Raw genomic sequence first — 72,089 nt, forward strand, 5'->3', positions numbered from 1 at the left:
ATGGTGCACATTGTTTATGCACACATCAGTTTTACTCACACTACAAACATCTTCATGAGTTTTGACCATAGACATCTACTTTTTTTTATTGACGACAACCATTTTTCTCATTTCTCTAATGCCTTATTAGAGGCAAGGGCATCCTGCATTTGGGGATCACCTATGACCCAAAACTGTATTTTTTTACTTTTAACATGTGCAATTATATGATCCCTAATCATCTAATCAATCTAAGATCACAATTGCACTTCAAAGAAAGGGCCCTCAATGCAGTGAGAAACTCACAACAATGTTTTTCTTTTCTCTCTGCTCCCATCCTGTACACAACAATGGCTTTCGTATAAGTCACACATTTTTCCTTTCATCATGTCAATGGAATGGGAGAATATCCTTTATTCTGTAAAAAATAGGAAACTCAAACTGCAAAATGTATATTTTCCCAGTACAGCCAATCCGTTGTTTTCTTTAAACAAGAAGAAGGAAATACTGTCCACTGAACATGACGATAAGCTCCCTCAATCTGGTGCTCTTGAGCAATCCCAAAACAGCCATTGATGGAAAAGAAAGATAAGCCAGTTTTCAGTAGTAGTAGTAGTTCATCTACTGTGATCACCAAAAGGTTTCTTGAAAGTATACACAGACAACCATAGTCACAGGCTGCAATCAAAGATGAGCCCATACATGGAGATGGTATCATTCCTGTGCTGCTGTCATGACAGAGAGGGCCCGCTTCACAAAGGTAAAGTTAGACGAAAGTCTAACTTTCGGTATTCAGAAAGGGCATTTACGAGTAGTAGATGCCCTTTGTGAATACCGAAAGTCGTAAAGTGAGACTTTTGTCTAACTTTACCTTTTTAAATCGGGCCCATAGACTTCTACGAATCAGCAACAATGGTTGCAAAGTAATCAAATCCAGGCTACAGTTGGCAGTTCTTTATTAGGGCAGTACAGCATCTGCTTTCAGCCAAGCAGTCAAAAGCGAAATTAATCTCAACATTCTAAATTCGAAATATCCCGGAATACCTTTGGCTTTGGATAGGCATTGGATAGGACAGCACCTTGGAACACTAGGACGCCTAGGAGACATAAGGAAACGGCCCCTTGGTTCAATATGGAACTAATAGCAGCCAAAAAAGCCTGTAAAAGGTTGGAGAGATTATGGAGGAGGGATTATGGCATCAAGGCTAAAGAAGCATACAGAAAGGAATTAAAACAATATCATTTACTAATAAAAAAACAAAGGTGTGCTTTCTATACAGAGAGAATAGAAGGGGCTAGGAATTCGCCAAAAGAAATGTTTGCCATATTAAAATCTCTTAGGTCTCGCGAAGAGGTAGACGATTCAAACCCATCGGAGGAGAGTTGCAACAGGATTGCGGAATTCTTCGCTAACAAGGTGAACAAAATCTATGATACTTTCCCGATAGAGGCTAAACAAGGCCTAGTACCTGCGGCTGAAAGCCAGTCCATTTTTTCAGGAACAATGTTAGAGGCTTTTAAGACCCCAGAATTAGAGGAGCTCATAGCTATAGCTAGTAAAATCAAATCTGGCTCACCGCTAGACCCAGCCCGACCAGACATAATAATGGAAGGCGCCAAAGAAATCATGCCGTATATATCAGAGCTCATCTCTAGATCATTCGTAAGTGGTACGGTCCCGGCCAAATGGAAACAAGCCATTATTAAACCTCTAAAAAAGATAGCATCAATCGACTCAAGGACACTAGAAAATCTACGCCCTATTTCATTACTACCTTTTTTTGCCAAAATTGCGGAGAAGATTGTAAATAAACAACTGGTAGAACATATAGACAGAAATAGTATACTCCATCCATCGCAGTCGGGTTTCAGAAAAGCACACTCCACGGAATCAGCACTACTGATGGCGTCAGAAACCTTAAGAACGTATGCAGACAACGGACAAACAGCGGCACTGATTCTCCTTGACCTCAGTGCGGCGTTTGACACCGTCTCTCACAAACTCCTCCTGGGTAGGCTCGAGAGGTGTGGGGTGAGACATCAGGCTCTACACTGTTTGACATCATTCCTCTCCGCACGAGGTTTCAAAGTTGCTCAAAAAACCTATACCTCGGAGAGCACTCCACTACACCAAGGAGTCCCTCAGGGCTCAACGTTAAGTCCCACCTTATTTAATATCTATGTGGGACCTTTAGCAGAATGTGTGGAGAAGCACAATGTATCAATTGTGTCATACGCAGACGATACACAACTGATCGTGATGCTATCCCAAAATAACAAGGACTTGGCTGCAACACAATTCTCAGAATGCCTAAAGGAAGTGGCAAAATGGATGTCGTACCATTGCCTCAAACTTAATGGCAACAAAACGGAGGTGCTGATAGTGGGGAAATCCCCGTCCATATGGTCAACAGCTTGGTGGCCAGACGGTTTGGGTCTGATACCCTCCCCTAAATCAGAAGTTAAAAATCTTGGGGTATGGATAGACTCCGAATTAACTTTTGAGAGCCAAATTCGGAAGGTGGCAGGGAAATGCTACGCGGCGATGAAAATCCTGCGAAATATCTTGGATCTACTTCCCTCAAAAGCAAGGAAAACCATTGTTCACGCAGTTGTTACCTCCCAAATGGACTACGGTAACGTTCTATACATGGGAACAACTAAGAGAGGAATGGAAAAACTTCAGAAAGTGCAAAATGCTGCAGCACGCCTGGTCTTGGGCCTGCCAAGGAGAACTAACACAAAACAAACCCTAACTGCTCTACACTGGCTTCCAGTAGGAAAAAGGATCAAATTCAAAGCTATGTGTCACTGCCACCATATATTAAGAAGGAAAGGTCCTAGCTATCTCCGACCGCTAATCACAAAGTATACCCCAGGTCGCAGACTAAGGTCACTGGACAAAGACCTAGTGATTGTACCAAGAGTGGCTAGAGCTAAAATGGGGGAGCGATCTTTCAGATATCGAGCGGCAAAGTGTTGGAATAATCTTCCATTAGAGCTAAGAAGAGAGACGTGCGAAACAAGATTTCGCAAACTATTGAAAACATGGCTATTTATACAACCTTAGCCATGATAAATATCGCAATCTATTGAGGTCCCTGGCCACCTAAGACACCCTCTTTTCCCTCTAGTGATCTCTTTAGCGCGGGGACACACCGTGGGTGTAACCAGGCGCTTTATAAATGTATAATAATAATAATAATACCTGCCTACCCACAAACCATTAAAAGGTATGCTCATTTAGTGTCACTGTTACACACATTCCTGAGCTGTGGCGAATTTAAATCAGATTCAGGTCTTAAATCAACATTTTAGGATGGAAATAAGAAGTGCTCTCCTACAGAGGACCGACACATTTTAAACAGGTTAAGGAATATGGCAAAATGATTTTCTAAAACGTATACAGTAGGCAAGAAAGTTATTTTCCATAATCAACTCCCCTATCAGATATGATTCAAGACCGTAGGCATCAGTTTAATGCTCAACTCGCTTTTTATATGCTATACAAAATACCACAAACGACTACAGATTTTCTGGGTAAAATCGACTCTCTGATATGTGTAATCTGCAATTTCTCGGTTTTCGTTCACGTTTAAACAATGGGGTCAGTCCGATGCTGTGGACAGTGTGTCAGGAAGGGAGAGCGCACAATTTCTTGGGAGAATGGTGAAATATGGATTATTTTATGAAATGTGTGAAGTATTTATAAATAGGTTTTTAATTTGTAACAACCTTTCTTTTTAGATCAAATGCACCCTCTTTTAGTTTCCGTGCTGGAGAGCTGACCAATTTTCTTAAATATGTTTATTTGCAAATGTTTTAATTTGCCTACACAACAAAATGTAATAAACAATTTTTGAAAGTCAGTCAATGACAATTATGACAACTGAAAAAGAAAATGCATTGCACAAAACAGCTATAAATGAATTATTATCATACAATTATTCCCAAAAAACATGCTCAGCATGCAAAACATTTCCACGCTAACATGTGCACACTCCTTTTAGTAAGACAGTTATTGAAATTGAAAAAGTAAATCATTATTTGATATTAGTTCAACTAAAGGTAAACTAATGTGTTTGCTGCCAAAAATGCTTTTAAGTCCATACTACAAAACTTCAATTTCAATAGTGTTTGTGCTGAAATCATAATTTGAGCACAAGGACAAAATAAGTATTAGTTTATTTTGAATGTATTGATGTTTTTTCCTCTCTAATGTGCCTGCAGTGCAGTGTTCAGCGTGTCAATACTGAAATCACAACTCCGATGCTCGGCACTGCAGCTTTGCATAGATTTTACATTTTGGACAAAATATAGATTATGCAAACTCAAGCAGAGCAAGATTCCCTACTGTGGCAACTAAAGAGGTTTAACAGGATTTGAAAAGTCTGTCAGCTTGTTCTCTGAAGAGAATTGCATTTCCATGAAGAACGGAGGCGCTCTCAAGCATGCGAGCAGAGAGTCCCCGAGGTTAAGGTTTAGATGCTAGGTGTGCGAGACCACTGAAACGTGTTGTGACATTTCCTTCTGTGTGCCTGAGCTAGGGTTGTTTTCTTCAGCTTGGAAGATTTATTTTTTGGCGAAGCATTTAAGTACACAACTTGCACTCAATTATTTTTATATGCTTTAAATTGCAAAGGAAATTAAGCAATCTGACCATATTTATACCCGCCAAGAACACTTTCGGTTGTCAGCGGACTACTGACTGTTGACATCTACATACTTCACCCAGACCTGTGTAGTAGCCCGTGCCATGCATATGAATGGACAGCCCCACAAAGAAATCAAAAATCGACACCTAAATGGATGCAGTTTACAATATTTCACAGGACCTACAATATTAGGCGCCCAATAATCCTGGAAAACTCTGGGAACTCCAAGCTAAACGAATCCCTACACAGTTGAACCCCATTAAAAAAAAAAATCAGCATTACCAGCATCCTCCAAGAATGGGAGTAGTGCATGTGGGGGATATAGAAGCCAAGAAACACCCAGATACCTGAAAATGCCCCTTATAATTGTAGCCCGCACCAGCAACTTTATTCTAGAATTCTTAACAACAATATGCACCCAATGGTTAATTGGGTAAAGGGATATTTTGAGGCTGAATCCAGAGCATTCTGGAGTACGAGGTAATCACACAACTAGCAGGGCATGGCTGGAGGCCATGCACAGGGTGCACTGGAGTATGTAAATGTAAATGTTGTAGACTTGTAAAGCGCACAGCTACCCCAGCAACGGGGCGTCCCGGCGCTGTAGACCGCTGGGGAACCCATCCTGGCTATCCCTGTGAGATGGTCCTTTTCTTGGTATCTCCAAGGTGAAACCAGGCATCCCCGGCGTCTGTGGGGGGCCGTTGTAGAGATGAGGCAAGCTTAATGCCCAGAGTTGCCGAGTGTGTTCCTGGTTAGAGTAGGTACCGAGGCGAGAATTATCGAGTCCGTTTTGACCCTGGTCCATGACCCTGCCGCGACGGGAATTGAACCCTGGTCCCTGGCCGATTCTCTGCTTACGGGTCTGCCGCCTCTAACTAGTGAGCCACACCTCTCCGAGTATGGGAGGCTTATCAGAAGTTCTTTTGTCAGGTGTCATAAGCGCCTCTTTCTGAATAGTAATAAATATTATACTCCAGGGAAAGAGAAAAATGGCGCCTGTTGCCATCTTGTGGTCTGACCATGGAAGCTGACTTGTTATTATTAATAATCTACTACTACTGAATGCAGAATAGGCCCTTGCAATGTGGAACGGTCTTGGAGTAGAGGGCAGTAAAGGCCAAAGGCATACCCTGAGTTTCTGCATGAAGTGTACTTGCACAGCGGGTACTGTAATGCAGTAACGTGCAGGGACAGAGAATGGGAAAACGCTGCAGGGTGTAGCTTAAGACTGTGCGCTTCAAGAAATGACAGTGTGGTACTAAGCTTGATAGAGTATGCCATTACAAAATGGCAAACATTCACTAAAAAAGTCCTTTGTTATGGTTAAATATTTTGATAAGTAACTATTCACTAATAAACATTTCAGGGAAGCATTTCAGTTTACAAGATGTCCTGCATGCAATTATAAAATAAAATAAAACGTTGAAATTTGGTAGGTGTTATGAGTTGTACTACTATTAATTACTAGCAACGTGTTGGACTCATAGTGTAAGTCGTGACAACACAAAATCTGATATGTTATACTGAATTTATTAAAGCACGCCAAATAATTTCAATTTCTGCATACAGCAATAAATACCGCCCTTTTATATTCTGGCAGTGTTGACCTGCATACATTTTGCGAAGGGCTTAATATTTAACACACCCAGTAATTACGAGGTGTGGTAAGTCAATCATAGTTTGGAATTTCGACCCCTGTACAAACATTGGTCTATGTTTTGCTTGGAAAACACTAACATACTCAAAATCAGGGCCTTATCAGTATTTTAGATACAGAGGAAAACTGTTCCACAAGATAGAAGTTAAAGCAGAAAATGTCCTCCATCCTTAATCTGTTTGTAAACGTAGTGAATCACAAAAACGAACGGATGAGCAGAGAAAGCGTCATAGAAGAGAGGAAGGTGATTTTTTCTCAGAAAGTAAGGAATCTGTCTATGTGTATATATAATGTTGAATAATACCAAAGGTAGCACAGATTTTTTGAGCATGGACAAAGTGGCAATGTAAGCAATGCCCTGCAGCCAAACCCGCACGGTTAATGAAGAAAAGTTGTGTGCAGGATGGGGTTGGCTGCCTGCAGGAGGGGCTAGCTACCTCCAGGTGGGTTGGACACACACAGAGCCTGGCCACAGGCCCCTGCTGCACATGGTTGAAGGCCATGCATGGTTAGGGTTTTGCACTACATATGTGTTAGAGATGAGAGTCTCTAGTTGGCAGTGGCTTACACACTGTCCAAGTAGGGACCTTTATTCTAGTCAGGGTAAAGGAGTTACACATCCAAGATAACCCCTGCTCAACCCCATGGTAGCTTGGCATAAGCAGTCAGGCTTATCTCAGAGGTAGTGTGGAAAGCATTTGTACACAAACATACAGTAACACAGTGTAAACACTACAAATGGACACCATTCATGTTTATAATAATAATCAATCTTTATCTGAATAAAAAAAGACCAAAACAACAAAAATACAACATACACAAGCAAGGATATCACTTTTAAAAGGTGTGTCACTTTCATGCAAAGTACCTGGGATGCATAAAAAACAAAGACGAAAACAGGCACAAGGAAGATGAAGCTCCGGAAAACAAATCAGTGCATGTATTCTTTACTTGCAGGGCAGCTGATGTATTGATTCCTTACTGCGGCACAGGGGAGGTGATATATTGATTATTACTGACAGGGGAGGTGATGCATCAACTCCTTACTTCGAGGGGTGGTGATGCGTTGGTTTCCAGACTTGTGGCCCAGGTTTCTTACTGATGGGCTATGCAATGCACCATAAGCAAAGCAAGCACTGTGTTGATTTCCCAGGCTTGAGCAGGTGTGATGCATGGATTTCTTCAGTCGCACAGTAGGGCCTGCGTTGGAGTCGGAGCGGGTGTCTTGGATGTCGTGGAACCGGTGCTCAGGACTCGGTCTGTGGCAATCTTTTCAGCTGCATGGCTGGCACTGCATTTATTCTTCTGCTGCACTGCAGCAATGCAGCGGTTTTTCAACAGCACGACAAGACTACAGTGGGAAAAATAGGCACTGAAGGTCACTGCATGGATTTTCGGGCTTCTTTGTAGCAAAACCGCCTCCAAGGACCCAGAACTGGAATTGGCACCACTTGGCAGGTGAGAACTCCCAGCAGAGGAATTCAGGGGCTGCAGGTGAAATCGTTGGTGGCCCTGAGACTTCTTAACAGGAGGGAAGCACACACATGCCCTTGGAAAACCTTGGAAAGCTGAGTATAGAAAGCACATTCCAGTCCTTTCACTGCCCAAAACTGAAACAGCGAGCAGCAGACCAGCCCAACACAGCAACAAGCAGAGTGGAAATCCCCCTTGAACAGCTTCTCCAGCTCTTCTCCTTGGCAGCATCTCCTCTTAATCCAGAAGTGTTCTAATAATGTGGGGTCGGCGGTCCAATTCTTAGACCTCTTTCTGCCTTTGAAGTAGGCAAACTTCAATGGAAAGTCTCTGTAGTGCACAAGATCCTGCCTTTCCTTAACCTGGCTCCAGACACACTACAGGGGGGTGGAGGCTGCTTTGAGTAAGATAGCCTGATTCAGGTGTCAGTGACAACTCCTCCCTCCAATCTAGCTCAGTAAAACCCATCAACCAGGATATGCAGGGCACACCTCAGCTCCCTTTGTGTGACTGTATAGATTGAATGCACAAACAGCCCAACTGTCAAGAATCTGCTCACTTTCTAAAAGTAATTATGGAGGTATAGTGGTCCCTTACAGAATTAGTAAAAGACAATGATCAACACAGCGATACAATGATGGCTGTGTTTTAGCAGTACCGGTAGGAAAATATAAATTTATTTACATTATGAATATATAAGACATAGAATGTGGGACAGTATTCGAAAAGAGTGTTTCAAGGAACTCAGGCATAATAATGTGCAGCTAAAATACAATCAACAGTTTAGACTTCAAGCATAAAGGAAGTTCCATTGCACATATTTAAAATGATTAATTGAATAAATCTATGTCAAGGTACTAAAGGCAACAGCATTTTGATCCCTATCAAAATAGTGGGATCATAATCAGGACATGGTCAATAAGGCCTGAGAGGAATGCCTGGGAGAGCATAGGACAAAGAGTGTGTCCAATAGTGCATGAAATTGCATAGACCAGACCGCAAAGTGTGGAGGGCACAGAATGTGTGTGCAAAGCAGAGGAATTTGGCTAAAGCCAGAACGGTATGCAGGCAGGAAATCGGTGATTTATTTCTAACAAAAGTTTTAGGGGTATATTCACAAGAATGTGTGATAACTACAGCAAGAGTAGCGTAACGCAACTTTCAATATCGCAGCCCATCGCGGGTAAATAGCCCTGTGACAACGTGGGATTCACAACAAGGTGGTAGCATGAGATAGTCACCAGATAACGCGCCAAATGTCCGCGTCAAAATCAACGCCACGCCGCTTAAGTGTGATATGTGAACGCAAAAAAACATGTGATGAGGCCAACCGCGGTACAAAAAGTAGCAAAAACCAGCCACAGGCCTGCAAATCCCACGCGTCTGGTGGAACTATGTCCTATAAAACCCACAGAAAAAATACACCAAAAACAATCCAAAGTGTGTAGCAACATGGATGCACCCTGAAACAGCGCAGGGGCCAACCCGAACCCCACAACCCCCACAGACTACCAGAAAGTAACATTGGGGTCAGGGAAGGCCAAGAGGGAGAGGAAGACGGGGTGCAGATCCCAGGAACACTAGACCAGCACCACGGAGGTGACAGAACACTACCAGCAACTGACCCACTAGCAGACCACCTGGATTGCAGTCGGTGTGCCCAGGAGGCCAATCCAGGAGGCCAAGAGGCGCCAGCATGACGTGACTACCTAAACCAGGCACACACCCACTGCCAACAGGAAGGCAGCAACGGCGACAGGAGGTGGCAGTCCAGCGCAACCGGAGGAGCTGAAGGAAACCCAGGCCACAGTCATTAGTGTGGAGACTGTGCAAGGAGTAGGGAGTACGGACATAGCTTGAGAGAACCTGACACAACATCAACAGGGAAGGGGGGGACGGGGGGAGTGGGCACTGTGGCATACAGGCACAACAAGGTGTAGCACACTGCACACCCAAAATCACCCAGTTCCATGTGCCCGATCCCCTTGGCACACAGCAGCACACCCACATTGACGACAATGAGGAACAACGTGCATAGTCAACACTGCAGATCAGAGGACACAACTGGCTCCGCACATGCACAGAAACATGCCTACTACATCTGACGGTGCCAGAAACTGTGAAATGCAAATGGACGCGTACGACTTCAAATCCATCATGTAGACCAAATGTACACTGTCCCGCAGTATAATCCAGCACCCCCCAAACAGTCACAATGTACATTGCCATACAGTCAGCATGCAAACCTGCACAATGCACCAACATATATGTCAACACAAAGTCAATACGCACCTCCCCTTCACATCGCAGATGGCACACAACATCTTCAGCAGAGCACAGAATACAACACATCAGTGATGCCGGAGAGGACCACCACACCGTTGACACCGATGCCCTACAACAGCACATGGATATCCCACGCAACCCCCCACCAGGACCCGATCAGCCAAGCTACTCAGAGGAGAACACCGAACCTGCAACAGACCACACAGCAGGAAGCACCCGCAAGCACAGCTGGCTCATGACACTTCACCCACCCACATATCGCACCCTAATGCCATGTGCCTGCATACCAAAAGGAGGTGGCCCAACAGGTGTGGCTGGGGGCTGAACCCATGGAATGCAAACCAGGACACCAACACCCCACTAAGGAGACCCACAATGCCATAGAAAGACATGCAGTTGCACATTCACAGTACAGCACCACGGGCAGGGGAGCTCAAATTCCAGGCACACACACATTTTGGCTCTGCGTACAATGGTCCTGGCCACTCCCCTTAGCAATTGAGTGGGGGACGACAAAGCTACATGTCCAAGCTCCAACCTGCTGCCTGCGGTGACACGTCTGCATCCGATGTACACAGCACAATGTAATGGCGTTGGCCCCAGGGCCCTCATGCATACAACAAGACCACAGGGACACACGCAGACACCATGTTGAACTGGCTACAGGCACATGCACCCGGCCCCTTTATTGGCAGGGCCACATGTACAGTGATGCCTGTGCTGGATGTGTGTGGGGTGCGTGAAAGCCATTCGGCACAGAATGCCTGGTGCTAGCAAACACTTGAACATTAGACACCAGTGCAACGCAAACACATGCATGGCCGCCTGCGCATGCGACAAATGTGCATGCGCGGGTGTCCGTGCATGCGCATTTATGAGAAGAAGTCAGCGAGAGAAGGAAGAGGGAGCCCCGGGACGCCGCAGCCCAGGTAAGTTATTTATATTACTTTAAGGTTGTTTTTTAAAAGTTTAGAATCATTCTTACTACACTTTAAAAGCGGGCGGGAGGGAGGCGGGTGGCGCGTAGTGGGGCTATGCGGATTGTGTGGGTGTGCATAGATTTGCCCCCACTTTGTGATGCTCCGCGTAGCCCCACTATGCCCACTATGCCCAGGGTTAGAGATAAGCGTGCCCATGTGAAGAAAAAGTCTTGATCGCGTTCCTCCGACATACACCTGATGCAGATGCAGTGGGGTGTGTCATACCTGCATAATCTTCCCCATCAACATCTCAGGGCCCCCACACTGTTTGAGGTGACATAGCTGCACAACCTCTCCACAGCTCATAACTCAATCAGTAACGGACAATGGCCTGCTGTGCACTGAGTCACTGGTACCTGGAGTGCTGAGCAGGGTATCAGGCCGATGATGGCATCCACGACAGGTCTGGGCAACTTGGCAAGTCTGTCAGGACCACCGTTTCGACTCTGGCAGATGGCTGTTGGAGGTGGTCCTTGCGGTGGTGGCATGTGCTTCCTGCAGTGATACCACATCCGGGCAGGACTTGATTTGGTGTGTGAGCCTTGGTGGGACGCTGTTGGGCCCGGAGGCTGCTTACAGCTAAGGGCCACAGAGAAATGGCGTTGACGACCCCAAGGCCTACACTTCAGGGGCCATCCAATATCTCAGAAAAAGGGGTCCCGGACCTGACTAGCACAGAGTTAGTGGCCCTGGATGCACAGCGGCCGGCACAGGCACCCAGCCATGGGACAGTGACTTGTGGTGCAGTCAGATGGGCCATGCGACTTGAGTGGGTCACCATCTATGTCCGAGGTGTATGTTGCGGAGGGTATCGGGGGACAGTGGAAGGTGCCCTCCAGGGCATGACACCGAAAGGTTTGAGTTTATCCAGAAGCAGCAAATGGAGGAGTGGAATGCGACAGCCTCATTGCAAACCACCAATTAGGTATCAGCTACATGAGGATGAAAACTGCCCCCTAGGCCATAGGCTCAGATGCCACCAAAGTTCGACCATAGAGTGTCCATGATTGTTGGGGAACAGACTTAGTGGCACCGGGGTTGAGAGGGGATGCTGTCTGCGATGATGCCGGTACGCTGATACGAACTCAGTCATTGCAAAATGAAGACTCTGTGGCCTACTGGACCGCAGTGTAGGCCGGAGGCAGCGGTCAGCAGAGGCCCACAGCCAGGTGTCGTTGGCTGGCATGGCACAGAGTTAGTGACACAAGGGCAGTTGTGGGTAGTGTTCGAACACCTCCATAGCGATGATCTTGTTCCTTCCGGACTGTAAGGCATCATCCTCTTACCCCTCTCCATGCTTGCGATGACATGTATTCTGCCTTTTGAATGACCGATGTTCAGTTCCAAATGTGTGACCTACCTGATCGTGGTGTAGGCCTGAGGCAGCGGTCAGCATGGCCCATTCACGGATTGTCGCCGGCATAGGTTGGACGGCCCCACCGGCATGCATAGTTCAGGTTTAGTGGCACCACGTGTTGCTGGCTGGCATTGTACAGGGTTAGTGGCACCATGTGTCGCCGGCTGGCATTGTACAGGGTTAGTGGCATCATGTGTCGCCGTCTGGCGTTAAACAGGATTAGTGGCACCACGTGTCACCGGCTGGCATTGAACAGGGTTAGTGGCACCATGTGTCGCTGGCTGGCGTTGAACAGGGTTAGGGGCACCACATGTCGCCGGCTGGTGTTGAACGGGATTAGTGGCACCACGTGTCACAAGAAGCCCATATGGAACTATGCCTCACTGATTGAAGGGAGTCTGGTGCTGTTGCCAGTGGCCGGGATTTGGGGTCACTGCCATTCATGACTCAGGACACAGTTTCACACATGGGACCTACTGGGCCGAGGAGTAGGCCTGAGGCGGCAGTGGAGTACGTCAACAAAAAAGGACTTCAGCGGGCCCGTGTCATGGAGGCCGTGATGGTCTGAGGAGGCTGCCAAGGTCGCGGGACTCGGGCCTGGAGCTTGAGCCGGAACGTGGTGGGCCCTCCTTGACACATGCCGGTGTTGGCAGGTGATCAGTGAGGCCTGGTTGCGCAGGGGCAGGCCTGACAGATTTGTGGTCCAGCAGGCGCACAGCTACACAGGCAACTCCACTCTAGAGGACGGCATTGGCCTTGTGGCAGGGTGAGAGGCGCCGCCCTGGCAGAGACGTTGGGCTTTCTGGAAGAGAACCACACCCAGGGCTACATGCTACTTATTCACACCGCTACACTGGCGTGGCGTACGCCGGGACATCCCACTCCGGTCACGCTTAGGGGGGGCGTAACTCTCAAGATTTCCTTGCGGTCCCCCACTGGCTGTGGGGACATGGTTGCGTCCACTGTCCACTACACTCCATACACCAGAGGTGTATGTCGCCATGGATATGGGTGTGTGCTGCATACTGCGGGCTGTCCAGCACATCCTTGCCACTCTTGGCATTGTGTACTATTCCAATCAAGGTACTACTGCATCCTTCAGACATGCCTGTTTGTCACCTCTCCCCACATTTGGCTGTTGTGTGGTTGAGGTGCCATGCCATTGACGGCTCATGTTCACGGCTTGGCCAGGTAACCATTGTGAGTTGTTCTGTCGTGTCTGGTGGGTGGGCATGTTGTTATGCATGTTGGTTGTGATTTTGTGGCGTGTGCATTGCCAGAGTCGTGATTTGCATGGTTGTGGAGTTGAGGTGAGTGGGGTGTTCATTTGGAACTTGCCAAGGGGCTGTGCATTTCCCTTAGTGTCATCCTGGGAACACTGGTTGCTGATGGACTGTCGGAGGATGGAGGAAACCTGCACACTGGCTGTGTATTTGAAGGCGACATTGTTGGAGGTTCCACGGTGTTCTGTTGTTGCTTGCACATTGGGGTTGGATGTGTGCTTTTTGTTGCGGTGATTGTGTGCTGTGTAACCAGGGGGCACAGGTGGGACATGTGTGCTGTGGATTGCCCCCAACACGTGCGTGCATCCTGCTATGGCGTATGATCCTTGCTTGGTCTCCAGCGTGACCTGCGCATTGTGTTGGACGTATTGGGACTGGGGTACCAGGGTGATGGTAATGTCCAGGACAGGTGTGAGGGACTTGGATGTGGCTGGCACTCCTCCGACTCTAGCGTGTGTTGGTTGGGGGGTGCCAGGCGCCAACAAGTGCAGCCAAGCCCACACCTTGGTGTGGTGTGGGATGTTGGTTGTCCGCTGTGTTGGTGCCGTAGGCCTGTTGGGCGATGATGGTCGGAATACTTGGGGTGGTTGTCCCTTTCAGCTTGCGGTGGACGGTGACATTGTCAGAGGTTGGGTCTGGGTGGCTGGTACGCTTCCTTGTGTTCCGCTGTCTTTGTCTGCGCTGCCTCTGTGGTTGTCCGGGGGGGTGCCGGGTGTGGGGTGGGGTCCTGGGGTGGTGTCGGTAAGTGTTGTGGCCCTCTTAGGTGTCCGGGCTGCATGATGGGTGGCTCCTTGACATCTGTTGCACTTCCGATGTGGCCCTGGGCTGGTCTCCCTTTTGTGGTGCTGGCTGCCGTCCGACTTAACACCAGGTCAGAGCAAGTGTAGATTTCCTGGTGCTAACACGCCTTATCACCTGTTTTGTGTTTTTTTATCGCAGATCTGCCTGGTCTTTGAGAATGTTGAGGAGTAGTGTGGTCCCGGCTTTTGGCAACGGAACCGCCACTCTGCATCTCATTAGCGATAGTTGCGGGGGGCATTGGTGGAGATGTTTTTTGTGGCTGCTATCATGGGTAAACTGGTGCTGTGGGCTGTTAACACCAGCTTGTGAATGGGGAGGTAAATTTATCATGACTTTGGCTGTGATAAAGTGCCGTTAATTCGGCAATAGGTCCTTGTGAATATGGCCCTTAGTGTCTGCAAACAGTGTGGTACAGAGTAAACTCTCAACAGAAAAATGAAAATTCCCCAAGGTATCAAAAATCCACCCTCTTCACACAAATTAAACTCATTCATTCAATCCCCTCTTTTGTTAAACAACATTTAGATAAGTAATAAATATTCTGCCACACAGGATGTTAGACAATAATAAATGGTTTTTAATAATATATTAAGCATTCCATATTAAAAAGGGAGCTTCTCTGAACATAAGCATCCCACATTAAAACAACTTAAAAAACACTGTTTAAGGAAACTTCAAAGAACAATGTTTGTGACAGCAAAATTGCAGTGCAAAAATCTTCTAGGGAAAAGATTTGTAGACAAAACAATTAGTCTTCATCAACACACACCTCCACTCGATACATGACTGGGTTTCTATGTTTTCATTTTATATGTATAAAAAACAACCAGTGCATTGTAGACTGTGACTTTAACAGTAATCAAACATTTCCTCAGATAAGAAATTTTTCACTCTCCCAATGACAAATTGTACCGTGCACAGGGTAGCACTCAAATTTGGATACATTAATTTTTTCAGACTACCCACTCGCCGTTTCTATGATCGGGATTAATATCCGTCTTGGGCAACATATGCTTGATGGAATTCCCTGTTTAACTACACAGTCAGTGTCCTTTCATTTCTCTTTGTTTACAGTAACCAAATACAACACGGAGATAGGTCCTAATTATATTGTTATCAAAAATAGTTTGTCCACATGTCCTGATGAAGACCTGCATGCGGATGTATAATTAACCCTTTACGTGGAGGACGGCTCAAAACGCGAACAATTTCCTCCGTAGTCCTGGAATACTACCTCTTGACTTCTGCTTAGTGCTCAAAGTCAATCTAAGGAATATGATAGTGGAGCAGCAATGTACACAGGCCTAGAATTGGTTCATCCTAATACGTACCTATTCCAACTAATGTTTTGTATATACATTTTGATACTAATGTTTCTTTACCTCCTATGATTTTTTTCACATTTTCATGTTCACACCACATATGAGCACCTCTTTATCCACTCTTTTCCTGACAACCTCTTATTGTCTTAATGATTGAATAAAGATTATTTTTTCAAAAATATATATAGAAATATTTTTTCTTAAAATTTGTTATTGTCATTTGTCCCTTTCTCTATTTGATTTAAATTGTTGCATAGGACAACTTTCTGTATGACTGTTTGAATTAATTTCTCTTGCCCCACTCTCCTGAGGTGGGTACAAAAAACATCAGGATCAAGGGTTGTTCCCACTGTATTGATTTCCAGGTCCTCAGACATTCTCTGTGAGAACCCCATTTGTTTTAACATTTACTATGCCCCCAGCAACAGGCTGCAAAATCTCAAATTCCATGTGTGCCAGGTGTTGAATGCCAGCTTCCTCTATTAAAGTTTGAACCTCTCCTTCTCTCCCTTTAGCTGTATTCCTATCACCAGTCTCAATCATTTTTGAATCATCAGAAGGGTGTGGTTTAGTGTCTCCTATAGGCACTGACATCTGCTTGCCTGACTAATTTAGCTACATAAAATATTGACTTTTCCCTTTGGAGAGAGATCTGGCTTGCTATGGCTTAATATTTCTCAGACGGCTTCCTCTTCAGCATATCTACCACTCACTCTGCTCAAGCTGATTGTATTAGGCTGCTTTATGTTACTTAAATTGGATTAAAGCTAAGTAAGTCCTTCAATCACTATTTTCCCTCTCGGTCCATATTGGTAGTAAACTATGGATTACGGAGGTTTACAGGTAAGTTAACATATAAATTAATAAAATGAATTTCGTTGCGTGCACTGCATCGCATTTGGGGATGCAGTGCACGCAACGAAATTAGTTTTATTAATTTATATGTTAACTTACCTGTAAACCACCGTAATCCATAGTTTACTACCCCCCACCCTGCCCCACCCCCTCCCCACGTCACCGCCCTGCAGTTACTCCCACTACCGACCGCGGCTGGCTGATGGTCGAACTTTAAATGCCTATCTAGACACTGTTATGCTCCCCGATTCTGACTAGCCCTTCTTTGCTGCTTTTTTATCTCAGTGGCATTCCTCTGCACCAGTTGTGTTAAAATATGCTGGAATGCAGCACTAATGCTGCTGCTGATTCCATTGGAGGGACAAGCGCTGTTACTCCTCAGCTGTGCAAAGAGACACTGTTGCTGAAGCTGCCATGACTGTAGTGTACTCAGGAACACAGCCTTGCTCTCCTGTCACCATCTCTCTTGCTCTCCCATCAATGTAACTTTTTTATTTCGAATTTAATATTGCAATTAACATTATTACAAATGTTATTGTCTTTTGATTGTATAAGAAATTGGAAATTGATTAATGTATTTTCCCACATTTATAGTTTGCATATTATTTTGTGTATTGGGTGCAAGTGTAATATTGACAGAGTGTAATTTTTACTGTTAATGGTATGTGTAGTATTTGTTATAACTATGATGACTTTAATAGTTTAAACTTTTCATAAATAATATAACTTTGTCAAAAGTGGTTTAGATCAAAGTATGAATAGTCATTATGAACTTTTCGGTATCGAACATATTACTAAAAGTGGTGTAAATTGCATTGGGAATAATAATTCAGACCCATCCAGTGTCCAATACCTTCCCTAAAATGGTTTAGATTGGAGTGAGAATAGTAATGGTGACCCTTTTAGTGTCCAAGGATTATCCAAAGTTGTTTAGATTAGAGTGACAATAGTAAATCTGACCTCTTCTGTGAGAAATTGGGTTGGTGGTTGACTGAGGTGTGAGCCCTGGTCAAGCAACAGCCACAGTCCCTTGAGGGTGAACCACAAAAAGTCACTAAATTAACCTGTTTTCAACCCTGGGTAGCTGGGCACAAAAAAGCAGTCAGGTTTAACTTAGAGACATTCATTCATTCATAAAACTTTATTCAATCTTTCTTCATTCAGATCATAAAAGTACATAAAAAACAGCAATACAGAGATCACATCCAACCATAGTTCAAATTGTAAAAGAACCCTAACCCAGACAAATTCATAAAGCATGCTCAAATAAATATGCATTTAGGTTCATACAAATATGCAATACAAATAGAAGTTATGAAATAATTTAACAAGATGAACAATAACAACATCCTGTTAATTCATTACGATCTGCGTATTTTCTTTTCCGCATGCATATCCATAAGAAAGACAATACAGAAAAACAGACAAATGGATTGAGCAAAGATTTTAAAAAGTATAGTGCAACCCGGCATAGTCGGAAGCTGTGCCTCTTTAGAATCGGTATGACAAATTTCTTTCTTTCCTGAGTAGACAAACTACAGAAAAATACCAAATGCAAGTCATTTTGAGGTGATTTAAGATCTTATGGGCAAAAAGACAGGTTGGAGTGCTAAAATCCTCTCCCCGGGTACCCTAGCATCAGTGGTATCCGATTCAAACGAAATCTCAGCAGGATAAACTTATGTTGTAAGAATGGGACCTCAGCTAAATAAAAGAAGTCTCCCTCTAGCAATGGGGGGGGTGTTAATTGGTTCATCTGAACCATCTGCAAGCCATAATTTCTCTCTTTGCGATTGTATTGGGCCCTCAGCTTAAAGGTCTCAACCAGCCTCTGCCTTGTAAACTCTTTATATGTAGTTGGGTCCTTAATAAGGTCTATCAAGACTAAGGGGGTAAGTTCCCACTCAAAGTAATCTAGCCATCTGATCTTGCTATGATTCTCCAATTTTAGAGTGTCCCTTATAATCTTCTGGTTTAGGGGGACAGTATTCCTACACCAGATCGATAGCCACCCGAAGAGCAGGGCCAAGTGGATTGAATCAGTAATATACGGGAGGGCCAATTCTAAATTAGAGACATCATTTGAATAAGATTGTGGAAGACAAGTTAGTGATTTGAAAAAGTTATTTTCAATTATTTGAAGTGATTCAATGAGCGCCATACCCCATACGCCTGCCCCATATGTTACAGCTGATACTGTCTTGGCATGATAGATCTTTTATATAGGGCCAAATGGTCTTGTGCCCAACCTGCTAGAAAAGGATTTTAAGGCCGCCAAACTCCTCTCCAGGGCCATGATCGTTCCTTCAACCAGCTGTGTCCATGTTTGATCTTTATCTAAAAGTACCCCCAGATATGGGATGGAGTTGACCACCTCAATTTTGTGTGAGTCCATATGGAAGTATGGTACTTTGTCTTTTTTCCCTGCCTCTGCAATTATTATAAAATACTTTGCCTGGTTGACTTTTAGGTCCAACATATACATGAAAGCTGCATATGCTGTTATGAGATGTTGAAGACCCAAACCCATTCTAGAAATCAATACAGCATCATCGGCATATGCCAAAATTGGAAGCCAGTGAGAGTCAAATTCAGGGCCTCCTCCACACCATTTGTATAGATTCAGAAAAGAAATGGTGCGAGGACGCAACCTTGCCTTAACCCTCTTAAGATCTTAAAAGGGCGGGTGCGCTCCCCGTTCTTCCCATACCGGACAGATGCAGAGGCGTCAGAATACAGTTGGCAAATAAAATCGATAAGAGGCTGGTCGATTCCCATCTCAACCATAATATTCCAGAGCTTCGTGTGAGACACGCGGTCAAAAGTGGGGATAAATCCATAAAAGCGAGATAGATTTTCCCACCCTTAGCTCTGGTATATTTATCCATGATGTGCGATAGGTACAGGCACTGGTCAACAGTTCCCTTCCCCTGTTGGAATCCATACTGGGTCTGCATTGAAAGGTTCTTTTTCCATGCCCAAGACTCAATACTAGTCAAGAGGAGGCGGCCCATCAATTTGGCTGTTGTGTCTATAAGGGAAATAGGTCTGTAATTTTTAGGATTTCCCTTATCACCCTTTTTATAGATTGGTACAATTACGCTTGTCTTCCATGAGGGTGGAGGGTCTGTAAGCGCAATCCTTTTAAAAACATTTGTCAAGAGGGGCACCCACAGTTCTTGTTTCTCCTAAAATAAAATCTATTGGGACCAAGTCCAGGCCCGGCGCTTCTTCAGTACTGCAGGCCTCTAGTCCCCACTTCACCTCTATAGGAGAGAGAATACAAACTTTTCTTGAAGGGTAGTACCTGTTGGATTAGGTGAGGTGGGCAGAGAAGGAGTAAGAGAAAAAATACTTGAATAATGTGTCACCCAATCATCTATACCTACATAGGTGTCTATAGTAGGATCACTTTGAGTCTTAAAGTTTGGCGCGTTTATTGTCTCCCAAAACTCTTTGCTATTTCCTGTTACTGAGGCATGCTCTAATCTGGCCCAGCTCTCCTCCCTCATTGTCCTCTCCCTAGATCTTCTTGACAATTTATATCTGCTACGCAGAAAGGCAATTTGCGTTGCATCTCTAGGTTGTATCTTTAGTGCTTTAACCAGGGCCTTCCTAGACTTTGAACAGGGTGTGTCAAACCAGCCCTTAGCCCTTTGGGATTTTTCTGATTCATACCATGTTAGCGCCCTTTGTTATCTGTTCTAATAGTTCAGTACGCTGGGGGAAATGTTTAAATCCAGTTTTAAATGCTATCAAGGGAGTTACTAACCCTTTCAAAGAGGAGTTTAGGTTTGTCAATTTGGGCCCACTTTAATTGATAACCATTCCTCCTTGCTACTACCGGAGGACCTATTTCCCGTTGGCTGACCACTTCTTTGTGGGTGGACTGTAGCTCACAAGATAACATACCATGCGCACTGAAGGTCGTAAAATGGGCTTCAACACGGATACAGCTATTGAAAAGGGGATTTGACAACAGGATAAAATCTCTATGTGTTTCATGATCATTTCGTCAGAAGATTTTTAATAGGGCATCCAATGAGGAGTACTTATTCAGAAACACCATGTTCCTATCCAAGAGGGTCCTATTAAGCCTGCTACCATCAATTGAATGCGAAAAGTGATATATCAGATCACCCATAAGGCCCTCCAGGCAGCATACACTCTAGGTTAACTTAAAAGGGTGGATATTAAAATCTCCCAACCAAATGATGTGTATGGGTCCTTTTATATTTTTTGTCTTTCATTTCACCTCCAATTCCATGTTTACCTCATCTATGGTCAGGTGCATATTAGGCCTAAAGTTAATATTGTGGAAGTTTATTAAAACCCAAGAACCTTGGTTAGTCATCTCAAGGGCAAGAATGTGAAAAAGTGGGCTCCTTTCTACGAACTCCTTTGGTTTCAGGGCCAACGTATTTGGGATTAGTGTTAACAGACACCCCTTGGACCTCCCTGAGAGCAACGGAATTGCCCTCGTTTGAAAAGAACGGTAACCGTTTACAAAAATGGGATCCGTTGCCCAGGTTTCCTGCAGGGAGATTAAGTCACATTCCTACCAGAATTTTACCCATTGATCATCGCCCAGTTTGTTAGTTATGCCCGCCACATTCGAAGATGCTAAGACTAGTGTGCTGGCCTGCCCCATCCCTCGTTCATCAGTCCTAGGAAGTTCTTGGGTATCAGGCGTTAAGACGCCCAATGAAATAGGCCCCTCAGGTTACCGTAAACGTAGTTAGTCACATAGAGTCAATGTGTAAAGTATTTATGCATCACATAAACCGTAGTTAAGTGAAAAATAATTAATTCTTTAAATTTCAAGGGAGATCTGGTGCCTAAGGATCAAAGTGCCAACTATGGACATTTGGTCGCACTAAGCCGGGCCAAATTCAAAAGTTAAGGCCAAACGCGATGGAGAGAAAAAATGTTGAAGAAAGTAAAAGTTTGATGGGAAAAAGCTGTAGAAGTGTCTGAGGAGTGAGTGCCGTCATTGGATAGCCATGGAGCAAAGCCACAGTGAAGATTTCTACCTTCGGACTTAGCCATCGAAATCAAAGTCGAAATCTCCATCGGGATGAAGCAGGAGCCTATAGTCTAAAACAGTTCCACAAGGTTGGATTCCCTTTGGTGAAGGACTGCTGAAATGGATTTGCTGCTGCAGAGAAGAATGTAGCTGGAGGAAATCTGACCTGTAATGCACCTCGGGCAGATGGGCAACCAGGTTGGACCCTGGTTCTCCTCAAATGGCCATTTGGGCACCTTTAGCACCACAATCAAGCGTCCAAGAGTGGATGGAGTCCTCTTGGGGGTTCAGGACTCCCTCAGGCTGGGTCCAGGTGTGGGTTCAAGATGGTGGGAGGATGTTTTGTCCCTTTGGCTCTGAACAGGAGGCCAGCAAACTATCCCTTGAAGCCACTTCTGACAATCCTGGTGCAGGTGAAAATGCAGGGCTCAACAGCCGGGCTGGCTTCTGGGGGCTAAAGGCAGGGTTTCAGACAGAAAGAAGTCTTTCTAGGTACAGCAGCAGTATGGCAGAGTACACAGCAGCAGGCAGTCCTCGGAGAGTCCTTCCACTGTTCCAATAGTAAATTGAAGAATGGGTCTGAGGGTCCTATTTTCATACCATAGTCGCCTAATTCAAGAAGGTGGGAGCAAGTTTGAGAAACATTCTTTGAAGTGCACAGGATTTCCTGCTTCCCCTGCCCTGGCTCCAAGTTGGCTGCAATGACAATACATGGTCATAAAGCCTATGATGAGGAGACAGGACACAACCTATTTGGGTGCAAGTGGGGCTGTGCTCAGCTCCACCCCCCCATACAGTCACTGATTGCCTACTGAGACACAGATAATCCCACTATTGTGTGACCGTCTGGGAGGAATTGATTAAGTCTACCTGTCAGCTAGTGACCCAGACAGGCTGCAGGCACAAAGGGCTATAGACAGGAAAATGCTAACTTTCTAAAAGTGGCATTTTCAAAATTGTAATGAAAAATCCAACTTTACCATTAACCCCTTCAGTGCCCGCCCCTTTCCCCGCCCTGTGCCGGCCGTTGTATTAGCGGGCGGGGTTTATGACGAGCTGGTCTCGTCATGGGCACAGCGCGACCGCGGCCCATGACGAGACCAGCTCGTCACGGGCATTGAAGAGGTTAAAGAGGGTTTATCATTATAATTCCATAGTTCCCAAACATTACATATCTACCTTCTCTCAATTAGAAATTACTGCTAACGAAATGCAATAAGGAATACCCAAAGTTAGCCCATGGGAGAAGTAGGCCTCACAGTAGTCGAAAGTAAATTTGGAAATTTCTCACTACCAGGATGTGTAAAATTAAACTACATGTCCTATCTTTTATTGGCATAACACTCTGCTTTTTGGGCAACCCAGGGCCTACTTTAGGGGTGACATATATGGAATAAAACAGGAGTTTAAGGCTTGGCAATGGGGGGAAAAGCCATGTCAACATGGAAGTGTGACAATGCATTCAGGCTGCAATTGCAAGCGTGGGACAAGTTTTAGAGTGCTACTTCGGTGGATGGCACAATAAGTGTTGCAGAATAAACAAACATTAATTAAAACTATTTAATAACTATATGCCACATTGATGTAAGTGGCACCTCTGTTTAACTATCCTGATGATTGTAATTTGATTGTAGTTTAAATTTCCTGGGCCCCTGGAGCTATTTTGCAAAAAAAACTATGAAATACTTTGAATGCGAAAAGTGATATATCAGATCACCCATAAGGCCCTCCAGGCAGCATACACTCTAGGTTAAACTTAAAAGGGTGGATAATAAAATCTCCCAACCAGATGATGTGTATGGGTCCTTTTATATTTGTTGTCTTTCATTTCACCTCCAATTCCATGTTTACCTCATCTATGGTCAGGTGCATATTAGGCCTAAAGTTATTATTGTGGAAGTTTATTAAAACCCAAGAACCTTGGTTAGTCATCTCAAGGGCAAGAATGTGAAAAAGTGGGCTCCTTTCTACGAACTCCTTTGGTTTCAGGGCCAACGTATTTGGGATTAGTGTTAACAGACACCCCTTGGACCTCCCTGAGAGCAACGGAATTGCCCTCGTTTGAAAAGAACGGTAACCGTTTACAAAAATGGGATCCGTTGCCCAGGTTTCCTGCAGGGAGATTAAGTCACATTCCTACCAGAATTTTACCCATTGATCATCGCCCAGTTTGTTAGTTATGCCCGCCACATTTGAAGATGCTAAGACTAGTGTGCTGGCCTGCCCCATCCCTCGTTCATCAGTCCTAGGAAGTTCTTGGGTATCAGGCGTTAAGACGCCCAATGCAATAGGCCCCTCAGGTGACCGTAAACGTAGTCAGTCACATAGAGTCAATGTGTAAAGTATTTATGCATCACATAAACCGTAGTTAAGTGAAAAATAATTAATTCTTTAAATTTCAAGGGAGATCTGGTGCCTAAGGATCAAAGCGCCAACTATGGACATTTGGTCGCACTAAGCCGGGTCAAAGTCAAAAGTTAAGGCCAATCGCGATGGAGAGAAAAAATGTTGAAGAAAGTAAAAGTTTGATGGGAAAAAGCTGTAGAAGTGTCTGAGGAGTGAGCGCCGTCATTGGATAGCCATGGAGCAAAGCCACAGTGAAGATTTCTACCTTCGGACTTAGCCATCGAAATCAAAGTCGAAATCTCCATCGGGACGAAGCAGGAGCCTATAGTCTAAAACAGTTCCACAAGGTTGGATTCCCCTTTGGTGAAGGACTGCTGAAATGGATTTGCAGCTGCAGAGAAGAATGTAGCGGGAGGAAATCTGACCTGTAATGCACCTCGGGCGGATGGGCAACCAGGTTGGACCCTGGTTCTCCTCAAATGGCCATCTGGGCACATTTAGCACCACAATCAAGCGTCCAAGAGTGGATGGAGTCCTCTTGGGGGTTCAGGACTCCCTCAGGCTGGGTCCAGGTGTGGGTTCAAGATGGTGGGAGGATGTTTTGTCCCTTTGGCTCTGAACAGGAGTTTTCTTATAATTTTTTTCAAATCATACCACATTTGGTATATGACATAACAATCTGTAATTGCAACAGTGGTGGCTCTCTTCTTTTGTTCCTAATTTTCAAAATGTATTAGAACATTGGAAAGGTGGGGGGCTCACCCTCACCTTTTTTATGACAATGAGAGTGTATGTTAGGCTGAACAAACGTCAACCTGACAGAAGCTTTTCTTGTTTAGGTCAAGCAGCCAGTAGCTATACTTGTGCTAAATGCACAGGGCCTCATTTATGAAAAGTGACGCATCACTGCGTGAAAACAGTGATGCGTCACTTTTCTCTGCGCCCTCCCTGCGACTCCAATGATGCGTTATATTTACAGTATGACGCATCATGTCGCAAGGAGTCACAGATACCTCAGTATTTCTGACGTATCTGTAGGCGCAAAAGTGACGCGTTGCTGGAGTGTGTCACAGTGACGCAACTCCAGCAATGTGTCCTTTCACATGAGGCAAGCCCCATGTAATAGGGCCTGCGTCAGTCTTACGCCTGCTGTGAGGCAGGCGTAAGATATTGACGCATTTGCACCCTAGAAGTGGCGCAGTGAAATCTCGTAGATTTCACTGCGTCACTTCTACGATGCTTACTTACGTGGGAATGCCCACCCTGCATACATTATACCTGACGCAGGTATAATGTAGCGCAGGGGTTTGCAAAGTGACGCATGTAGGTAGATGCGTCACTTTGTAAATATGGCGCGTCATGGCGCATGTTTTACACCACTGGTGCGTCACAAAAAGTGACGCACCGGTGGCGCAAAAGTGACGCAGGGGCTCATAAATGAACATTGCTTGAGCTGAACATTGCCAGAGTGTTTATGGCTGCTTGAAAAGATATGGACATGATTTCCAAATAAAAAGTAGAGAAAAGAAAGTAAGGTTTTATGCATATATCAAAAACTTTGGTGTATATCTCTATAAATGTTAATATATAGGGGCACTGACCTAGAGTCATCCTTACCTCTTTTTCATTAGGAGTGCAGACCTCTGCTTGCTGGACTCGATTTGAAAGATAAGGCAATCTGCCTTATACGATTTTCTGGAAACACAGTGCAGGTGCTCTCTGAGAATAATGTGAGTGACAGGCTACAAACTAGGGCCTGATTATGAGTTTGGCAGTTCACCGAACCACCGAACCTATGGTGGAGGTGTGGTGGTGGTGGAGGACCGCAGGGCCAATGGTCCGACCTCCATATTACAAATATTGTGGTTGATCCATTTAGGGACTGCTGCAACTGCCAGGAAACCAATTTGCATGGTGGTGGCACAGTGGTCTGGGGCAGCAATATGCTTGGCGGTGTTGCTGCAGCACCTCCAAGCATATTTAAAATTTCCTCACCACCATCCTTTTCGTGGTGGTGATCCCGCCATGAAAAGGCTGTTGGTGGGGAAACAAGGGGGCCCTACACAGGGCCCTGTGTTGTGCCTGTACACTGGGATGCATGAAGGGAGGTACATGGTGTGCCCTCCGGTGTGCATGCACACCCAGTGCCTGCACCGCATGGACTGAACAGTCCATGCCCTGCAGGAACTTGCTTTGGCATTCTCATTGTGGTGTCTTTTTTAAAGAGACCACTGTGGGAATGCCAAAGGACCATCCGCCAGACCAGGAGAAAACTCCTAATTTGGTAAGTGGTTGACTTTTGCGGTATGGGAGGAGGTGGTGGCGTGCCGCCCACTCTTGCACTGCCAAAGTCATAATCAGCCACTTTGTGTCAGAATGGTGATGGCGGGATGAGCACAACTCAAGTGTCCATATGCACTTGCTGAAGTTTGGTTTCCCTTTAACCTTCCTCTCACCTGTCTACACCGTATCTCTCTGTGCACATTGAATGGATAATTATGTTATTTTCTTTTTAATTTGCAACCAAATTTTATTGATTTTCAAAGACTTCAGTCACAGTCATAAATCCTACTAGTTTCTAATCCATTACAAAAGACATGTCATTAGCAATCTTGGTGCATTAATTTAACATTTGTCCCAACAAAACTACCCCCCCCCCCTTGAGTTGTGCCTATACTTGCATATTACGGTATCGCGTACACGCTGCAGCGTCTATGCCAAAGTATTGTCTAATGCGGGACGGTGTCAGATACTTGCTATGCAGTGTGTAAAAATCAATCAATTTGAATCGCGCTTTCTTGGACACTTTCGGGGTCCGCTCTAAAATCTTGTCCCATTCTGCCACTGGGATCTGTTTGCCTAGATCCTTCTCACATTGTAATCACAAGCTCTCTAGGGGCTTCTGCATATCTTGCCTCATTGCCTTATAAAGGGAGGAGACTGTCTTGATTCTTCCTGCTGAGAGTGCTACATACCTACACCCTGCCAGTGCTCGCGGTTCAGTACTTCCTCCACCCCAGTGTTGTCTAATCCTCCTGGTGGGGGCCCCATGCCTAAGGAAATGGCCTCCTGGCAGATCATATGCTGCCTCTAGATCTTCAAACAGGAGAAACTCTGATCGAGATCCCCCATCTTTGTCAGCCATGTCGCTTCCCAATGTTCTAACCCTGCCCAATGAGCTCCCTGTGTGCGTATGTCTGGACAGTAGGGAATCTTGACTCCTACCCGTCTCATGTATCGAGCCCAGCAACGAACCACCACCCTAGTTTCCATGGTATTGTCAGACGCATTCCGTCTGGCCCTTATGAAAATGTCTGCTAGGGTTGCAGTGTCCGGTGTGGCAGGGTATTGTTCCGATTCTGGATCACGACTTGCCACCAGCCATTGGATCATCCAGTACAAATGGGCAGCAATGTACTACGCCTCGAAATCTGGGACTGCCAGCCCCCTTTTGCTGTTGGGCGCTGTAATTAAGTCAGCGCTACTCTCTGCGCCCTGATCCCCAGATAAATGACGTGGCTAGTTAGTAAAGGTCTTTGAACATTGCTCTTGGGATCCATAATGGTAGGGTTCTGAAGTAGTACAGAAGGCGGGGTAGTGCCAACATCTTCAGGACTGCCACCTGCCCTGCCACCAACAGTGGCAGTGTGCTCCAGAATTCCATTGCCGAATTCACAGATCTGATTGCCCTACCCACAGAACCCTCTAGTAACTCCGGCTGTTCATGATATATTTTAAATCCCAAGTACTACAGGCAGCTAGGCTCCCATTTCAGGAGACCAAAATCAGGCGGCTGGAGCGCATTAGGTATCATGGGGTACAGGCTAGACTTCCTCCAATTAACCTTGAGGCCAGAGATTGGACTGAACTGGGCTAGCATTCTTTGTGGCCCTCTCAGCTTGCCCTCTCTATCACCTAGGAACAGTAGGAGTTCATCCGCGTATAATGCAACAGAATGCTGTACCTCCCCCACTCTTAAACCATGGTAATCCTGTCCGTTCCGTGCCCTGCATGCTAACAGCTTCATGGCAAGCTCGAACAGGAGTGGGAGAGAGGGCATCCCTGTGTCGTACCCCTCTCCACACTCTGCCTGGGGGAAATGGTTCGTCCAGTGCGCACTCGGGCCATGGTGGACGTATACAGTAACCGCACCCATGTTATGAAACCTCCCACAATCTCATTTTGGACAAGACCTCACAGAGGTACGTCCACTCCAGGCTATCGGAGGCCATTTCAATATCCACAGCAAACACCACCCCCTCGTGCCTATCATACCCAGTGAAATCCATAACAGCCAATAGTTATCTAATAGTTAAGGCTGTGTCCCGCCCAGGGATAAACCTGCTTGGTCCGCGTGGACTAGGTCAGGCATATGCGGGAGAAGTAGCATCACCAGAAATATGCTCAGGATTTTGTAATCCATATTTAGCATTTACAGGGGCCTATAGCCTGTGTAATCGTGTGGTTCCTTCCAAGGCTTAGGCACCGGGATGATAAGGGCCTCTCTAGTACTTTCCTGCAGTATTCCAGCTCCGAGGGCCTCCTAATACATGGTAATGAATCTGGGGGCCAGCTCTGTCACGTATGTTGCGTAAAACTCAGCCGGCAGGACATCAGTGCCCGAAGTTTTGTTCCTTGCCATGCCCTTAATAGCAGCTTGTACCTCCTGCTGCGTTATGTCTGCTCCAAGCTCTTCCGTCTCTTCAGGGGCCAATCGCTTCATCTGCAGGCCCACATGATATTACCCCACATCTACATGGTTTTGCTCCCTTGGCTACCTGTACAGCTGTGCATAATAGTTGGCAAATACTTTGTTGATCTTTGCCTGAGTAAAGTGCTGGCTCCTCATCTCGTCCTCTATTTCCACCAGTGGGTGACTCCTACTCACCGGGTTTGCTAGCCATGCTAGGAGTGTCCCTGACTTGTCACGGTCGGTATGGGTGCACTCTAAATATTTCTTGTAGTCGAAGCATCTAAGCCTCTCTATCTGACTCGCCACTTCCTCCTAGGCCTCCACCAGTGATTGCTGGATCCCTGGGGGCACGAGCCTCTAATGTTCCAGCTCTCGGAGGGTTGTCTCCGCCCCTTCCACTTCTCTTAGTATAACTTGCTGAACCCCCATAGTGGGCGTTATGCATTGGCCCCGCAGGTCCACTTTGAAGGAGTCCCACTCAGCATTCGGCGTGGAGGCTGTCCCCGCATTTGCCTCGAAATATTGCTCTATTTCTCCTCTGATCTCCTCTCGAAAGACCTAGTCTTTAGTTGTATCTGGACGGAGCCTCCATGTGGGTACCGCCGATACGGGATGCATCCGTCCCAGGGAGATGACCAATGGATTATGATCCGATATTGCGCTCGCTAAGTATTCCGCTGCGGTGACATGGCACTGCATGTCAACGGAGCACAGGAAGGCATCTAGCCTCATATGCACCTCATGAGCCACAGAGAAGCAGGAGTGGTCTCTATCTTGTGGATGCAGGGTTCGCCAAGCATCCACCTTCCCCCATCCATGTCTCCTGCGAATTGCACAAAGCCGGGTGAGATCTATCTAGGAGCGTATCATCTTCACTGTTAAAGTCGCCCCCAGCTAGGGTAGTGCCCATCAGGTACTGTGTGAAGCAATGGCTCAATCTCGCAAAAAAGGCTGGCTGCTCTACATTAGGGGCACAGACACTAATCATACTAATGTCTCACCCTTCTAGACACCCCTTTATAGTGATGTTTCGCCCCTCTGGATCCACCAGAGAATCTATCAGCTGAAATAGGACCCCGCTTGGATCCATATTAGGGCCCTCCATGCATATGCTGAATAGGTAGTATAGCAAACTTGGTCGCTCCATCGCCTGTGTAAAGCTTTTACCTCTTTCTGAGTGAGGTGCGTCTCCTGTAGTAAAGCTATTTGGGCTCCCCTCCTTAGTATGTGCGAGAGAACTTTGTGGTGTTTCGTCATTGTGTGCATGCCCTAGATGTTCCATGTAATGCATTTATACTTTTGCTTATCAGCCATTAGGGGTATCATAGATCTCGGACTATCTCCCTCCTTGTGTGCCATTCCTGGGCCGTTCTTCGCACTTGTACCCTCATGTATCCTGATATGCTGCAACTGAAGGCATCCCCTTCCCATTAACATTAAACATTGTCCCATCTCCCACTCCCCAGAATAAGCAGGCTAAAACCCCCATCCAAACTAAGCTTAAAAGTCTGCAAGTGACTACTTGGAGGTTGATCATTCAATTGCAAGGGTGAGGCTGTTCGTCTGCTGCTCTCCAAGTCCCTGTAGCTGCCTCTCAGGTCCATTGTCTCATCAGGACCCCCCACAGCACCCCCCCAGGCAGTCCCTGTACCTCACTGCTGGGTCATACATGTTCAGTACAGCTCCAACCTTTTCTTGGGAAGTTCTTACCCCCTTCATCTAGGCGATATTGTCTGCCGTCTGCAGAGTGACGTCTGGAAGCACCACACTCGAAATTTCAGATTTGCTAGACCCGTGTTCTGAGCCAGTGTCCGCTGCCACCTCGCTCCTTTCAGGGAGTACCAAGTTCTTCTTTTTGCCACTGATCAGCACCACCATCTGCATTGCATTCTGGTGCTCGATCTGTACCTCTTCTTTTGTCGGGCCAGGTTTTCCCTTATGGTTTGACGACCACCGAATCGGTTCTCTCTCTGTCTTCTCCTCTCTGGCTTCTTTGACGGCACCCATCGTTTCATGCTTCTCTAACCAGTCAGCCGCCTCCTGTGATGTCCTGAAGAGTTCCGTGCCCGTCTCTGTAGTGACTCGCATCGTGGCTGGGTACTGCGTTGCACATTTATAATTTAGCTGCCGTAGTTTTTGCATTACCTCTCTGTAGGACCCTCTCTGCCATTGGACCTCTCTAGAGAAGTCTGGGAAGATTCGCACCACTGAGTTGCTCACCTCTATGTCTCCTCTGAGGGGCACCTGGGTAAGTATTTGGTCCCTGTCTTTAAAATGGAGGAGTTTCGCTATCACCACTCGCTGCGCTTCACTGGGACCCGGTGTGCTCTCTCTAAAATGAAGTAATTTGACCGCCCCTCTGGAGCTACTACATCTCTAATCCAGTTTTCCAGGTAGGTTATCATGAGGAAGCCCTCTATTTTCTCCGGCAGGCCTATGATTCTTATGTTGCTCCTGCATGATCTGTTTTCTGCATCCTCCGCTCTGAACTCCATTGTCTGTACTTTCGACTCTAGAAATTTGTCCCTCTGGGTCATGTTGTGGCCCGCTAACTTTTTATGGTCTTCCCTGAGTAGGCCCAAGTCTCGGCCAAGCGCTCACTGGATCAGGTGATGGCCTGTAGAATGTCCTGCAGCGTGGGGTCTCCAGGACTGTCTGCCTGCAAATCGGACCCCTCTCCCTCCTCCACCAGTCTCTCTACTATGGCCTCCTCCCTACCCTTCTTCTTGGGCACCTTCCCCATGATGTCACTCCAACCTGCGGCACCCTTGCCACTACGTGGGTTCTCAGGCAACGCCTGGCACTTTCCGCTGTCCGCTGGGTCCGGACTCTTGGTAGGCGCTCTGCGAGCTTGAGCGCCCTTTATCCCTCTGCCTGGGCAAGCAGAAGGGCCCTGTCGCCGCCCCAGGCTGATCAGAGGAGGGGAAGACCCACCACCGCTGTCGTAGCTCAATCCTTGTCGCTTGCTCAATGATCAATTGCCAGTCCTCTGGGTTCACTTAGCTGCATCTCCTATGGAGGGTGTCTACAGGCATTCTAGACCAAACCCAGACAGTCCCATCTGCTCAGCACTCACATCAGCTGTCACGGCCTTCAGTGGGCACTTCCGTCCAGGCCAGCCAACAGTCTCAAGGGCCCCTCTCACCATCTCCCAGGCCAGCCTCTTCTGGGGTCCCACTACTCAAGTCAAGGCCCAGGTTGGAGCAGGGGGAGACACACCCGCCTTCGCCACCCTCATTCGCCCATGCAGGCCAGTCAGTCTCAGCTATCCCCGTGCCCGCTCCTTGCCGCCAGACTCCGCAGCCGTGACTCACCCTGTGACCACATCCGGTTCCTTCTTCTCACCGTCGTGGGGAGGTCTCTCTTCTCTTCTGTATTGGGCAGGTCACACTAGCAGGTGAAAAAGGGGGTCCACGCAGGCAAGGGCGTTGCAGCTTGTGCAACGCTGTCCGCCCTCTACTCCTTACAGCATCAGCCCCTCTCCCACTGGCACCGCCATCTTAGGGCACCCCGAAGCTGCGCTCGGCACCTTCCTTCTGCCAGCTCATTGCAGGGGAGAACTTCAAGTATTTTGGCCTAGACTTGTTAGAAGGTAGGAGAGGGGGGTCTCCGCAGACACGAGCGCCGCAGCTCCAGTGACGCTGTAAGCCTGTTATATCTCTTCTCGGCTTCCTCTCTCTGCGAGTGCTGCCATCTTGTCTCTCTGCCCTGGTTCAGCCAATGTGGTCAAAACCACTGGTTCTGGTCGTTTTTAGGTGATATCCAGTCCCCAATGCATGTCGCTCTCTGTTACCAACTGCAGGGGCGCGCCTCAGCGGGGTCCAAACTCGCTCAGGCCGTCAGGATGTCAATAAAGGGCAGCTGGCCGACCGGATATCTTGGGCTTGCCGCTCACTTCATCAGAGCCAAGCCACGCCCTCCAAATGGATAATTATGTTGTAAGGTGATAAATATATTATCAGTTGTTTTTTTTTGTTTGCTCCTAACACACACAGATTGTGCAGTATCACCATTTCACCTTTTCCCAGCATCTTCTGGTCCAAGGTGGAGGCTCTCACAATATAGGTGCCCCAAAATGGAATAATAGTTTGCAAAGTAATGTCTTTTGTCTAGTCTGACCTTTTGTTTTGCACACTGCTTTGCAGATTGCAACTTCCCCTTTGGCCAACCATAGATTAAGCCCTTTATCTTATGGTTCTCAAAAAAGGTAGATTCATATAATCTTTAACCCACCGAAATGTGTGGTTCTTGAAAATGAATGAGAGAGTGGATTGAGGATTCGGGCTAACAATGATGTGTACTGCAATAGCTTTTTATGAAAAATGTATAAAAGCTGTGAAAGATGCTTTGTGGTATAGAAAAATGTGTAAAAAATGTTTTTGGTATTGGAAAAAGTTAAAATTTGATGATTAAGAGTTTTGAAAATAATACTGTGTACATATACATCGAATAGTAGTGCAGTATGCATTACTTCATGTTTCATTTTTTATTATATAAAAAAAACATGAAAATGATCCAAATATATATGGATTGAACATTGTTTCGGTCAGACTTGTGTGCACTTTGAGTGGTTTTAAAAACCATACCGGTCACTTGGTATAATGTACTATAGACAGTTTTGCTTTTTGCCTTTTCCCAGACTCAAATTAAAATAGGAAGCTATGCCATTTTCTTACTTGATGATTTCGCTGACCCCATTCTGCTCTGTGACGAATGTGGGACTGATGCCTTCCCTCGCTGGTTGACCTTAGGTCAGCCAATGAGAGAAGGAAGCAGTCCCATCCCTCTTGGGACCTGTGTGACTTCCCGGCCGGAGAGCTGCAGTGAAGGTAAGTTTTTTTTTGACGTGCGGTTTGCCTGTGTATGTATGTGTATTTGAGTACATGATTGTTGCGAATGGGTGTGTGTGTAACCATATGTGAATCCATGGGGGTGTGAGTGAGTGTGCATGTTTAACTGTGTGGCCCCCTGACACCCTAATTGCTAAAATGATCATCCGCCACTGGCTCAATGTAAGGCTACATACCCAGAACAAATGTAGAACACAGCTGAATTGATTTAGTCACTGATCCCACTGTTCAGCTCATGCATGGAGCCATGAGACTGACAGTTCTATCAGTATTCCTTTAGAGCACAATCTAAATGCACAGGTCAAAATCATGATTCCTGAAGTGGGAGTCAATGAGTTCAACCACTTCCATGGGCCAAACTCGTCATGTTAATTCTAAACTAAAAGTTAGCAGACTGATGAACATGCAATTTCTAGACTAAGTAAGCATGTGAATATGTCAGTAGATGCAAAGTTCCTTAATACACTTGGCTTGATCAGTGGTTATAAGAACATCACCCTTAATTCTGGTGCTGAGGGCAAAACAGTGTTTTCTAATATGTGGGTCTTTTGCCATTTCATGGCCATATCTCTTTGGGCAAAAAAGCCTATATGGCAACTAATGCAAAATTGATCACCATCATAAGAATCAGGAAATTGAAATGGGGAGGAAGGAGTTTCATTACTTCATCCCATTGGATCTTCGGTCCATTCACGCCCTTCTTGCTTTCAGAAGGGAACTGAAGACTTGGCTGTTTAGGAATCAGCAATGCCCTAGCTTAGTAGCTCATGAACTGCAAGCTCCAAGACACCTATGGGTAGATGCGTGCTATAGAAGTATTTTTAACATTTTAATAGCTAGTAAACCTGGTGCTGCCTGGTCATACCCATAGCTGCCAACAGATCCTATGTGAACTCCTGGGACTCCTCCAAAAGATGTGGTAAGCAGTACGGAATTTCAAACTGACCATAAAGGCATCCTATTTGCTACACAGTGGCAACAGTATCAGGATTTAATAGTGGATCATGCACACGTGGTGGGAATGAACAATACAGCCCCTCATACTCAGAGACATGGCTCGGCTGGAGATGGTATTTATCAAAACCCAAACCCAGATAAGAAAGTTCCTAGGATTTATTGACTACTAAAGAAAGGATGTAATGAACAATTGGACATTATGGCTCAACTTACTTAGAAGGAAAGCGTTCATCCTTTGAAGCAATTGAGAAGGTGTGCTTCACCATTGCATTCAAGTTAAAGACTTTATGGTTCTTCTTTGTAAACCCAGTTCAGATTCTACTGATTGGGACCCATTTTACATCCAAATGAACCACATACCTTAAATTGTTTATTGCTATGAATGGACCATGTTCTATGCAGCATTCCCTTTAACTGCAAGGGTTGTATACTTCTCTGAACAGATGTTGGTCTCAATTCATTTAGTAAAGAAAGCTCATCCAAATTTTTTAAAGTTTGTTCCAGCTCAGTTTGGCTTAGTGTCTTAATTTGAAGATGATATACTGTGCTTACGGCTCTTGCTTCCTGTCATGGCCTCTAATTTGCCCTAAATACTAGACTTTTTGTTTCAGCACATTTTGCTAATTTTCACTTCAAAAAAGGATGCCTATCCTTGAGAAACAAACATTTGTAGATCAGCTGTGCTGGACTGACAACACGTGAACATTCCAAAGAGGAGAACTGAAACATTCTGTGGGCACTAAAGTACTGCACAGCTCCCTTGAGCTGCCCACACACGGACCCTATGACCAGACAGTGAGCACCTATGCCCAGCGGCGGCTGGCGACTTTTAAAAGTGTCGGACACGTACAGCACATAAAAGTAAAATAATTCTCCAAAGTACGGACGTTCTAAAATGTGTATTGCAGTGGTGGTGGTCAGGGTACATTCTATGTATAGGTATATATTATTTATATAGGATGTGCACCGATCAACTTTGCAATTCAAATTTAACTTTAAAAAAATAAACATAAAAGAAAAATATTCTTACCTTGATGAGCTGAGCCTCCGGACTTGTGCTGCCAAACAACGATGTGCATGCTGGGCAATAGAATCCCAGCCAATCCAAGCACTGCTGTCATGCTGCTTTTAATAGCAAACAGCATAAGAGCAGTGCCAGGTCTGACTTGGTCAAGGAAACGCCATGCTGAGTCGGAGACTTTTGGACCTCCACCTCCCACGTAGCATTGATTATGGAAATCAAAGCTGCGCATGTCAGGCCGGCCGGTGCAAACATAAGGCCAATCTGACATACCCAATTTATTACCACAGCAACAGTCTTCTCCATAGTCCCGCCCATACCCTACACTTACCATTTGCATCTGGAAATTGAGTCTGCCTGGGGTGTAGTGACTTGCAGTAGGGTGCCAATGCCCCCGCTCCAATGGATGAGTCATCCCTGCCTACGCCATTTATCATTTGGAGGCCTGAGTGCACAGCTTTGAAGACGTCACTGAAAATTGGATTGAGTTTTGGAGGAAGTTCCAATTTCCTATTTCGAACTTGAAAGGAAAAGTAGGGACTGCCCATTTGCTTTCAGAAATTTCCATTAATCCAAACTTTTGAGTGATTGGAACTATTTTCTTGCCGTTAGAGTTTCTGAGTTATATCGGTTTCAGATTCATTTATCTCCCTAACACTAATCCTCAGTTCCCACGGCTTCAGGTTCCCTGAGTGCCGCAACAGCGAAAATCCATGACTGATTGTGTCCGAGACTCAGGCTCTTGAATTTCGTGAACAGCCGTGCGTGCCAAACGAAGAGTGCTACACTGCCGCCCGGCAACACTTGGAGCCCCGCACCTACATTTGGGCCAGTTGAGCCTGTCAAAGAAAACTCTGATCTTTCTTGCAGATGAGCCTGTAAAACATTGAATCTAAAATTGTGAATGACAGAAATTGCTGGCAATGGGACCCCCATGTATCAGCCAACAAGCTAGGCACTCTGAGAGAAGGCGGGACACAAACATATACACGCATGGTTTCTAGTATCAATTCATAACAAGCCCCAGATTTACTAAACTTTGCATCAGGGTTTTTGTTTTCTTTTATTTAGCGCAAACTAGACCCAAATCGGGTATCAGAGGACTTCACATGAGCACCAGTTTCGTTACAGAAGGACACATTAATTTTGTTAGGCACCGGAAGATTAAGGGGCATAGCAGCAAAAACCGGCGATAATTATCGCTAAGCGCACTTAGAGCTAGGATAATTATCGCCGGCTAGCGTGGATTTTTATGGCTGAGATAGCGTGCTATTAGCAACGCTTATCTCAAAAGCGATAAAAATCCTCACGCTAACTGCTTAACGTGAGATTATCGCTGGAAACCCAGCGATCATCTCACGCAATGTGGCGTTAGCTTGATGATAGGGACTCACAAACTTAGCCATGATATCCACCTTCCATAGGATATCATGGCTAAGTCAGCCCTGAAGCAGGCGTAGGGAAAGTAGCGATAACAGGGGTTATCGCTACTTTTCTTGCCGCTATGCTCCACAGCGTGGGGCTTGATGATAGGAGAAATGTCTCTTAGCAACATTTCTCCTGTCATGACAGGTCAGGAACACCCACTTTGCATCTCATTAGAGATGCAAAGCTGGGCATTAGGAATTCCTACGCTAACCCAAGTTTTCACTCGTTAGCGTGAGCTTGCTAATTAGGCGATAAAATTATCGCCGCTTTTCAGCCAAAAACGGCCGCAAAAGCGGCGAAAATTCTATCACCTCGCCTTGCTGATATGCCCCCATGTGATTTGCCTAGAATCACAGGATGTTGAGAGTCCTTGCTGAGACTTGAACCTGGTTCTCTAGATTCGAGGTCGACCACTCTCCCCTAGGGTTGCATTACTTTTTTGTAACAGGCTAGAGGTGACTCTCATTTTGGGATTTACAAAGCCACACAAACCTCGATTTTTGTGACTTTGTAAAAAAAAAATGAATGCACGTCAGAGCCTAGCGCTGCTCTGCATTACTTTGCATCAAGTAGATGTTAGATGGGTGGAGCATGGACATTTATGTTTTTCTTCTCATGTATTTTGATGCATACACTTATTTTAAAAGAGCTATAAACTTGCTTGTGCACCAAAATGGTGTGTGCACCTCTAGCTGGGGTAATGAACTTGGAGAAATATCTTGATTTCTTCTTGTTATTTCTGCACAGAGAGGAAATTGCCTCAAAGAATAGTTTTTATGCAGGAAGGAATTCCCTACTGCACTAAAACCATCCTGACCACAATACAGGCGCCATTATACAAGCATGCCTGCTTTAGGCAGCCACAAGCGCACCATAGCTAGGAGAGAGCAGAAACGTACTAAATATGGCACTGTACTTGACTCTACCTTTCACACAAAGCAGTACAGCAACTTCACTTGCTGCGTTGCGTGAAATGTTAGTAAATATGTACCCAGGAATACAATAGGTGCCTATCTGAGCAAAGCAGAATTTATAGATGTCCTCCACCAGTAGCAAAAATGTCAATAGTTTTGGATTTAGTGCCTAGATAAAAGAAAGTGGATTCACACTACATTTGAAAAGATCTGAGAAGATCCCATGATTGCTGAGATTTAGCGATAAAACTTCATGAGATAACTTTACCAGACACTCCACTGTTATATCAGTCAATGCATATCACTCTGTATACATTATGACCCTGATCGAAAATCTGGGCCTTGGAATATTATTAATAAAAATCCATATGTGTAAAGTGCGAGCATGTCATCCCTTAAGGTTTCAAGGTGCCGTTAGGGAGATTAAGTGAGCTATTGCCCAGAGTCACATGGTGCTGAGCTGAGTTGCCGCTGCAAATCAAACCATGAGTCCTGTGCCCTGGAGCTAGCCACTGTGGCTGCTGTGCCACACCTCTCCCTGTACAGCACATTCTTTTAATTTAGTTTTTCTTTGTTGTTCATCATTTTAATTTCCCTACTATGACTACTTTCTATAATTATTAGAAATGGTCATGTTTCAATAGATATTAATCTTTCTTGTGACTGGATATTGTGTCTGTGTTTCAAACCTACTACCTCTATTGGTACTACCTATCTACTACCTACTGATTAAGGTTTGATTGCTTGTCCAAGGTACTTTAAGAAAGTGAACAGAACGAAAAGAGAACTTGGACAATGTTGTTGAAGTGGATAGTACTTTTGATCTGGGTCAAATCAGACAAGTAACAGTACCCACCACAGAACTACCAAGTGAACTCTGGCTACCACAAGTCCAGGAGACAAGACCTATCAATAGGTGTACCTCATGCCTAAGTAAGGATAGAAGACATACAGTGGTCTTGTGAATTAAATATAAACAATACTGCCACAAAACATGCATTGTATGCTATATGCCCCTCTAGGTGGTGGCCATAGTGCAGAGTCAAAGGCCTTTTACTGTGATAGAGCGTCATACGATTCTGAAATTTGTAGGGGTGCATCATTTTCAGTGTTAGTCAGCACCCGCATATTAATCAATGTGTGCTTAAAAGTGTCATAGAAATGTATTGCTGTAATCGTTTAATATAGAGGTGATTAGAAATGTAATAATGCTTTTGTGAAGAGTAACGTTGCAAGCTATTGTGAATGTATTTAGTAAATGCATAATGATTAGTTTCGTGCAATGCAATGCAATGCAATGTATTAGGTTAACGTGTGCCATGTTAAAGTTACACGTGTAGGTTGCTTATTCACGCATATGAGAATAATGAATTAATGCTTAGAGTGTGATTTAATAGTGTGTTTAGGATTTTAAAGACCTGATCGCATATACTTTAGACGAGAAGGCCCTGTTAATTTTCTTATGTTAGCTAACTTTGTAGGCCGAAAATGATTTCCCTTGGTAAAGGCTTTGGGTTGCAGGGAGATGTAAAATCTTGGAAACGTGAAATGTTTTCCATTCCCATGTTTCTGTTGCAGCTGCAAGGACATTTAGCTCGTTAGTTAGACTAGGTCTTTGTTTTAGGAGTTAGGATGCTGCTAGAAGCCAACAGAGGAGTACACTGGAATGTGGAGATGATTCTTTCAGCGGAGAAGGTGCCTGGGACCCAAGGTCAAGCTAACCGTTGTTGGATGCCCGACAAGCTTGTAGGAAAGTTACTGGGAGAAGACCTGGCTGAAGAGGTGTTCCGAAGGGTGTGTTCTATGATCTTGGGGATTTGTATTAGGGACAGTGCCCCATGGTTTGAGCAGTTGAGGTTTAGACGGGAAGCTAGAAAGAGCATCTTAGGTCAAGTTCTGACTAAGTGAATGTACTTCTTAGGAAGTCTTCACTTCTGACACCTTTTTATTCTCTTGCCTGGGATGGGGAATGCTAAGTAGGGATGTCACTTTAGAGTTAGTGTAGGGATAGACTAATGCTTTCCTTTCTAGACTAATGATTCATAATTTGGATATTGGCTTAACCATTGCTTTCTTGATGATCTTAGAGTCTGTGATTCTTTTTGTATTGAGTCGGATGAGAATCCTACATAGACTTGCTTTTGTATTAGTGCCCATTTATCTCTTACACCTGGTATTGAGGTGTTTGTAGGTTCAGCTATTTTTTGGTTGTAATAAAATCTTACACATTTTAGATTCGGAGTCAGTGGTCCTTTCTAATTTTGGTAATTATGTTTCCTCCCCTCCATGCTATTTAGCAGCTAAAAAGATCCTGGCGACCTGAGAGGATTCTTGGAGATAACCAGGTAGGCAAGAATCCGGTCCTATCAGTTGGTAGCAGAGGATGGTTATCTCTGATAGCGAGGGGAGATCTAGATTAGGATAAGAGATTCTTGAGTCCATAGAAGTCAAGTGATGGTGACTCATCGGATGGCGAGCAGCGGACAACGGCGGTTGATGGAGATTGAAAAAAAGATCCTGGCGACCTGAAAGGATTCTTGGAGATAACCAGGTAGGCAAGAATCCGGTCCTATCAACTGCAACATCTGTGCTGTTTGCCCCTGTAGTCAGGGCTGTCAGACCAATGCTGAAAGCCATGCCCTATACATTTTACATGTGGTTTTTGACCTGCAGCCATAACCCCAATGTCCCACAGACCTATAGGTACAGGGCATGGGACGAAGATAATTTATTATGTGACTTACAAAATGGCCATGCTATCACATTACATGTACGCTATGGTGAAATCGAATGTGTGTACACAGGACTTTCTTTGGCTTCATTTGTAGCAGTACTCAAGACTTTCATCTTGTACGTCATGCCCTTTATGACACAATTATGATATAATTGGTGAAGTTGTGCATAATGGCATAAAATATATTAATATGAGTTTATTTGTGAGGTAATAATCAAGATCGTTTAAGTTTGAATGGCCCGGTGGGCCATTTGCGGGCCGCCATTTAGGCACGGTGACGCTCTAGGTTTCCACCTGTGCCTAACTATTTCAGGGCCTGATGGCGCCGACGCGCAGCAGACAGCTAGGCAGAGGTAACACTCTGCTGGTTATGCGTCGTTAGTGCCTCGCGCTCTGTTAAACTGTTTTTGAAATTGTGTGCCTCGCATTGCGGAAATCTGTTTTAACTTTATTCTGTTTATCCTACCTGCCCTTTATTTCGGCTCCTCCTTACTCATTGACTCCCCGGTCCACCGAAGCTACTACTGTGCTGATTGAGTGGAGGTAGTATCTCGGGCTCGAGGTGAAAGCTCATTGACCCCCTGTACTCTCGGTGGGCCATTTTCGGGCAGCCAATATGTAACATAAACATGTGTGATTGCAATACATACTGCAAAGAAGGAGATCCTTCAAGTACAAAAACTATCCTTTAAAACTTTTATATGTGTGCTGTACAGTGCAACACACACGCAAAGTTTGAAAAATTAGGAGACTTTTAAAAGTTTCTCCACTCTCATGCCTGCCTCTAGGAGACAGGGATTTCTGTCTCAAATCCCTGTCTATAAATGTTAGCAGTTAGGGATTTGCCTCAAAACCCATGGGTGGTTGTATGGGAATGCCCACATACCACCTATGCTATGATCCCTTGATGCCAAGTAGCACAATGCAGGGTGGGCACATTTCCCATACAAATCATTATTTGCGTTGGAATGTAAATCCCATAATAAAATTGTGTGCTGGGTTTGCCTAAATTTGGTGAAGTAAACTCTGTGCAGAGTGTCAGTAAATCTGAGCCAGAATCTTTTAAGAGGTACTTTTCAATATTATCAGGAGATTTTGGGGCAGATTCCGATCCTGTATTTTTTTTTTCCGGTACGACTCGTATCCGTATTTTTTTCCGTACGAATCGTACAAGCCACGTCCGACCCGTGAAGTACGATTCGTATGGGAAAAAGTACATACGGATCGGCCCGATCCGTACGAATCGTAGCGGACACTTTTCCGTACGAATCGTAAAAATACAGTCCGAGCGTACAAGTACGATCCGGACCGGCTTTCCGATTTACGAATCGTACGGAAAACGTCCCGTACACGGGGAATGACTTTACCCGCTACGAAGTGAAGTTTGTACGACTCGTATCCCGGGAAAAGTAGTTTCCGGGGTGCGAGTCGTACAGGCATACACCCCCGTGCGTTATATATGTACGGTGTGTACCCCCAGCACGTATGTACGCACCTTAACCCCAGCGCGTATGTAACCACCGTACCCCCAGCGTGTATGCGCTGGGGGTACGGTGCGTACATACGTGCTGGGGGTACGGTGCGTACATACGTGCTGGGGTACAGTGCATACATACGCGCTGGGGGTACGGTGCGTACATACATAACGCATGGGGGTCTATGCCTGTACTACTCGTACCCCTGTGGACTCAGCTTTTACAGCTGTAATTGGCTCCCGTAAAAAAAGAGCCGTACGAAGTGACGTAGTGATGAATCATACTTGCTGGGCCGTAAAACGCTGCTTACATACGGACAGACGTCGCTATTTTGTACGATTCGTATGGAAATAGGCTTTCTGTACGAATCGTACTTCCTAGGTTGTACGGACAGTTTACCGGGCACGAGTCGTACGGAGCAAACGCTCCGTACGACGATTCGTACGGCCTTTCTCCAGGATTGGAATCGGCCCCTTTGTGTTCTTACTACACGATAATGCAAGGTTACCAAATAACCAATGCCGAGCAAAGATTGCTGCACTGTGTAAAATCAGAATGCAATGTAGAGGTTAAAGAGAAGGCGTTCTTTAGGCATGAGAGAAAAATTGTTTGCACATGGTTTTAAACATGCCAGATTTCTGTAGACATGTTCCAGTTTGTAAAGAAGGTCTAAACCCTCTCTAAAGGTAATCATTTATGTATGGTTCTTGTAGAACACTAAATCATAAAATTCCAAACACCTAACATTGCAGAGGTGACTGAAAATGTGACGGTGCCAATTCCCTTACCTGCACATGAGTGTTTATCTCAAAGCAGTAGGTCAGTTTTCAGTCTATCTGCTGCACCTCATACTTATGAACAGCGATGGTCACAGAACCATATATGAATCATATTTGTGAACTTCATCTGCTTCATCAAACACCTCCCATATCGGCCACACTAAACACTGCACTCAACATCCTTATCAACCACGTAGTCTGAAAGGGTGCACCTAATCACCATGCAAATCAGAACTTATCACAGCTTTGTCCAGAACATTCAGCACTATTTAAATACAAGACGGTCAAAAAAGCACATCAGTGTTCCTGATCTATAGCCCTCAGTGGTGAGATGTGGATGTGGGCCTCTTAGATGTAGCAAGGGTGGGAGCACCTGGCCAATATCACCTGTTCCCTTGCGAAGATTCTAGAAAAGGTTAGCCGAGTGGGACAGAGGAGGTAGTGAGTATCACCTTATTCTGTGACTGTAACTTTTGATTCTAGTGAGGGGCATGGCTGTTTTCGATGCAGCCAGTGCAAAGGCACCACAGCCCAGTCTTCCCTCCACTGACAGCAGTTTATATAACTTCAATCACACAAAAGGTGAAGGGAGGAATTCTTGTGATAAGTCTAACCCTTGCCAATTACTCAGGGTAGCATTCTAACTCATTGTTCTTTTTCCCACCATGCCACCTCAGTTTTGACCCAGCCATATGCAAATCAATCTTGACCCTACTCCAGTGGGAACAGTCCAGGAACAGTCAAGTCTGCATTGCCAGGCCAGGTCATCCCTGAGACGGAACACAACAACCCAAGAGTGGTTTCACCCTGATTGGGTCTTTTCAGTTGGGTGTGGCTAGGTGTCTGTGGCACAGTGAGCACGGAGCCCATGTCTGTGCATACTTTAGGCCACTTTGTGCGTTACATCAAACACACAAATGGTGATGGGAGGAATGCTTGCAATGTATCGAACCACTGGCAATCGCTCAGGGTAGCATTCCAAAACAGCGTTTTTTTGGCCCACCATTCCAACTCAGGTTCGAACCAGACATTTGCAAATCAGTTTTGACCCTGCTCCAATACAAAAAGTCCACCACAAACTGTTAGGCCAGGTCGTCCCTGAACTGGAGCACAAGAAACCAAGTCCAGCTTTGTTCTTATTTTGCTAAGAATCATTTTGAAGAGCCTCCCTAGGTTTAGCTCTGAATGGTCTCTTCCTCTGGGAGTGGTTGGAGTAGAGTCATTGCCACAGAGTCTGAGACCAGTCCCATGTAGGATACGATGCTTTATCTGAATAAAGTTTATGAACTGAACTGAACTGGTAAAGCTCAGAATAGAGGCTGCAGTGGAGCAGAGGCCAAACATTCACCCAGTGGATTTGTGTAGGAGCTTGTAATGAGGTAGAAAAGAAGATGATAAGGAGACAGGGTGGAAGATGAACAATGAAATGAAAATGCAGCATAATTGAAGAAAAACAGAGGGATGGAATGAAATACAGGTGGATGCAAAGAGGTTGGAAGGAGAAGTGCAGCTATGGAAGTGATATAATAAGGAGGGAATGAATGGAGAGGCAGGAATGGGGTATGAAGTAGAAAGAATAAAGGTAGAGGAGGGACATCATAGGAAAATTGTAAAGAGATGCATATTTTTCCAAGTTCATACCCATATTTTTGGACTGATGCTGCTGCTTTCTCGACTCTGCAAGTGCCCTGAGGCCTGCTATTCAGACCTCAGTGCCAGTGTTCTACCCAATACAAAGTACATGTCAAATTGACTATCACCAATTGGCAGGGAATTACTTACTTAAGGGCTGCTTGTTTATTGTACCCAGGTCATGTAAGGCAGAGTGTCCACATAGGGCTGAAGCACTGCTTGTGCCACCCTGTGTGTGACAATTTAAAAAATGGCTCCCAGACTGCCACTGCAGACTAGAAGGGCAGTGGTAACACTGCTCATTCGACTTCACCCTTTAAAGTAATGGCAAAGGCCCTTACTCCCCTTAGCAGTACATGTAGGTCTCCCCTAAAGAAGGTCTATAGAGCGCTAAGTCAGGGAGCTGTTTATTATTAGGTAGGACATGTATTTTATATATGTCTTAACAGCAACACTTCCAAATTGTCACCGTTCTGGGGAAAGTCTAGTAGTCCCATTGGCAAACACGGCGTTCCTGGCTGACCACTTAACTCGGCTAACTTCTGAAGGGGACTAGCATGTTGGGTACTGTAATGTATCTAATTAATCATGGCATTAAACCTGACTTGATGTGTAGGGGAAATGTAATGAACTATAAAGAAATGCAACTTTTAGAAAGTTACCACTCTGTGATCCAGTTGTCCAGTAGCCTTACATGGGCACTGACTAAAAGACAGAACGTTGCCCACCTGGAGAGTTGTGTAAAGGACTCATAGGCTTAGGAACAATAGCAGCCTACTACAGGGCAAGGTGTTACCTCCCCTTTGCAGGAATCCACACAGGGAGTTAGCCCAAAGTAGAGCTTCAAAGGCAAAGCCGACTTTGGAGGGCAAATGGCATTCACAGGCTTGAGGGGCGGCCCTTTATTCAGGTAGACAGGCTGGCGACAGGGATGGAGAGGGCAGAACAGTGCCCAAACCTGTATTTCTGTGGGCATGTAGCCCATAGGTAGCCACACCTCTAGGGTAGGCTAACAAGCTCCTGTCATGCAAGGAAAGGTCTGGACATTTTGAGAGGGGAGAGAATAGTGCACTCTGGAATTGATAGATGCCACGCATAGTCATCAAGTAATCTCCAAGAGGGAGGAGACCTGGTAGCCCATTGGCTAGTGATCACATCCTCCCCACAGGGCACCTCTGGCAGTCTGCCCATAAGATAACATCGGAACTGGAACAAAGACCGAAGAAGGACTGGCCTGCTGCCCTCTGCACACAAAGAGAGGTTACACCATCTGCTGGATTGCACCTGCAGCACCTTGGGCTAGCAAAGAGAGAACGGTGCTTGTGGCTCCTGGCTCGGAGAAAAGTTGTGCCCAACCCCCAGACCAAAGGAGAGACTCAAAGTAACAGTGAACTGACCCCCCGGAATCCCCACTAGGGTTAGCACAGCAGAAGTAGCCCACATCAGCAATTGAGTGGTTACTGCAAAAGATTCACTACTAGCAGTAGCTGGGCATGGCAAGATACACATCCTTGATGGCCAAAAGCTGATCCTGTGTCAGCAGGACCCAGGAGTGCAACCTGAGACCAGATTTTTCACGCAAGAGGGACATCAGCCTCCACCAAAGGGTATTGCTGGGATTTTTGCACAAGAAGACGTGTAGCCCGGTGAACACCCTAAATATCGATTCAGAAATATCGACTGCCCAGAATATCGAATTTAAAATATAGAGTGGACAGAATATCAAGTTACCAAAATATAGTAGGTCAGAATATCTAAATTAAGGTAAGAAATATCGATTGCTATAATATCGAATTTAAAATATTGTTTTCCATAATATCGAAAAAAAAATAGTGTTATGTATGTTAGTATATGTGTTAAATATATATATTATTTTTGAAATGTATGTTTAATATTTTTAAAGTAATGAATATTATGTTATTTAATTTTTGCGTAATTTAATTCCCATAGCGGGTTGTGGGTTTATAGGGGAATAGGGTGGAAAGTAATTTAAATATAGTAAATTAAATATTCGTTTTTATGAACTAATAATTGTTTTTAATTTAATTTTGCGTTTTAGTTCTGTAGCGGGTTGTGGGTTTATAGGGGAATAGGGTGGGAAGTAATTTAATTGTAATTAAGTAAATATGTATTTTTATTCATATGTATTGATAATTAATTAATTGTTAATTAATTATTAATTGTTAATTAATTGTAATTAATTGGTAATTAATTTTAATTAATTGATTAATTGATAATTATGTTAATTGTTTTAATTTATTATTTGGAGTGGGTTGTGTGTTATATGGGAATAGGGTGGGAATAGTAATTTTTACCCCTACGCTATCCAACGCTTTCCCTACTGTTGCACTCACTGGAGTGGGAATAGTAATGTTTACCTCCACGCTATCCAACGCTTTCCCTACTGTTGCACTCTCTGGAGTGGGAATAGTCATTTTTACCCTCCTGCTATCCAATGCTTTCCCTACTGTTGCACTCTCTGGAGTGGGAATAGTAATTTTTACCCTCCCACTATCCAACGCATTCCCTACTGTTGCACTCTCTGGAGTGGGAATAGTAATTTTTACCCCTACGCTATCCAAAGCTTTCCCTACTGTTGCACTCTCTGGAGTGGTAATAGTAATTTTTACCCTCCCGCTTTCCAACGTTTTCTCTACTGTTGCACTCCCTGGAGTGGGAATAGTAATTTTTACCCCTACGCTATCCAATGCTTTCCCCACTGTTACACTCACTGGAGAGGACATAGTAATTTTTACCCCTAAGCTATCCAACGCTTTTCCTACTGTTGCACTCTCTGGAGTGGTTATAGTCATTTTTACACTCCCACTATCCAATGTTTTCTCTACTGTTGCACTCACTGGAGTGGGAATAGTAAATTTTACCCCTACGCTATCCAACGCTTTCCCTACTGTTGCACTCTCTGGAGTGGGAATAGTAATTTTTACCCCTACTCTATCCAACGCTTTCCCTACTGTTGCACTCACTGGAGTGGGAATAGTAATTTTTACGTCCACGCTATCCAACGCTTTCCCTACTGTTGCAATCTCTGGAGTGGGAATAGTAATTTTTACCCTCCCGCTATCCAACGCTTTCCCTACTGTTGCACTCTCTGGAGTGGTAATAGTAATTTTTACCCCTACGCTATCCAAAGCTTTCCCTACTGTTGCACTCTCTGGAGTGGTAATAGTAATTTTTACCCTCCCGCTTTCCAACGTTTCCTCTACTGTTGCACTCTCTGGAGTGGGAATAGTTATTTTTACCCCTACGCTATCCAATGCTTTCCCTAGTGTTACACTCACTAGAGAGGAAATAGTAATTTTTACCCCTAAGCTATACAACGCTTTCCCTTCTGTTGCACTCTCTGGAGTGGTAATAGTAATTTTTACACACCCACTATCCTATGTTTTCTCTACTGTTGCACTCACTGGAATGGGATTAGTAATTTTTACCCCCACGCTATCCAACACTTTCCCTACTGTTGCACTCTCTGGAGTGGGAATAGTAATTTTTACCCTCCCGCTATCCAACGCTTTCCCTACTGTTGCACTCTCTGGAGTGGGAATAGTCATTTTTACCCTCGCGCTATCCAACGCTTTCCCTACTGTTGCACTCTCTGGAGTGGGAATAGTAATTTTTACCCCTACGCTATCCAAAGCTTTCCCTACTGTTGCACTCTCTGGAGTGGTAATAGTAATTTTTACCCTCCCGCTATCCAACGTTTTCTCTACTGTTGCACTCTCTGGAGTGGGAATAGTAATTTTTACCCCTACGCTATCCAATGCTTTCCCTACTGTTACACTCACTGGAGTGGAAATAGTAATTTTTACCCCCAAGCTATCCAACGCTTTCCCTACTGTTGCACTCTCTGGAGTGGTAATAGTAATTTTTACACTCCCACTATCCAATGTTTTCTCTACTGTTGTACCCTCTGGCGTGGGAAGAGTAATTTCTACCCCTACGCTATCCAATGCTTTTCCTACTGTTGCACTCACTGGAGTGGGAACAGTAAATTTTACCCCTACGCTATCCAACGATTTCCCTACTGTTGCACTCTCTGGAGTGGGAATAGTCATTTTTACACCTACGCTATCCAACGCTTTCCCTAGTGTTGCACTCACTGGAGTGGGAATAGTAAATTTTACCCCTACGCTATCCAACGCTTTCCACACTGTTGCACTCTCTGGAGTGGGAATAGTAATTTTCACCCCTACGCTATCCAACGATTTCCCTACTGTTGCATTTCTGGAGTGGGAATAGTAATTTTTACCTCTACGCTATCCAACGCTTTACCTATTGTTGCACTCATTATTAATTAACATAAAAAATATTACTTTAATTATTTTAATTATTATATATTATTTATTTTTATATTTAGATACTATGTTTATTTATATATATGTCAATATATTTTTAATAATGTTCTAAATATTTTATAATTAAGATTAATAATTATTTTATAATATTAAGTAAATATATATTTAAAAAAAAATTACATTACATTTATTATTTTTATATAATAATCTTTTTTACCTTATTTTAACTATGTTTTATTTAATTGTGTTTATTATTTAATTACTTTTATAGTATTTTTATTACATTTAAAAAATTCGATATTTTAGTTAACTATATTTTAACATTTTACATTTTGTACTCGATATTTTAGTACTTACCTGTTTGTTGATAGGCATGCTATATTCTGCCCCTCGATATTTTGGAGTCGATATTTTGGGCAGTGTATATTCTGTCCCTTGATATTTAGTCACTGAACCGTGTAGCCCAGCCGCACCTGACCTCTGTGGCCAAAGTCTCCTTCCCTGATCCGTAGACCAAGGAATAACCACAAAACACCCCCATTGAACACACAGTACCTGAGGTGTCCTTGAGCATCTTCATCTCCTGTATCCACAGCTTCAGGACAACTCTATTGAAGTCTATGATTGTGTGGGTGTAAAGTTTGGAACTGGACTGGAAAATGCTCTGGTACATGATCAAATCAAACCTATTTTCCCCAAAGACCTTGTTCCTGTTTGATTTGGTAGCCCGAGCCGATCCGGAGCAGCTGAAATAACGTTTACAAACTTTTTAAAAGATTTCAATCTTTATGGTTGCCAAAACTGTTGGATTCAAAATCAAGATTTCATTAAAAATCTGTATCGCCAGGACCCTATGGTGGATTTTGCTCATTTATAAAAATATAATCTAATTTTATAAATTGATGTTGTATTTCTTTCGTATTGAGTGGCTTTCTTCTTTCATCGTTTGGTACTGTTAAATGATTTACCCTAGTGCCGTTGATAAATAGCTACCCAGAGTTGGGCTTAAGGCTGTTCAAACAAGCCTGACTGGACCCAAGACAGTTTTTGCGAGAGTATTCCATGGTAGGGCTCACAGCCGTACCATATAACACACCCAAATCCTCACATTGGTACCTAGATGTGGGATCAAGAACTCGTGTTGAAGTGTGCCAGACAATTAATAAGTTACCAACCACTAAAAGGACCTGCCAAGTCGACATTGAGCAAAAAGCTCTAAAGGTTTTGTATATTCAAGGCACCATTTCCAGAAGCTAAAAATACAATAAATTCTTCACAAACTGATAAAATGTTTTGCAAGTCCTTCAAAGATGAAAAACAAGGAAATCGACTTGACATCCTTGCATAACTATGGATCGATGATTTGAGAATGCTGTGCACGGACAGGAAAATCAGCCCAATTATCACTGCCAAGAAAGGTGACCTAGGAAAGGCCCTCAGAGTCTGGGAGGAAGCAAAGATTGCTCAGGCTGAATTAGAAGAAGCGATTACCACTGACAGGGAGGATGAAGAAGATGGTGGAGATCTCCTTGAAACAGAAGGGGACAATGAGAGTGGGGCCCCCGCAATTCAATCAATGCATGACTTCCTATCGGGAAGGGAAAGAAGTTTCACCTCTGTAAGGAGACCCAAAGAACTTGAAGTCCAACTCCACATCTTAGAAATTTAGGAGAAGAAGCTGGCCTTAGAGGAAAGTAGATTGGCCCTAGAAGAGAGAAGGGTCAAGCTGTGGATGAGACCCCAATGACATGGTGGCAGCAACAAGGAACCCGAGGTGAAGGCAAAGCGTGCCTATGATTTCAGGTTGCCCAAAGGTAATGCTCCTAAATATGTAGAGGAGGATAACAGAGACACATTTTTGGCATCCTGTGAGAGAGCTCTCAGGATGAGAAGGGTGGGTACCTAATATCAGGGGTCCTTATTGTGAGAGTTGATTCCTACAGTAGGGAGAGTTAGGTTACTGACATTGGAGGATTAGGTGGCAGATTCATACACCCACATGAAGGAGGCCCTCATTGAGCTATTTGTCTCACCCCAGAGGAGTACAAACAAAAATTCATGAAAACACACAAGGAATCACCTCAGACATAGGTGGACTTTATAGATACCTCTGGGAAGCCACTAAAAGGCTGGAACAAGGGTAACATGGTGGATACCTATGAGAGGCTCTACACTTTGGTAACTAAGAGCACATTCTTAAAAATTGTACCTCAGGTAAGTTACATCTGCATCTAGTAGATTCTAAGCTTTCTAGCCCTAGTGAGCTGGGTTTGAAAGCTGATGAATGGGTCCACACTAGTGTACCCAAAAAAGTCCCACGGTGGTAAACACAAGAAAGGAAGACATGCCCCCTTCAGGGCAAAGATGGGCCCAATTTAAAAAAATCTGAAAAACCCATAAAGTGCCCCAAAGATGCCCAAGGAGAGGAACTAATGATCACATCCCACTCAACAGGGAGGGGGTACCTTGGAAAGACCTATGACCCCATAAAGGCTGTGATTTGCTATGACTTTAAACAGTCAGGGCACAAGAGGGGTGATTCTTCATGCACCAAAAAGTCACCCACTGGTGACCATCCCAAGAGCATTGCCAGTGTAGGGATTAGCTGGAGGTTGTCCTTTGGGATTGCAGGGGTTAAGAAAACACAATAAAACAAATGTACCTTTTACAAATCATAAGCCTACATTTGAGACTCACCCACCCAATCCGTGAGGAATTCCTCAAATGTGGATGGATCACATCTTCCTCGTGAAATTCCCCTATATCTCAAGGGCATTTATATAAAAAGTAAAGGGATGGCCTCACACACCCCCTCCCCGGGTGTTATGCTTTATCATCGGCTATCCGTCACTTGCTTAAGCATAATCTAATGGCGGGCAGGCCCCTCGAGGGGAATATTTTTTTAAGGGAACTGAGGGGAGGGTAATATCCCATAAAAAATTCCTAACACTTACCAAAGAGACTATTCAGAATTTATTACATGGCGGAAGAGGGATAGCTAAAAACAGTAACAGACAGATTTCTGGTCCGTTCCGTGAGGAAAATTTCCTATTTTAACATGCAGAAACATAGAAAAACCATTTAAAATGTTGTTGACATCAAAAAGACAAAACATAGTTTACATACCTCATAATTTAAACATGACAATACAAGTATAATCGGCAGGACATATATACACTTAACTATCAAATACGAACATGGTCTAAATCACCATATTTAGGTGACCACATTGTGTCTTCCATGTGTGTGCAATGCACACTGCCATCAACTCATGCTTGTGTAAGCCCCACAACAAAATCATGCGTGAACGCGCATCATGTGAACACTGTATTTCGTCATGTACACACTTATAAATTCTCTCCATAGCTGTGGGAGAATCCTACTCCATGGAGGAGAGGAGAGGGGGAGCATTACAGTCACACACTGTAAATGAAAAATATGGTAAATAAAGACAGACTAAAATGTGTCCTATATCCAATTGAAAATGCCCCAACTCTGCTTGCTCAATGCAACCAGACTTACTGTTCGTCAAATGTCTACCCCCGTTCTGTCACATATTACGTGCCCCGATCTCTTCCCAACGCTGCCATAACAATGGTGCTTTGGAAATATAAAGGGTCCGCTGGTAAAGGCATCAAGGCAATGGTGTCACGTGGGAGCACCTTTGCTGGACTATAGGAGATTGTAGCCCCAGCGCGTTGAGAAGATTGCCAGTCTGTCTGATCTCTTCTCATGCTGCCATTACAAATGGGCAGTTTGGGAGTGAAACGCAGACCTCTAATCATGACATAATGCGGAGTGCCGGGCGGGTATTCTGGAAATGTAGTCCCAGCCTGTGCACTCATTTATATTGGTGTTTTTATGCTATATAATTTTAAAAGTTTGTACGCTATGGCTGGGTCTGAACTGGGGTGGCAAAGTGAGCTAAAGAACGATGATGGATTCTACACAAATCTGTGACTGAGGGCGATTGTCTGAAACGTTTCAGTGTTCGGATCAAAGCTAGCCTGGCTGATGAGGTGTGCTATCCCGAAACCAGTCCTAGGATGTTTGTTTCTGGTCCAGGGAAGACCTGGCTAGGCAGTTCGGGCTGGACTGTTCCCATGAGGTACAAGGTCAGGGCTGATTTGCATATGGCTGTGTCTAAACTGGGTTGGTGAAGTGAGCTAAAGAACGATGATGGATTTAACCCAGATCTGTGACTGGGAGAGATTGTCTGACAAGTTTCAGTTCTCCGTCCATTATCACCTTGTGTTTGCTACATTCTCCTACCATGCCTGTTGTTTGCATACAGGGAGGTTCCTCAGAAAGGAGAAGGTTTGAGCCCATTTGAGTTACCTCTGCCTGCGGTCTTCTAAAATTGGTAAGGAAAGGCTGTAGAGACCTCTCAAAGAGCCCATATTAGGCATTTTATATTATGTGTTAGGCCATTGCTCCTGAGTGGCATCCAGCCCAAAAGTCAGGCTTAAAAGGCAAAGCAGCCTTTGCTGGGCAAATGACATTCAGACTCCTGAGGGGCTACCCTTTTTCAGGTAGACAGGCTGGAGACAGGGACAGAGAGGGAAGACCCCTGCCTGAACTAGTTTTCTGTGGGCGTGTAGCCCACAGGTAGCCACACTTCTAGGGAGGTCTACCCAGCTTCTGACATCTGAGGAATGGTATGGACATCTTATCAGGTGGCAGAATAATGCACTCTAGGATTGCTAGATGCCACACATAGCGGGAAAGTCATTACCAAGCTGGAGGTTTCTAATGGAAATTAAGATACACATAGCTCATATAAATATAAGACAAACAATGAATATCTGACAGATGTATGTGCTAAATCGCAAATCACTTACAAAAAATAGTTTGGATTTGTTTATTTTTCTTGAAAATGAGCAACCATAAGCCATGTTTCTTACTGAGACCTGACTCAATGAAGACTCAATGCCTGACATTGCAATGACAGTACCTCAAGGATTTGCGATAGTCAGATGTGACAGGCAAGAGGAGAGAATTTGGCCATAATCTATAAAGAGAAGCATAAAATAAAATGTGATCCAGAACTACTATCTAACTGTGAAAGTTTGCTATTTGCTGTACAATTATCCTTAACTTTCACTTTCTCCAGTCTTTTAATATACCGGCCCACAAGTCCTGCTAATCTATGTATTCAAATACTTCTCAATATATTGGTGGAGCGTAGCCTAATACAGCAAACCTCACAGTTCTAGGGGATTTAGATCTCCACCTAGAAAACATAGACTGTGAAGGATCCATAAATATCACGTTGGATCTAGAGATAATTCAGCTAATACTCCGGTTCAAAGGCCCCACCCATTAGCAAGGGCACTTATTAGTTCCTATGTGTTTGATTATACTTGAAATGACCACAGGAGACCGCACTGAAATCACATGGTTGGATCATAAACTCATACCATTTTAACTAGGTAATAGAAGCAATAAAGTCCCGATCCCTCATCAATCCTGACTTAGACTCAGCTGGGACAACCTGGGCATTGTAGTGTGGCAAGATGTCTTAACTTACACTGGCTCGGCAATGGCAGGACAGATTTCAAGTAGTTATAGGAGCTTTGGGGCCTGGATGCGAACGGTCCTTAATTATTTAGCAAAAACGAAATATTTAGGAGGTAGGGCTGGCTCCCTGGCTTTCTCCTGAACTCTTGGAATTTAAAAAAGGGTACTAAATTAGAGAGATTATGGACAAAAAATATGATCCTACGGACAAAGATACATACAAATGAAAACATAAAAAAATATAATTACGCTATAAGGAAGGCAAAGAATCAGTTACTTTGCCTCTAAGAGTGACAATGAAGCCAATTCATCAATAGTCAGCAGCATGTCCAAAACAACTGTCAGTAAATCAGGCTCCCCACCATTATACCATTGCTGCAAGTTTCCAACCAGCTTGTGCTTAGAAAAAGTCAATAACATCCTCCTGACACTGAGAGGGGATGTTGAAGTTAGGGAAATAAAGGTATGGCGATATGAAACACTGAACACCTTTCCTAAAATGACTCAAGAAAGTACTGATGAGATTCTTAAATCTCTTAAGTCCGGCTCACCGTTAGACCCAGCATCTTCAGCCATTATGGGTGGGTTGGGGGGGTTTGGGAGTTATTATCAGGCTGACTGAGGTGTTTAATCTGTCACTAGAGTTAGGGATAGTTCCAGCAGCTAGGTAGCACGCAACTGCGAGGCCACTGCTAATAAAACAACCAGCTGATCCCTCCAAGTGTGAAAACTATTGCCCTATCTCCCTTCTACCAGTATTGAGTAAAATATCATCAAAAATAATTATTAAAAATCTCCCAAAATATTTGGAAGCAATTATCTCAGAAAGGATTCAGACCTAAGAGTAGCACTGAGACTGCCCTGTTGGCTTCCACAGAGGAAGTAAAAGCCTTCCTCGATCAGAGAGGGACTGCAGCTCTCTTCCTATTGGATCTGGGTGCAGCCTTTCACAATGTTTCCCACCCACTGCTAGTAAAAAGTTTGGAGGCAGCAGGAATAGCCGGAACAGCACTCAAATAGCTCACTTCATTCCTCCAAAATAGAACTTTTCAGGTATGTGAGGAAGTTACAAAATCTTAAATTTACCCTCTGAATTGTGGGGCCCCTCAGGGCTCTTCCTTAAGCCCGACCCAGTTCAACTTGTATGTTATCTCACTTACAGAGATCATAAAGGAATTTAGCTTTGGCGCTATATTTTACATGGATGTTACGCAGATTATCATCTCTCTTTCTTCACAAACTGATAAGACCTCCACCCAACTTAAACATTGTCTCAAAAATGTGACAGACTGGATGGCAGCAAGCAGCCTTGAAATTAAATGGTAAAAAAAACTGAGGTGATGGTGGTGGGAAACAACCCCAATAGATGGGTGGAAATTAATTGGCCAGAATTTCTTGGCGATCAACCCACCCCAAAACTAAAAGTCAAGAGTCTTGGCTCATGGCTCGATGACAAGTTTTCCATGACAACCCAAGCTAAAATATTAGATGCAACATGCTTTGCCTTGCTTAGAACACTGAGAAAGCTTTTGGGATGGCTACCTGAACCATCGCACAGAATTATGGTGCAAGGATTGGTCATCTCGTGCCTAGATTATGGAAACGTCCTATACCTGGGAAGTCCCAAGGCTGTAATCAAAAAATTACAGGTCATCCAGAATGCCGCTTACAGCATACTTTTTTAACTCCCTGAACATCAGTCAGCAACTGCGGCTCTGGCAAGCCTGGACTGGTTGCTGGTGATTAAAAGAATACAGTTCAAAGCTCTGTGCCTAGCCCCTCGAGATATGTTTAATAAGGGCCCAATGTTGATTCATAGACTCCTCTCCTGCTAGAATACCTAAAAAATACTGCAATCTTCAAACCAGCAGTGGTTTGCAGTGCCTAGAATAAAGAGAACCAGAAGTGGAGGAAGCTCTTTTGCATCCATAGCCCCCAAGCTCTGGAACGCACTTCCCCAGCATATTAGGAAAACAGAGTCTGAACCCAAATTTAGGAAATTGCTAAAAACGATACTGTTCAACTAATATTTTTCTTTCAGCAGAGTTACCTGCTGCTAACCTAGCGCTGAGAGGCCCTTATGTGCAGCTATGCACTTTAGAAGACGTTAGGAATAGAATAGATGACCTGGTAGACCATTGGCTAGTGAGTGCATCATCCCCAGGGCACTTTCTGAGAATAACCATGTCACCCATGCTACCCTGCTGAGCAGATCAATTTGGAACTGGAACAAGGGCCAAAGAAGGACTGCCCTTCTTCCCCCTGGATTGCTCAAAGAGAGGATGGTGTGCTGCAGTGAATCTGCTGCACCTTGGGTTAGCAAAGAGAGGACTGTGTCTGTGGCTCATGGCTTGGGAAAAAGTTGCTTCCTAACCTCAGACCAAAGGAGCGACTCACAATGATAGTGAACTGACCCCCGGGAAACCTGCAACTGGGTCAGCACAGCTGAAGTAGCCCATATAGCCATTGTAGAAGATTCGCTACTAGTTGTCGCTGGGCACCCTGAGAGAATGATTGTAGATGGACAAAAGTTGCACTCATGTCAGCCGGAACTGGGAGTGCCATCTGAGTCCAGATTGGTCTCCCAAAAGGGACATCAGCCTCCACGCAAAAATATCGCTGTCACCGCTATACAAGGAGACCATTAGACCAGCCGCAGCAGGCATTCTATGGTTTAAAAAAAGTCTTCTATGAACCCCCGACTTCTGTGGCCAAAAATGTCACACATGACCCATGGACCGAGAAATAACCACAAAGGCACCCCTTTCGACCACAGAGGACCCAGAGCATCCTTGAGCATCTCCATCGCCTAAAATTCACAGCATCAGGACTTCTCCATTGAAGTCTATGGTGCTTGTGGTGTAAAGTTTGGAACTGGACTGGAAAAACCTTGGTTGGCCAAGTAACTGTCCAGATGCACCCCACTGGCATTCAGAACCTCTCCATGTAAAATTTGGTCACCCAAGCAAGGCCGAAGTAGGCAAACTAACTTTTACAAACTTTTCAAAAGTGTTCTAACTATCCGGTCGGTTGCCAGTGCCTGCTTGAGGTTGGGTTGAAAAGATATAGTTAACAATCTGTATTTCCGGAACCTTCTGCTGAATTTTGCTCATCTTAGAAAATTCACAAAAACATAATTTATTTTTATGAATTTGTGTCATATTTCTTTCATGTTTTGCAGTGACGGCCGGTGCCAGTAAGAGCCGTGGAGAGGTGGGGAGGCGGGGGGAGTCAACAGAAGATAACGAGGGAAAATACAATTTAAAAAATGAAAAACACTTATCTTGCGCTCAACACATCGCCGAGTTGGCGATGCGGTGACTGCAAGCTAAGTGGTTTTCTTCCTTTTTATTTTATTTTCCCTCGGCGTCATCTGTTGACTCCCCAACCCCGGCCCACTAACCTTACCTGCACCAGCCTTCACAGGTCTTGTGTGGCTTTCTTATTTTGTTGTTTGATACTGTTTAATGTTTTACTCCAGTTCATTTGCTCACGCCTTCCTACTTTGAAGCCATAGCTACCCAGGTGTGAGCTCAAGGTTGTGCAAACAAGCCCGACTGGACCCAAGACAGTTTTTGCAAGTGTATTCCATGGGAACGTTGCATAGCCATATCATATTACACACCCACATCCTCACAAAAAAATACCAAGTAAATAGGAAAAACAGAATGGAAAAAAAGCTGGTAGAGAAAAGGGGAAATTATAAGAATGGGGATTGGAAAAAAAGAGAGGATAGGAAAGAAATAATATAAGGAGTGAAAAGAAGATTTGGGAGAGCAACAGTGAGGGGAGATTTGAATGTAGAGAGAAAGGTGGGCATGTATTGAGAGGATGAACGATAGATGTGAGATAGGAGAAAACAGAAGTGACTAAGCAAGAATTGTAGATCAAAATAAAGAAAGGGGAGTGAAACAGAAAGAGGAAAAAGGGAGGAAAGGAGGAAGGAAGGAAAGAACAATAAAAAGAACTAAAAGGAGAGAGTTCTCAGTTTACCCAATTCATTTAGCCTGGAAATGAATGGTGTGCATATCAGCTGTCTATTATTCGCAGACGATTTAGTGATCATTAATCTAACTGGGATTGGCCTTCAAATGAAATTACTAGATGTGTTTTCGGATTATTGCAAAGGGAAAATTTAAAAAGAAGCATGGAAAAGACCAAGGTACTCCTGATAGGTAAGTGTTACAAAGTCTTCAAGTCAAATTTAAAATTGTGAAGAATATTTATTAGAAACACGGTGATGCAAACCTTACAGTTCAAGCTCCAGATGAAAGACCAGCACAACTGTAAAAGTACACAAACCTCGAGCATTGGAATATAGAATCACATTGAAAGAATAACCTAGCGCATGCATAGTGGCATGTGGCCAGGTAACATGCAATCTTAAAGGAACATACTACAAAATAGAAAGACAGTGGATGTAACAGTAAGCAATTGAAAATATGGCCTGGAAAAGAAATAAAGTCAAATTAGAAAGAGTAAAAAAATACAAATACATAGGATTGTGGTTCCCTCACGATATAGGATGGAAGGATCACCTGGCCTCAACATAAGCCGTGGCGCTTCAAACAATCTTGGGGTTGAAGAAATGTAACTATCGCTATGGGGGGCCCTCCATGTGACTGGTGCTGGTGGCCTATCAGGCCACGATACGACCACAATGTCAGTATGAAGCTGAGGTGATAAGCTTAGGGGGAAAAAAGAGCTGGAATCTTGAAGAAGCAAGGTGTCTGAAAATCCCACTTCCCTGCCACCGTCCTGTATGGTGCAGGCAGTTAAGATGGAAATGAGCCTGACGGAGTGGACATATTTAGCAATGACAGATACTATACAATTTTGGATGTGTATAAAGTTTGGAAGTCTCCAAAATCTCCCTGTTATGTAAAGGAGAGATATTACAAAGTGAGGTAAACTGGGCCCGTGTAGTAAGAAGGAGAAATCAACTCTGTTGCAGGGAATTAAAAATAGAATTAGCAGATTAAATAAATGTAATAGGGGTCGGTACAGAGGAGTTGAAAAGAATTACAACGCAGGTTTCCAGGGAGGAGGATCTTCTAGAGTTAGAGAAGAAACATTCTGTCTTCCACCTGATGAATTCGTGGATATGAAGTGAGACATTTACCTATCCGGCCAGACTCCCAAATAATAAAATACGAAGACGCCTCCTAAAGTGTAGATGTGGGTTAAATCAAGTCCTAATGTCAGAAAGAGGATGTGCATTGCTAGGTGAAGGAAGAATCTGTAAGTGTGGTCTAAATATGAAGGGAGATCTAATCCACATCTTATTGCACTGCTTTTGGTTTTCAGCTCAGCTGAAGTCCTTTTTAAAACCTACTTTTATAAAATATCACATAAAGGATAGAGGACAAGCGATTAAATAATTGGTGGGAATTTGATTTCTTGATGTGGTGTGTTCCATGGGTCGATTTGTATTATCAGTTGATACATTTATACAGTTAGATTAAGAAAGCCTTATTGAATTATGTGAAATCGGTTGCTTTACTTGTCATAATGGATTTTAGAAAATGTAGATTTTATTGACTGATGAATTGAGTTTTAAATGCATATTTATAATGAATTTTATAGTGTGTATTTTTGAATTTGCATATGATCTTGATTTAAGAAACCTTGTTTAAAAGACTACGGTCTAATAAACATATTTTTGACTAAAAGGGGATATTTAGACAAACAGGTGAAAAACAAGGAGCTTGGAGACAAGGAGAGGAATGATATGAGTGAGCGAGAGAAGCATAATCAAGATATATATTTCATACAGAAAGAGTGGAATGTGAAGAGGACAAGGAGATTAGAGGGAGTTTGTGGGAAAGAGAAGGGACGGACATAGATTGAAGAGAGGAGACAGGATGAGGGAGAAGGGGGGCAGAGCACAAACAGAGAAGGATAGGAGGAAGGAGAGCAGGAGAAACGAGAGAGATTGAGTGGAAGTGGATAGGGATATGAAAAAGTGCAAGGAGGAGATAAGAATGGCATGGAGAAGGCAAATAAAGAGGAATTATAGGTAGAATGATTGGGTATAAGATGCACTGGCACCCATGCATGTGGATGCAAGGTGCCCACTATGCCCCTGCAATGGGTGTCTTTTAATACCAACTAGAGGTTAGGGGGTACATTTGTTTCTGGTATCATGAGGGCCCAAGGCACCCTTACTGTGCCACTAGCTGTGGTAACATGCACACTGCACGTGCTTGCATATTAAGTTTTTATTTATTTTATTTTATGAGTTTTATATAGCGCTGGCTAGACCCGGAGGTATCAGAGCGCTTTACAAGAGGATCAACGAGTTGCATGTTACAAATTACATCTGTTACAAGAACATAGAAAAGCATGGAGATCACAAAGCCAACAATGTTAGGGAAAATTTGCCTGAGGGAGGGGGAGGAAAAGGAGACATAGCGGGGAGACAAGGAGAACTGTGCCCAATGTCCTGCTGGGTAGGTGACGGCCGAGGGGGTGAACCAGGGTCGATCTCCTCTGTAGCTGTATTGCAGCTCCACCGGGTATCGGCCATATTGCTCAGTCTCAAGTGTCAGGATAATGTTTAAGGTTACTCTGAGAATGTCAAAATCCAACGTGGGAGATTGGAGAGATGCAGACCACAGTCAAGACTAATCCCAGGTCTGAGTAGGGGTCCAAGAAGGGGGGTAGCATCCAGGGGATAAATGTCTAAATGGCAATCCCTAACCTAGGGGGCTCCCAGTCGGAGCTCATCATCTGTCGGCTATTAAGAGGAAATTCTTAGCAAGATACATTGTGGGAGCAGCTGATAAACTGGCAGACAATGTTGGCATATTGCACCCTGGCTTGGTGTCATGGGAAAGGCTGAGATGAGCTCAGCGTTCGTAGCGACCACGGTAGACTATATTGCTGAGGGAATTGCCGATATCTACATCATGGTCGCCATCTGAGGGCCAGCCCCCATTCTCGGGAGGCTCATCATGCTGATAGAACCAGGTTTGATTAATTGGTCGCAAGTGTAGCTCCGCAAAAGAACGGTAGAGCGCGATCTGTACAATTTAGCCGTCATCTTAGGGTCTGGCAGGTATTAGTACACGAGTGCCGCAAGGTTAAAAAGCAACACTGATCTTGGCATCAAAAGCTACTTTACCTTGTCAGGACATAGGGCAGGTAAAAACCTTAGAAGACAGGCACTCCTGCGGGCAATCCGGTTGTTGATTCTGTACCTTCTGAGCTGGTTGTTGAAGTCTCTCGTCATCCGCTATTTTGAAATTTTGCGTTTCATTTGTCCGACGGGGAATTAGCGGTGATTCTGCTTATAGCAGCGCCTTTTATCAAGCTACAATCAGACCATTGTGGCAGCACTCATTGCATCAGTGTTGAGGAGGATTCTGGCCCCGGAGCTCTGGTGACAGCTCGAGTGACCCCAACCGGGGTGGGGGGGACCCAGGCGTCACCACTCAAGGACCTAAGGTGTTTTTGTTGCAGAGGAGGGAAGGCATTGTGACACTCTCACACCTCGGGGAAAAGAAACAGTCCCGCAGGGGAGAGGTATGTCAGATGGCGGAAGGACAAAGGTTTGAATCCGCCTGGAGGTGGTGAAGTCGCCGATCATCCGAGTCGGAGGGCTCAATGCTAGTGAAGGGCGGTAAAGCAATTCAAGGTAGGGGACCTTGGAGCCCAGGCGGTCATACAAGCGGGTGAGCCACTATGAAATCAAAGATCCGGACTCAAGTGGCGTTAGATGTAGGAAGGGTAAAGGGTGGAGGTCGGGTAAATAGGGGGATATCAACCAAATTGGAGATCCCCAACCCGGGAGCTCCCGAGACGAGCTCCTAGCCGTCAGCCATTAGTTGTTGCTTCTCTTCAGAGCATGCAGCCTTGGCTGCTGCACACAAAGGACCTTTATTGTTGCACATAAAGGAGAGAAATTAGAGGAACCATTGAACCTAACCATAACTTGCAGATTTCATTAGTTTATAAAATTTGAAACATAACCTTTATACCACTTCCTACCAATGTCTTTAGGGACTGTAAAATGTCTAGGTTAGTATGTGCATGTAGTATAGAACCCTAATTGTAAAAAAGATACTTAAATACTTTGTAGAAGAAATACAGTACATATTCTACAATTAAGTTAGGAAGTTTAATAATTTGACAGTCAAACTAAACACAGGGCTCAGGAAATTTGACAATGTATGTATAAGTGGTCAAGGAGAAATTACACTGGCTTTTGGTAAAAGGTAGAATTACATTCCATGCTTGATCTTAAACAATGCAGTTACATCCTACCTAGTGCCTCCTTCTGACTATTAGATCTTAATGCACAATGTAAAGTCTCAGGATACCTTCAAGAGTCACTCAGTAACACCACATCATTCTTATACCCAAAATTACAACTGCTGCGATCCAATTATTTACAGGCTGCAGGATTACTGCAGGGATCAAATTGTGTCCCATGGGTCCCTGAGTCTTTAGTGCAAGAATCATACAAACCTCATCCAGGGCTAGTAGTAATACCATAATTATTTACCTATTCCAAACCAGGCATTTCACCAGATGTTTAGCCTTTAGGTTATGAAATGTCCTGGGAATGCAAAATTCCTCTATCACAAATAATTTAAGTTTAGGGAATTACATGAGATCTGTGAGACTCTACAATAAAGTATATTGTCTCATAGTCCCAAAGACCACATAAAAAAACATACTGGAACCAAAGGATGCTTGGTTTTGATGCAACCACATTCAATATATTGGAACATTTATATTCCTATAAGTAATACGTTGTTATTAAAAAATGATGGACACCAACTTTAATGTTATGTCATTGCCTAAAATGTTTGTGTGTGAAACTCTACTCCACTGGCGCAGGAGCCAGCAGTCTTCCTTACCCTGTCTCATCAATGTGGGCAGGATGCAGTGTCTTGCAGTAGCTGCCCCAGACATGGGCACAGGGTGTGGGGGAGAGACCACCACCATTCTATTTTAGTTTGCAGGGACCCAGGGTTGGCATCCCAGGCCTCTTTCCTGTGACTGCCATGGGGAGGTGAGGAGCCTCGGTGCAATTTATCCACAGGGGAGGGGGCACCCACGCACTCCCACTCCCCCAGAGTAAATAAATTAGGGATAATGCGCTGACTCCTGTGCCCAGTCCCACCCCGGTGGTAATCTTAAACCGGTGCCACACAATTGATCCTACCTGTGGGACAAGGGTCACTAACCCTGAAATGGCCGTGACTCAGGCCTTTTCAGGCCGATTTGCATGATATTGGGCTTGTTTTACTTCTGGTGGAGAGCTCTAGCTGCCATAAGCAGTTACAGCAGGATGTCTGGCCTAATAAGTGGTGTACCTTTCATGGAGCTGGTTCTATTGGCTACCTGTGCAAGCTTTTGTCCTGGTCTTTTTCCCCGGGTGCAGAAGTCCCGATCTTCCGACAACTGGTCCTCAGGGGCTAAAAGGGGGCCAGTCTCACAGGCCATTGGAAAGATCAAATTGTCCTGGGGTCACCTGGAGAAAAGTTCTTGATCCTTTCGGGCATCAGGGGACTTCTCTTTCCAGTTGTCCATTACTGTCGCAGTCCCAGGTTCCAGCACGAAAAGCGCAAATGTGCCAACAGCCTTCTGTTCCTCTTGTGCAAGAGTTTTCAATCCAATTTGGATGCGAGGGCGCATTTAGAGATAGAGCTGGAAGCTGAGAGTCAATTGGGGAAAAATCATATCTCAAAACCACATCTAGCGAGCGTGAGTGGCTGCTCATGCTCACTATTTGTGATCTGTTGCATTTAACACTATTTTTGAGTGCAAAATGCATTCCCTGCAAGGTGGCATTTTGTTACGAAGAAGTAGAGCTAAATGCAGAATTACTCTTCTCACGTAATTACACATCATCTCAAAGAATTCTTAGGTAATTCTGTGTGATTACGCTACACGGAATCAAGCAAGTTGCGCCCAACCCTATTTTAAATAGCAGACACCCTTTCTTGTGGGCAATTGGGTGTCTAACTAATATTTGACAGGAAGGTTTCTCCTGTCAAAAGGTGTCATTCTGACAGGTCACAAGGCAGGTTTTGTACTGCAGTAGTCAAGCTACACAGGGTAGGCCTGGAATCATGTTTTCCCAGCTGCTATAGTGTATGGGACAGCATATCCTGTTGTCCAAAAGTGACACTAAACTGCAAGGCCCTGGGTGCACTTTCTATACCCTGCTCAACGAAAATTCGGGGGTTCCTGTGGTAGACAAGGTAACCTGCGCCCTATTCAGCAGATATAGAGAAAGCGTATCAATGCTAGTGTTACCCTCGTAAATGTAAGCGAGGGCTTCCTAGGTGTTGCCGTGGCTGCCTGCGCCCTATTTGGGTTGCGTCGGGGGCCGGCTCATTCAGCACCTACCCTCTGCCAGCGGCTGCAGCTTACATTTACGAGGGTAACACTAGCATTGGTACGCTTTCTCTATATCTGCTGAATAGGTCACTGTACCCCGCAGTTCCGTACCTTTCTTTACCTTTCATAGACGCAGGTTACCTTGTCTATCACAGGAACCCCCGTCCTCACCGTGCACATCCCCCCCCACTGAGTTAGGTCCTGAAGAATCGCCACTGACCCTCCCGGGCTATCTAGGCGTGAAACATGTCGACCTTTTTATAAGTCACACTAGCACCTTGTGCTTTTTAGTGACCCCGTGACCTACTGGTCTTTTTTACTCTGCCAGGGGCCCCGCATCATTAAAGTAGTACCTTTTTGGCCACCCCTAGGCATTTTTATTAACACACTCTGCACGCACGCAATCACCTTTCTCCTGGATCCACTACCATCATTTTTTAAGCCCACACACCCGCACTCACCTTACGGCTTTTCTCTTTAAAAGACCTCCGATAAAGAGACCCTTCGGTGGACCGTCGGGCATTGCAGCGCCGGCCCGACGAGGAGCAATAACAAGCCCGATGATGAAGCAAGACATCCTTCGGGGTGTGTGAGGGCAAACAAGAGGCTACATTGAGTCCTCCCCTTCGGGATTGGATCCTTGACACTGGGGAAATTTCTCTCTGCCTCTTTTCACCTCCCCTCTACCTCCCTCCCTCCTCTACACTCTTTCTCTCCCCTTTTTTTCGTTGAGCAGGTGATCGCCATTTTTGTCTCACCGCCAACATGGAACAATGTCCTCATTGATTTAATTGTCATTGGTGGAGCACGGACATTGGACCACAACCAGCTCCTGGTCCCCCTCTTCCCTTTTGATTCTGCACTTTCTATACCACATTCTAGTGACTTATCTGCAAGTGAAATGTGCCAATTCGGAATACACCAACTCAACCATGTTTAAAGGGGAGCACAGGCTCTATGGTACTATTTAGCAGGAGTAAAGTGCATGTTGTTATAAAGTGAGCAAAGCAGATAAGACAAAGAAACTGGGAGAACATCACACAAAAGATGATCATTGACAACACTCTCCTTAAGGAGTCTTGTGCGCTTTGTCGATTGAGCTATTATTAAGATGTATTAACATTGCAATGAATCCAAATCTACTGCTTATGGCGCACACCTGTGTACTGACATTCTCTGGGTGTAGGTCAATATATAGCACTTCAGAGTTGTCATTTTTAGTGCATATCAACCTTCCACTTTAAGCTGCCCCATCAAATAAATTCCATCAAATGATCAAGCAAGTATATCCCGTCAAGCAAAGTTTATTAAGAACAATCCTCACATTATGAGTGACAATAATTGATCTTGCTTTTTGCAAAAAGCTTTTCCCAGGAACATTCCATGTTCTACTAATCACAGACTCCTATTAGTTACATGCAAATTGCCGCTTTCATTCATGAACACATGTTAAAGGCTGCCTGCACTCTTTCCGTACAGGTGAGCAATCACAAACCAGGGCATATAGAGACCATACAGCGAGGTAGTGCTTCACTTCTGCCCTCGAACTGGCTTTAGCAGAGCCACTTTGTGTTTGAGTGACTGGCACTACAGTCATCTCGCTACAACAAAGCTCAGATCATAGTGAGCACTAGCCCATCCAATGATTATGCAAATTCCTGCCAGGGGCCTGTGAATCCACAAACAAATAAGATGGTGCTTAACATTATCCTGTAGTCATTCTGCAACATTATCAGCTGGAATGTGTACAATCAGTGAGAAAGCATCACTCATAAGTTTTTTGTGTCATGATTCATCATGGGCAAGCTTCTCCAATCCTGATGAGATGATAGTATCAGGGTGGACTGGACCTCAGTGAGACGAAGTTGTCAATGAGAAATACTGGATATTCTAGGGATCCAGGTTGTTATGTATAAATACTTTGAGGTAAACCCAACTGGAATGTCCTTGAATTATGAGTACTAGGACTATGATTGCAAAGAAGAAGGGGATGAATTAGGTATGATGGCCCTTTCACCCTAATGGTGCTAATATGTTTCCCTCCATTGTGTGCCCAAAGGGGAGTCAAGCTCTTTCATCAGGGCGAATGGAATCCCAACCACTAGCTCTATCTTGAACACTCCTTCATGGGTAAGGAAGTTGACTAATTTTAACGTAACGCTGTTATACCCTTCGTATGGTTGGTTAACGAAGGGCTTTTAGGTGTTGCCATGGGGCACACCTCTTGATGAATGAGTCACTAAAAGAATGGGGATACAAAAAACATAGTTGTATTAAGTATTGGATGTATTATAAGTGAAAGCCCTAACTGGACAATGAATTAATGAGTACTGTTTAAAAGGCCTGTGGACTAGAATGCGATCTAATATCACCTCCCCTGAGTAGGCCACTTACTGCTCTGCCTTGCTACCTTGAGGAAGTCAAGTGCTACAAAGGGGTACTTGTTTTCCCAGTAAGGTGGGACTACAAATGTAATACTTGTGAAAGATAAACATTAAAATTCGAGGGGCACTCTTTTCAAGGATTATTTAAAGCCTTTATGGATCTTCGTTTAATAAAATTATTCAGACCAACACGTGTTTCAGGAAATATCTGAGTCTTCAGTCCTTGCATTTTGTCTTCATAAGACTAAAAACAAACAAATACATTTAACATGAGAAATCAAATATAAAAACTATTAGGATCATGTTAAGATCTGATTAGGATTTGCAAGTAGTCACTTACTCATTGCGATACCCCATTCCTACCCAAACCTCAAAATCATAATGTTGTCAAAAATCGAAATCTATAGCTGCACACTCAATATACCTTGCACAATTGCATTTGATTGCTCTATATTTCCACAACTCCTGTTAACAGCTGATCTATAGTTCATAGTTTCACTTATACACATCCACTATAACGTAGTCATCCTGGAAATCTGTAACATCAAAATCAGTGTTAAGGAATCTACCCCCCTGCGTATCCCTGTGTTGAAAACTAAAACAGCGATATGATTAAGCATTCACTAAAGACATGAATTCTCTCTAGTTAAAACATGTTTCTTGTCTTATGTTGACTAATGTCCGGACTCCATTTTGTATTGTTGTGTCTCCATGTGCTCAGCACGAGAAGAGTCCTACCTTTTCGCTAGTTGCTCTTTGTCTGCCTAGTAACAGTCTATAAATAGCCCCTTTGTCCGTCTGGCGCATGCCCAGACTTGACCACATCTGTTATCAGTTAGTCCTTGCTTGACCATGTTTTCGCGGGCTTAAGGAGTGTGTTAACTCCGCCCACATATTGGTTCTGTATCGAAAATGACCATAAAAGGTAATGAATTCTGCTTCATGCTGTATCCACCCACTTATGAGCCCCTCTGTTGTGTATAAAAGGGGACTGTGTATGCAAGTTCGTTGTGCTACTCTATGCAATACTGAGGAGTGTTGTATAGGTTGTAGGACCGCCCTTAAGGGTTAATAAACTCTGTCTTTGTATTTTGCAGTTTCCTTGCCAACTTCCTTCTAGTTTTTGTTACAGGAGAGCGAACCCTTGTACTCTGCGGGCCTAGCTGGGGCCTGTATTCATCAATTGGCGCCCGTCACGTGGGGCTCATCGGCGACTCGGATGCTCGAAGGACTGGTCGTGACGAAGGTGAGGAATTTTGCCGGGGATGTGATCACTGCCAGTGGCGTTTTAGTCCTGGCATCCCGAGGTTTTCTTCCTTCCCTTCCGAGCTGACCTTCTGGGTGGCGCCGGTCCTCGACTGAGACCTCTTCTGTCGGTTTGCCGTGACAGCCGTTTGGGCGAATTTTGGAACTTGACAGTTGGAACCTGGACACTCTTGATTGGTAAGAACCGTTGTACGGTACTTGCTCCGAGTTTTGATGCCTGGGTTGGCTATTTGAGTTTGATTTGTGATGACCGGTCATATTTTGTATTGATTACTGTGAGAATATATGCGTTGCAACACATATAGGCAGGTAATGTGCAGATATTTCTCCGGAGTTGTTTAAATTTGAACGGCGCAAAGTTTAAGTGCCATTTTTGATAATACTGCATATTTTGCATTATTTTTGAGCATGCCTGCTTTTAGCGCACTCCGTAAGTGGTGCTGCTGCTTTGGAAACCGGTTAAATCTTGAGGAATCTGCTCCAGCCCCCCCAGAGGGGACTCCTAATAGGGATATGTATGTGAAGCATGGTCTTTCCTCTATAATGTACAGCACAGTGTGGAGGAAATACACCAAAAAGGATCCTGAGTTACGATGGCCTTTGTATGGATCATTTGATATGCGTAAGATTGAGTATGTGGAACAGTGTATGTGTAAACGGCGTGCTCGGCAAGACATGTTTGAATGTGTGCGGTTATGGGTGAAGGAAGTGCGTGAGCAAGAGAAACGTGAGAAAGCGCTGTTTGATAAAGAGCAACGGAAAAATTATCATGTGCGAGCACAGGAAGCGAAGCGTCGGGAGGAAAGAGAACTGGCGGAGAGACAAGAGAAAGAGCGTAGGTTGCAAGTCTCGGGTCAATATGCTGTCCGCCAGCCACTTTATCCTGTCCTTACTAATCTTGAAGATGATTTTTATTTATTAGATCGTTCTCCGCCCCCTTATGTTGGCGCGTCCGCCCCGAGATCACAGGAGTCTGGATTGGTTTCGGATAAGGTAGACACGCGGTCTATGTTGTCAGTCGAGCGTATGAGTGAGCTTCGGAAAATTTCTCTTCGTGCACTTAAGGGCAAGTTATCCCTTGCTGAATTGTTGGACTCTTTGGAAAAGTGGCGGGATAGAGAGAAGTTGTATTTTCTTGAAACCTTTTCTGATGAAGTGATTACTGCCTTTCGGAAATATTCAGAAGTTTTTGAGCCTGATGATGTAGTATTAGATGCTAAAGCATTGCGTAACGGTGTTTTTTCTCCCTCTAAGGCATCTGATGCGGTCCGGCGACCGTTTGCATTGCGGGACGCGGCAAGTGACCTTAAAGAGAGAGCGCGCCTAAAGGCAGGGGAGGAGGAGCAGTCGGATCCACGTATCAGCAATGACCAACCATCTACCTCCCACTCAGATAAGAGCGAACTAGTGCATGCTAAACCGATGCGAGAGGCGGCACCTTTGTATGTTCCTCCTAAAGGAGCGGGAACTAGTTCAGATATTACTTCCGCCGATGCTAAGGGATATTTTGTGTATAATTGGGTCTATACTCCCTGGCATAGGGCTGATGTTATGGCATTAAAGAATGCATTGCCTGACCCCCGCAAGAATCCAGCGGCCTTTTATGAAGAGGTCGAGGGGGCCTTGAATTCTTGTACTATGACATTAGCAGATATAGACTTGTTTTTTGGGCTCATATTACCACCGGATATGTGGAGATCTGTGCGGAAGGTGGATGATGTTCCTGCTTTTAAGGCTAGGTGGTCCGAGATTGAGGATGAGGATAAGGAGAGAAAACCCGCGCAAAAACCACCGCGGATTATTTTAGATCTTCCTGCTGCTATTTTGACTAAGCTGAAAACGATTATTCCCCCTAAAAAGATTGATTGGAATATGTTAGCCTCGTGTAAACAGAAGGTTGATGAATCAGTGTCAGATTTCTTTACACGCTTTGAGGAGACATTTCATGATTTCAGTGGTCAGTCGCTTACGGATGATACGGGCCGCCATCTTTTTGTGGATAAATATGTGGCGGACTTATTACCGGGAATTGCAGCTCGTTTAAAAGCGAGTGAAAGTTCTTGGTCCACTTCGTCTCCGGCATCCCTCCTGACTATGGCTCAGTATTATGAGCGTCAGGAGCAAGAAGCGAAGGGGCAGGAGAGAAGAAATCGAAAGATTTGAAAACAAAGGTGATGTTAGCGCAAGTGTATGGTCCGCCTCGTCGGGGTGTCGATAGAGGTAGGGGAGGATTCTATGGTCCCCCTTCGGGTCGGTCAGATGTAAATAGAAATCAATGTGCGTATTGTAAACAGTCGGGTCATTGGGCCAGAGATTGTCCGGTGTTGTATGCATCTCGTCCGGGACGTGGTCAGGGACCGCCGAGAGGAAGGGGGGGCTTTTTGAATTATAGAGGGAACTCTAATGATCGTACTCGATTTGAGCCTAGCGTACAGCAACGGGATAGGCCTAATGTGTTTGATAGGCAACATCAGTATCAAATGTCTGGGAACGACCGTTCTGGGTATCATGACTCACAGCATGCATGGGATTGCGTTGGATGGGGGTTAGAATCAGTTGAAGTGCCGGTTGATCAAAAGGGTCCTTATGTTTCAGCAAATGTTTTGGGTTCTACTGATCGGTTCCTAGTTGATACAGGAGCTACCCGCAGTGCGCTGTCCAAGCAATTGGTTCCGAGGGCTCCCCCATCTGGCTTAATGGTTACATCGGTAGGGTTTGATGGTACACTCTCTCGAAGCCCTCTTTCCCGACCCCTTGCATTCCACGTTGCTCCCTTTTCTGCACCCTGTCCGTTTCTGCTTGCCCCGAACACACCTGACAACATTATGGGTCTTGATATGCTCAAGCATTTCAGAGCTACGATCCGCTGTTCCCCCGCAGGAGTACGGGTGATTTTAAACGATAATCACCCGATGACAGACCGGATGTGTGTGGTTGCGGAGGATACTGCATTAGCTTCCCTCCCTCGTTCTTTGTGGGCCACTTCGGATACTAATGTGGGACAGATGGTGATTCCGCCTGTCCACATTAGTGTCCAGGAGGGTGCGGTGTTACCACGCCTCCCTCAGTATCGTATTTCCCAGGAGGGGGAGGAGGCACTCATACAGATTGTGCAGGATTTGATTAAGGTGGGGGTAGTGGAAGAAGTTCCCTATAATGTTTGCAACAGTCCTATCTTACCCATTTTGAAGAAAGATACGGATACCAGGGTTTATCGGTTTATCATTGATTTAAGGGAAGTGAACAAGATTGTGATACCTCAGTATCCAGTGGTTTCTGACATCACGACGTTACTCACTTTGGTCCCGCCAACGGCGACCACGTTTTCAGTTATTGATTTGAAAAATGCCTTCTTTTCGATCCCTATTCACCCTGATAGCCGATACCTTTTCGGCTTTACTCTGAATAATAGGTCTTATAGATTTTGTAGAGTTCCTCAGGGTTACACAGAAAGCCCTAGTATTTACAGTCAAGCATTGAAAAGGCAATTGGATTCCTTTGTTCTACCCGAGGGTGTCGCCCTTATACAATATGTCGATGACATCTTGTTGGCGGCTGACACTCCTGAGCTGTGTGAGAAGAGTACGTTGTCCTTGCTTTCCTTTTTGGCATCTCACAATCACAAAGTGTCGAAGAAGAAATTGCAATTCTGTAGACCAAAGGTGACTTATTTGGGTCACCTTTTGTCTAAGGAGGGGCGTGCACTCACACCAGATCGTATTCACGCAATTTTGGACACGCTAG

The sequence above is a fragment of the Triturus cristatus genome, chromosome 2_2, assembly GCF_964204655.1.
Source record: "Triturus cristatus chromosome 2_2, aTriCri1.1, whole genome shotgun sequence".
NCBI lineage: Eukaryota > Metazoa > Chordata > Amphibia > Caudata > Salamandridae > Triturus > Triturus cristatus.